Genomic DNA, 59,788 nt, shown 5'->3' on the forward strand with positions numbered 1-59,788 from the left:
CTGTTTGTTTCCTTCAGCACCAAAGGTTAGTCTTGGCCTCAATGCCTGCTCAGTGACCAGAAGTGGAACTGGAAAAAAGTAGTGAAAATCAGAAACAAGGGAAGACATATGAACACACATAAGTGTGGAAACTCAGAGATAAATATAAACTTTAAAAGATACATGGAGCCGAAACCGGTTTGGCTCTGTGGATAGAGCGTCGGCCTGCGGACTGAAGGGTCCCAGGTTCGATTCTGGTCAGGGGCATGTACCTGGGTTGCGGGCACATCCCCAGTGGGAGATGTGCAGGAGGCAGCTGATCAATGTCTCTCTCTCATTGATGTTTCTAGCTCTCTATCTCTCTCCCTTCCTCTCTGTAAAAAATCAATAAAATATATTTTAAAAAAAAAAGATACATGGAGACTAAAATATTTAGGAGTCTCGTGGAGCCTCATCCATCATCCATCCATCCATCCACCCTCCACCCATCCATCCAATACTGACTGAGCTGAGCCAGGGGCCGGGGGACACAGGCGGAGTTGGAAGTCTAAAGGCAGAAACTGGAGGTGGGAATAGCCGTAGATGTGACTCTGTAAGGGCTCCCACGACGCTGAAGGAGAGGAGTTGGGCACCTGGGGGAGATTCATGGACTGAACCTGCAGCCCCAACACAGGTGAGGGTGGGCGAGAACCCTGCGCACCATAGAGAGGCCAGGACCTCCGAGCTTCCTAGAGAGGCCAGGAAGTGGCTCTAGGAGGCCCGTTGGAAGGCTTGAGAGCCGTCGAGACGGGCTGGTACCCGGCACACTGGAGGTCTCCCTCCCCGTTCTCGCTGTCGCGGCGCCGTCCGCCGTCGCTGTGAGTGGGCCGGGGTCGAGAAGGCCGCCCCTGCGCGGGGACCCGGCCGAGCTGGCGGGAGCGCCGCGGCTCCTACGCGCGCGGGGGCCCCGCCGAGGGCGCCCCTGGCTGTACCTGGGTGGGTGGCAGCCCTGGTGGACCGAGCCCTTGGCAGGGGATCCGCAGCGCTGACCCCGGGGGCCGGGAAAGCCTCCCCTTCTCAGTTCTTTAGGATTCCTAAGCGTGGCTTCCTAGAAAGTCTCGAAGACCTGAAACGCTGGCTAGCCGCTGTTCTTTTCTCTTTCCTTTCCTTCCCTTCCCCTTCCCCTTCCCCTTCCCCTTCCCCTTCCCCTTCCCCTTCCCCTTCCCCTTCCCCTTCCCCTTCCCCTCCCCTTCCTTTCCTTCCTTCTTTCTTTCTTCTCTCTCTCTTAATCAATCTCTCTCTCTCGTCTCTTTCTTTCTTAGCTTTCAACAGGCTCCATATCTAGCTAGACTTCATTCACATCTTTTCCTTTTCATCTCACTTTTGGGCAGAAAGATGACTCTATGACAAATGATAGTGGTTTCTCATCTAAGTGGCAGCATAAAGTTTCCATTTACCGTGGATGGATTTCTTGTAAAAAGGTAGTAGATTTAAATAAGACATGATAGGTAAGTCATAGTGCCAGAGGTGCCAGGAGTCGAAGTTGTGAAAATGCCAAGTGGACAACACTGCATTAGCCCAACCCAGGTGGGAGCCCCACAGACCTGGCTTCAAGCCCCGGGAAGCTCAGCCACCTTTGACGTGTCATTTGTGAGCCAGTTTCTTTTCTTTTTCTTTCTTTTTTGTTATCTACCAGCTTTATAGAGATACTAGAGGCCCAGTGCACAATATTCGAGCACAGGTAGGGTCCCTAGCTCTGCTGGCTGGGGCCTTCCTTCATTCCATGCTGCCCCCTGGTGGTCAGTACATGTCATAGTGAGCGGTCAAACTCCCAGTTGGTCTAACTCCCAAGGGGACATTTTGCATAATATATATATACTAGAGGCCCGGTGCACAAAAATTTGTGCACTGGGGGGGGGGGGGCGGTCCCTCAGCCTGGCCTGTGCCCTCTCGCAGTCTGGGACCCCTTGGGAGATAACAACCTGCTGGGTTGGCAGAGGGCAGGCCCAATCCCTAGGTGCAGCCCCTGGTCGGGATAGAGCAGGGACGATTGGGGAGTTGGGGCGCTGCCCCCTGTCATGCACAGAGCAGGGCGGATTGGGAGGTTGCGATGCCACCCTCAGTCACGCTCAGGGTAGGGCCAATTGGGGGGTTGGGGCACCACCCCCTGTCACACTCAAGGCAGGGTCGATGGGGAGGTTGTGGTGCCACCCCCTGTCACGCACAGAGCAGGGCCGATCAGGGGGTTGGGGAGCTCCCCCTTGTCACGCACAGAGCAGGGCCCATCAGGGGGTTGAGGAGCTCCCCCCTGTCACTCACAGAGTAGGGCCGATAGGGGAGTTGGGGCACTGCCCCCTATCACACACAGAGCAGGGTGGATCAGGGGGTTGGGGCGCCGCCCTCTATCACCCACAGAGCAGGGCCAATCAGGGGGTCGGGGCGCCGCCACTCTCACACTCAGGGCAGGGCCGATGGGGAGGTTATGGCTCTACCCCGTCACACACAGAGCAGGGCCCATGGGGGGGTGGGGGGGGTGGGGCGCCGCACCCTGTCACACAGAGCCGCAGGGCGATCAGGGGGTTTGGGCGCTGCCCCCTGCCACACTGATCCCAGTGCCGGGAGGCCTCTCAGCTCCGCTGATCCCGATGCTGGGAGGCATATTACCCTTTTACTATATAGGGTAGAGGCCTGGTGCATGGGTGGGGGCTGGCTGGTTTGCCCTGAAGGATGTGCCAGATCAGGGTGGGGGTCCCCACTGGGGTGCCTGGCCAGCCTGGATGAGGGGATGATGGCTGTTTGCAGCTGGTCACACACCCTTCAGGGTGGGGTCCCTGGCCAGTCTGGGTGAGGGGCTGAGGGCTGTTTTCAGGCTGGGACTGAAGCTCCCAACTGCTCCTTTTTTTCTTTTTTCTTTTTTTATTCTGAGCCAGCTTTAGCTCTGAGGCTCCAGCTCTTAGGCCTCCGCTTCTGAAAGCAGGTATCTGGTTTGTTTAGTTCTACAATCGAAACTCTGTATCAACTCCAGGTCTGAGATCCCGGCTAGCTGAAAGTTGGTTTCTGGGGTTTTGTTTAGCTTCTATTTTTGTAACTATGTTTCAAACTGCCAGCTCAGAGGCCTGCAGCGGCAGGCGGGGAACGTTGGAGTCCTCTGTCACTGAAGCAAGCAAGCCTCATGTTAGTTTCAAGCTGCCTGGCTGCCGGCCGCCATCTTGGCTGACAGTTAATTTGCATATTGCCCTGATTAGCCAATGGGAAGGGTAGCGGTCGTACGCCAATTACCATGTTTCTCTTTTATTAGTGTAGATACTAGAGGCCTGGTGCACAAATTCGTGCACTGGTGGGGTCCCCTTGGCCTGGCCTGCGGGATCAGGCTGAAACTGGCTCTCCCACATCCCCCAAGGGATCCTGGGTTGCAAGAGGGCACAGGCCAGGCCAAGGGACCCCCACTGGTGCACAATCAGAGCCAGGGAGGGACAGGGACACAGGGGTTGGCCAGTTGCAGAGGAACCATGGGAGGGCTCCAGGGTGTGTCCAGCCTGTCTTGCTCAGTCCCAATAGGCTGAACCCCAGCAGCAAGCTAACCTACCCATCGGAGCGTCTGCCCCCTGGTGATCAGTGCACGTCATAGGGAGTGGTTGAGCAGCCTCAGCATATTACTCTTTGGTTGAACAGACGACCAGACACTTAGCTGATTAGGCTTTTATTATATAGGATAGATAATTGGCATGCAACTTGTAATTTTAAGCTGTACATTGTGATGATTTGATACATGCATATATTATGATAACAGCAAGGTTAATACCTGTATAACCTCACATAATTAGAATTTTTGGGTATGGTGAGAACATTAAAGATGTCTTTTGGCAATTTTAAATCATATAATACAGTATTGTTAACTGTAGTCACTATGCTGAATATTAGATGCCCAGAACTTATTCCGTCTATATAATTGAAAGTTTGTACCCTTTGACCAACATCTCATCTCTCATCCCAACCCTCCACCCCCCAGGCCTGGTAACCATTATTCTGTTTCTATGAGTTTGACTTTTATATATATATAAGTGATATATAGTATTTGTCTTTCTCTGTCTTATTTTAACTAACATAATGCCATAAAGTTCTGTTTGTGTTCTCACAATGGGAGGATTTCCTTTTTGTGGCTGAATAGTATTCCATTGAGCGTTTTTGTTTATCCATTCATCTGTTGATAGACACTTAGGGACACTTAGGTTGTTTCCATGTCTTGACTATTGTGAATAATGCAGTGAATGTGGGCATATCGATATCTTTTTAAGGTAGTGATTTCATTTACTTCAGATACATGTATGGGCAAGTTTCTTAACCTTCAAGCCTGTATCCTCATCTGAAAAGCTGAAGATAATACTAAATACTACTTCAGAAGACTGTTCCTGAGGCTTCAATGGTAAATCTGTGTGTGTGTGTGTGTGTGTGTGTGTGTGTGTGTGTGTGTGTTAATCCTCACCCTAGGACATTTTTCTATTGATTTTTAGAGTGGAAGGGAGGGGTAGAGAAGAAACATCGATGTGAGAGAGACACATCGATTGGTTGCCTCCCACATGCACTCTGACCAGGGCTGTGGATCAAGCCTGCTACTGAGGTATCTGCCCTTGGCCGGAATCAAATTCAGGACCCTTCAGTCTGCAGGCTGACGCTCTATTCACTGAGCCAAACTGTCTAGGGCCTCAGTGGTAAATCTTTAAAGCCTTTAAAGCCTCTATCCCATAAAAAATAAGAACTGTAGCTATGGTTGTTGTTAATTTCATTTCAGCAAAGTGGAAACAGGATCAGAGAGATTCAGTGATCGCCTGGAGTCACATAGGGAATTGGTGGGAGAGCCAAGTCTAGAACCTAGGTTTTCTAATTTTCAACCTGCATCCCCATTACCTCTGTCTCATGGGAGGGGATGGGGCACCTCATCCCTCCCCCTCCAGGAAATGGAGGGGCCCCTATGAGGTTGCAGAGTATGTCAGCTGTGAAAGCCCCCACAGGACTCAAGTCAGTTAATTTGGAATTAACAAATTAGTACTCATCATCAGGAGAAATAATTCCTAGAAAGGGCCTAATACAATGCTTGGCACACAGTAAGTGTCTAATAAATGGCAGTGGGTATTACTTGGATATGTAATCCAGGTAATCCAGGCATGCTGAACTAGAGAGGGAAGTACAAGTGTAGTACTCTTTGCAGATATAGCAGAAAGGGGCATTTGAAAGGGTTGCAGAGCACTCGTTCCATTTGGATTTATTGGGTCTGTGATCGGCCAGAAATTCCTTGTCCCTGCAGATATTTCTGGAGAAATGGCATGTGCCCACATGGAATTTGGGAATCAGATGGGAAATACCAATTATAAAATTATGTAATTACTTTTGTCATAAGCATTGTGAAGAATTGCAAGAATCTTGTGCAACAAATATTTGAGTTAAAGGAGTTTGAGCGGATGGCTTGAAAAGGAGGTTTGATACACCTAAACTGATAAGAATTAGACAGCTGCCTTCTCACCTTCAGTTATATTCAAAACAGTGTGTGCAAATACTCCTGTTTTTATGAGTATATCGACTTTCCACTTGATGTTGTGTCCTTAGTTAATTTCCTCTCAAATGTGTTTGGCCTTTTTTGTTTTACACCTCACATCCCTTTTACCTGCATCAGGGTTACTCTCCTTATTGTCTCCAACTACTTCTTCTTCTTTAGTGCTTCGACTTCTTTTTATCAAACACATAATTTTCAGTCCATGCATGGAATTTGAACAGCACCATTTCTAAGCCCTCTAGCCTCAGTGTATTTTTGTGTTCTCAATACAGTAAGAACAGTTACCTTTTGCCTCTAATCAGTACATAGACAGTCATTTAAAACACATCATCAGCCCTGGCCAGATAGTTCAGTTGGCAAGCACATCGTCCCAACATGCCAAGATTGTGGGTTTGATCCCATGTCAGGTCACATAAGAAACAACCAATGAATGCATAAATAAGTAGAATAACAAATCGCTCTCTCCCTCTCCTTTTCTCTCTAAAACAAAGAAATAAAATATTTTAAAAATAAAACATCATCATAGGGTTAAACTACCTGAAGATATTTTTATCTTCCTTCAAATAAATTCAGTACATTTTTATTTTTAAGAAAGCAGTCTTCAGTTCTCTCTGTTTCATACTCTAGTGGAACCTAGGTTTGTATATTGCATCATAATACCAGAGGGTTAGTAACAGCATCTTGAACTCAAGGAATGAAGGAACTGTGTGTATAATCTAAGGTTCTTATTACTGATCCTTAGCATTTAATTAGGTCTTCGTAAATCTAAAGCACTCCTAGTCATTTTTATGAGTTTCTTCTCCTAACTTCCCTGCGAGATGTCAACTTTATTACCCACATTCTATCTTCATATTATCAGGAGGTCATGCAGGCTTTAAATTTCTTTTTTCCCTCTTTGTAATTAAGATTCCTTTTTCTTGATCATGTATTTAACTTTAACTTGTATCTGCCGAAAGGACTGCTCAGGTCAGATGTGACCCTCCCCCGACACCCAGAGGAAAGCAATTACTGAACCCAGCCACGTTCTGGAAGAGCCTTAAAGCAATTGTGATTATCAAAGCCAATGAGTGCCCAGCCCCTAGGGAATTAGATGGAAATGAATTAATGAAACAGAAACCACAAAGTATATAAAAATCAGGCAGCTGTTTGAAGAAAAACCGTGTATACTTTTTTTTCCCCTTTTGGTTTAGTGTTTATGGGAATTACTTGTGGCTTTCTGCAAAATGTGTTTGCTGACGTTTTGCTGTGCTTACTGATGTAGGGAGCCAGCAAGGGAGAAAGTGGCTCCGGGGTGCACCATTAACGCTGGTAATCTAAAAATCTAGAAAGGTTTTACTGACCTGGTGGATAGGCTTCTTTTCATTGTCATTTGTCCTGCTAAAGCATTTATTTTTCCCTACTCATTGCCACCTTTCTCTTCTGACCCTCCTGATCAGGTTAGTTATACAAGTTCTTGCCTTAGATCAAGCTGGGATTAGTTGGGAGGTAATGAGGAGTAGCATGAATAGATCTGGCAGGTACTCTGAAGCATTAATAACTTGAACTTGTACATCCCCAGCATGATTAATGTGCACATGAGCCATGATTGACCCACTGTGGTCTTGTGACTGGACTGGAATGCGGAGTTTTAAAAAAAACAAAGAATAATTAGAGATTAAGAAGAATTCCTTTTGGAGTTTTTTTTAATTAGACTCTTTGGGGCTTTGTCCATTTTTGGAATCCCTTACCGTGGAATTCCTGTGGAGAGATTAAGAATATCTTAAACTTTGTTATCTGGCATCCTTTTAATCAAAACTCAATTAACCAGATGGCATTTCTAAAAACCCGTGTGTGCTTTTTCTTAGATTTACAAAGACCTAATTAAATGCGAAGGTTGTCATACCTTCCTCAGACTTCACCTGGGCACTGCCTGCTGCCGCCTCAGTCAGCTGCTTTCCAGCCCTCATCTTGAGTTCAGCTGAACACATGCATTTGTCCTCACAATAACCCTCTAGCCCAAGCATGCCAAACTCAAAGGCTAACACTGGCCAAATAAGGTTTAAGTTTATGTGGGCCACAGAAAAAGAAAAGCTTCAATTTTCATAGAAACGTAGATTTATTTTAATAGAGACATGCTGAATACAAAGGGTTGAAATAAATGAGTAATCGTTAACATAATAGAACATTTTAATAAAAATTAATATTTTTTCTTGAACATTAACATACCAGGCACCGAATAACTGCACAAATTAATAAGCATAATGCAAATAAACCTATTTTTCTTGTTCTCTGAAAGCGAAGTATTTCCTGTTGCACACACCAAACAAATCAGTCCAAGACTATGACATGGCAATAGACTGCTGAAATATTTGCTGCTAGTATTAGTGGAGAGAAATGGTGTGCCTGTGTGTAAGGCGTGTAAGGGAAATGAATGCAACACCATTATAGTAATCAGCCATTAGTGAACGTTGTAATTCGTTATTAATAACTAGAGGCCCAGTGCATGAGTTCATGCACCAGTGGGGTCCCTCAGCCTGGCCTGCGCTTTCTCGCTATCTGGGACCCCTTGGGGGATGTTGGACTACCAGGATTGGGCTGAAACCAGCAGTCCGACATCCCCTGAGGGATGTAGTAGTGTGTGAAGTGGCAGGTGGCCAGAGAGGAGCCCAAGCCCGGGCTGGGTGCTGCGCCACTCCCGCTCATCCTGGCCCCACTGCACCTGCTGCCGCCACCCAGTAGTGCTGCTGCAGAAGCAGGAGAGGCTCATGCCACCGCAGTTGTGCTCCCCAGTCATGAGCCTGGTGTCTGGCACCCAAGGGTCTGCTGAGCAGCGCTCCTGCTGTGGGAGTACACTGACCACCGGGGGGCAGCTCTGGTGATGTTGAGCATCTGCCCCCTGGTGTCAGTGCGTGTCATAGCAACCGGTCATTCAATTGCTTAGGCTTTTATATGTATATAGACTAGAGGCCCGATGCACGAAATTCGTGCATGAGCAGGGTCCCTAGGCCTGGCCAGCGATCAGGCCAATCTGTGGGGCGACCGGCGGGGCGATTGCGGTGACCCTGTTGGCACCTGCCTTGGCCAGCCTAGCGCTGCTTGCTCACTGGCCCCGCCCCCTGCTGCCACTAGCCGGCTAGACCCTCCCCCCTATCACCTGGGCAGGGCGATTGAGGGGTGGTTGGGGGGTGGCCCGTTTGCCAGCCAGCCCCACCCCCTGCTGCTACCATTGGTTGCCTCCCTCTACGGGGCGACCAGCAGAGCAATTAGCTGGCCTGGGGCCTGTGGGCTGCAGGCAGCTCTTGTATTGAGCATCTGCCCCTTGGTGGTCAGTGCACATCATAGTGATTGGTTGTTCCACCAATCATTCTGCCTTTCAGTCGTTTTGCATATTAGGTTTTTATTATATAGGATTATGTATAACAGGGTATTGTAAAAATTAAGTTATGAAGTTTATATTAAAATGTTTCTTACATTATATTGGCTGGGCCATGAAAATATTCATTGTGGGCCATATGCGACTGCAGGCTGCAAGTTTGACGTGCTTGCTCTAGCCCCAATCCTCATCACTCCTTACCTAGACTCTTGCCTATTTCCAGGCTCTCCCTTCTGCAGGAAAATCGTGATCTTTCGCAAGAACCAAGTTAGCATGTCAGTTCTATAAACCTACAAAGGCTTTCTATTGTCTACAAAATTCAATTCAAACTCCCCCCAAGGGGCCGACTCAAAGATGTTTTCAAGGTAACCCCAGGCTGCCTTCAGCACTAACCCACTGCTACACACTTTGGCTTTAGTTTGCATACCAGATTTGCCATATTAGTTGTCCAATATCAGCCTCTCCTGTTACTCTTCCCTTCATTTACAATGCTCCTTCAACCTAGTAACCCTCTGCCTCAGCTCAGCCTGCCTGAGTCTTCCCATTGTCCTAGTTTAACTCTAAGGCTCATTCTTTGATGAAGTCTTTCTGATCTGTCCTTCAGAATTTCTCTTCTCACCCCACCTCAGTGCTCCCACAGCACCTCATTTATACCAACATTATCACAGTAATCTTTTCTCCTTTATGACGTGTACTTTAGATATTTGCAAAAGCCTCTCTACTTCATGTAAGTTTCAGGATGCAGGAAATTTTTCTCATTTAGTTTTATGTTGTTTTCATTCCAGACCTTTATGGGAGATAAATTAAATTAAAATGGCAGCGTTAATTAGCATACATAACAATGACTCTCAGATACTGCAGGGCCCTGCATAATTTATGCCCATTATAATTTTACTAAATTGGATGTTTTTCTTTTCTTTTAATGTTTTTATTTATTTTTTTTACTTTTTTATTTTTAAATCTTTTATTGTTGAGAGTATTACAGATGCCCCTATTTCCCCCCCCCCCCACTGTCCCCCTCCACCAAGTTCCTGCCCCTGCCCCACCTCAGGCCTTTGGCACGCTATTGTCCCTGTCTATAGGTAATGCATATATGCGCATAAGATCTTTATTTAATCTTTTCCCACTCCTTCAGCCCCCTTCCCTCTGAGAATCATCACTCTATTGCCATTACCTCTGATTCTACTTATTCACTAGTTTATGCTGTTCATTCAATTTCATATTCATTTTTTTTTTCAGATTCAATTATTGATAGACATGTATTTTTTGCCATTTTGTTGTTTATATTTTTTCTTTTTCTTCTTTCTCTTCTTAAAGAATACTCTTAACATTTCATGTAATACTGGTTTGGTGGTGATGAACTCCTTGAGCTTTTTCTAGTCTGCGCAGCTCTTTTTCTGACCTTCAATTCTAAATGATAGCTTTGCTGGGTAGAGTAATCTTGATTGCAGGTCCTTACTATTCATCACTTTGAATATTTCTTGCCACTTCCTTCTGGCCTGCAAAGTTTCTGTTGAGAAATCAGCTAACAGTCATACGGGCACTCCCTTGTAGGTAACTAACTGCTTTTCTCTTGCTGCTTTTAAGATTCTCTCTTTGTTTTTAACCCTTGGCATTTTAATAATGATGTGTCTTGGCATGGTCCTAATAGAATTCCTCTTGTGTGGGACTCTCTGTGCTTCCTGGAGTTGTAAGCCTGTTTCTTTCACCAGGTAGGGAAAGATTCCTATCATTATTTCTTCAAATAGGTTTTCAATTTCTTGCTCTCTCTCTTCTTCTGGCACCCCATAATGCAAATGTTGGTATGCTTAAAGTTGTCCCAGAGGCTCCTTACACTATCTTCATATTTTTGGATTCTTTTTTCCCCCTGCTTTTCTGATTGGATGTTTTTGCTTCTTCATATTTCAAATTGTTGATTTGATTCTGGGATTCCTTTACTGTTGAATCCCTGTAAATTAGTCTTTATTTCAGTTAGTGTATGCTTAATTTCTGACTGGTCCTTTACCATGTCCTGGCATTCTCACTAAGATACTTGAAAGTCTCACTAAGTCTCTTAAAGCTCTCATGAAGATCCTTGAGTAATCTTATAGCCATGATTTTGAACTCTGTATCCATTAGTTTGATTTCTTCCATTTCTTTCATTTGTGACATGCTTTTTTGTCTCTGCATTTTGGCTGATTCCCTGCGTTTGTGTCTATATATTGGGTAGAGCTGCTGTGTCTTCTGGAATTGGTAGTGTGGCCTTGTGTAATAGGTGTCCTATAGGGCTCAGTGGCTCAATCTCACCAGTCATCTGAGCTGGGCACTCTAGGTGCGTCCCTTTGTGGGCTGTGTGCACAGTCTTATTGTAATTGAGGCTTGATTATTGTTGGTGTCACTGGGAAGAATTGTTCTCCAGGAAAATTGGCTGTGAGGACCAGCTGTGACTACAGTGGGAGAGCTGTTGTGCAGGAAAAACCCTATGGGGCAGGACTTGTGTCAGTAGGGCTCTGGTGCTCACTGAGTCTGCCCCTTGAGTGTTTCACTTGTGGATGTGTACAGTTGTAATCTGATATGATTACAACTATCCACCAGGTGCACTGGCTCTTGGGTCTCCAGGGAGGTGCAAATTCAGCCACTGCCTGGGGCCACCTGGCAGGAGTGACAGAGAGATATGCAAATTACTCCTATTTGTCTTGGGTTTGGAAGTGCCAAGGTGAGGCCCATCTGTGAAGGGAGGCACGCTGGTGCTGGTGCCTGGTCTTGGGCCTTTTATTGATAGATTTGGGGCATGCTGCAGCTTGCTTGAGAGATTTTAGCAAAGTCTGAAGCCTGAGCCAAGACAGGCCATTCATATGGAAAATCTGCTGTAAACAGATTGGGTGGGGCTACAAATTGGATGAGGGGGGTCTCTGGGAATTACCAGGGCAGAGAAAACAGTGTGCTCCAGTTTGATGGGGACTCAGATATGGTTGCCAGTCAGCCCTAGGACAGGGGTGGTCTCGGCATAGGAACAATGACCCCTGAGAGCACCTCTGTCTCGTAGAAAGATGCCCAAGTATTCCTGCCCCGATGCCAGGCAAACCAGTTCCTCCCCATATGTGTCTGGATCCCCCAATGCCTCCTGGTACTGGAACTCAGTGGAAGCGAGTCCAAGTAAGTTCATGCCCAGCCCTTTAAGAGGGACACCTGGGTCTCTGACAGCCTCTGTATCCCTTAGCCATGATCCCCACTGGTTTTTACAGCCCGAAGTTACAGTGACTTCTCTTCCCAACTCTGGGACCCTGAATTGGGTTGGGGGAGGTCAGGTGTGGGGCTGGGACACCTTGTTTTTCACGGCAGCCTCCACAGAGACAATCTTCCTCCTGATTAAAAAAAACGGCCCACATGGGTGCCAGATCAGCCCATTCTGTCCCTCTGCCCTTCCTACCATTCTCAACGTGCTTTCTTCTTTACTTCTGTAGCGGTAGGACTTCCATTCAACCAGCTTTCAGGTTGTTTTGAATGATGGTTGTTCTGTATTTTAGTTGTAATTTTGATGTGGTTGTGGGAGGTGCCAAGTACTGCGTTTACCTACACTCCCATTTTGATTCCGCCAAGGTCTGTTTTTCTAAATTGGATGTTTTTCACGGTTCATAATCATCCACAAACTCAACAAGTATTTGTTGAACATTTACCATGTTCTACATTCTGGTGTGGACACAGTAGAGAAAAAGTCCAATGGTCTGTGTTCTTATGGAACTTATATTCCATTGGAAGGAGATCAATAATTAAAAATACAAACAAGCCCTGGATGGATTATTTCAGTGGTTGGAGCATTGGCCTGGGCATTGAAGGGTCATCGGTTTAGGTCAAGGGCATATACCTGGGTTGCACATTGGATCCCTGATCAGTCCAGCCTATGCAGGAGGCAACCAGTGGTTCTTTCGTTCTTGTTCTCTTTCTCTTCTCTCTCTCTCTCTCTCTCTCTCTCTCTCTCTCTCTCTCTCTCTCTCTCTCTCCCCTTCTCTCCCCTTCTCTCCTTCTCTCCTTCTCTCCCTCACACTCCCTTGCTTTCACTCTCTAAACATCAATGGAAAAGATATCCTCGGGTGAGGATTAACAAAAAACAAGTAAATTATTTTAGATAGTGAAATGTGCCATGAAGAAAACAAACAGCATTTATGGTAAGGGAGGCTATTTTAGATGGGGTAACCAGAGAAGCTTCTCTGAGTTAAGTGCATAACATTTGAAAAGATCTAAATATTGAGAAAGATGCAGCCAGGCCGTGACAGTAACACTGAGGTGAAACAGAAAATGGGCCTCAAGGCACAAATGGACTTGGCATCTTTACGGAAAGGAAAGAAAGTCCAGGTTGTTGGAGGGTAAAGTACTAATGGCAGAAGATTGTGAGGTGAAGTGGGAGAGGTCATGCAATGAAGGTAAGAAGCCTGGATTGAAAGGTCTGTGTACTGTGTTTTGAAACAGCATCTGTAACAAAGCCATGTGGTTATGTTATATACAAAAATTGACTATGTTTAGTTTTATGGTTACTCCAAATAAAAAAGAGAGTGTTTTGCATTGAGAAAAAAAATAGAATCCTAAGTTCACTGTTAAGTAGATTTAAGGAATGGCAGCACATCCATTTTTTTCATGACTTTCCTTGTAAGCACAACTGTGGCAATTGCTTAATCAAACTTTTGGAATCTATCAGCCATCCTCCACACCATTTTGCTCAGTTTTTCTAATATTTCTCATTCTCCTCTTCTGCATACCCTCCAGCCATTGAACAGTCACTTGCTGAAACTTGTCTTCTGCTGTCATAACAACTGAGTTCTGCATGAATGGTTTGATTAGCTTTCCTGGCAATCTGATCCACTCAGTACACTTATTCAGAAGAACCTATGCTTTTGAGAGACTTAATCATGGTATGTGGGAGTGTAATAGAATAATTGAATCCCCAGACTCTAGAGCTTAAAGAAAAGGAAATTCAAGAAATTACATCATGGAGCACCCATATCATGCCAGGCATTTTGCTGGGCATTTTTTGTGGGCTATCCCATTCCGTCTTTATAAACCTGTGAGCTTATTATCAGCTCCACTTTTAAAATGTAACAACAGGCTCAGAGGGATAAACTTGTCCAAGTAGTAAGATTCTTAGTTGTTTGCCTAATCACATCTCTGAGTATAACAGTGGGATATTATAACCCACCCCACCATTATTTTGACATGATTTCTGTAAATGCTGACTCTAATACATAGTTTGTAGATAAACAGCATGTTTGTGTAAGAATCTTAGGAACTGCCCTACCCAGTTTTGCTTGGTGGTTAGAGCATCAGCCCTCGGACTGGAGGGTTGCAGGTTCGATTCAGGTCAAAGGCACGTACCTCTGTTACAGGTTCCATCCCTGGCCCTGTTTGGGACATGTGTGGGAGGCAACCAATTGATGTGTCTCTCTCACATCCATGTTTCTCTCTCTCTGACTCTCTTTCTAAAAATCAATAGAAAAAAATATCCTCTGGTGAGGATTAACAACAACAAAAAAGGAATTCTAGGAACTAACTTCAGAAGATACAGACTCTGATCTTGAGTCATTCCAATTTCAGGACATTTACTGACCTTGACATAAAACCAGGATGACACGAACCATGAATCATATCAGAGTGTCACTTGACCAGTTTCAAGATCCTATCTGAATAGACTGCTGGGCTGCACGTAGAGAATTTTTCAAACCCCTCCCTTTGATCTATTTGTTCTGCTTTCCCTCTCCTTATAAAAACCTCTGCCTGCACTGAGAGGTTGAGATGAGCTTTGTGACAATAGTCCTCCATCTCCTCAGGTGACCGGCACTGGAATAAAACCTCTTTCCTTTTTTCACCAGCATCTGTCTAACAAGTTTGGTTTTTGTAGCAGCAGGCAGCCAAACTTGGGTTCCAGTTACAACAGTATTTCTAATTACTTGAGTGAGTATGTGTGTATTCCCATTGCATCTGAGGTCCTTCATGCCTCCTGCCTGTTCCATCGCTTCTTAAGTGGGAAGAGTTAAATCATCTACTTTTTCCATGTTGTCTTGTTCTTGTCAGAATGGGGCCTAGGAGTCTTGAGAAAATATTATAGATATTTTAATAAGCTATAACCTATATAATAATTATTATTATTTTGGCATAGATGACAAGGGAGGGAGAAGTAAGACCCCAATAGGCCTTGAGCACATGCAGTACTTATAGATCTTCTGGGGTGGGGAATGTGTTTTGTTATATGAAGGAAATTTTTACCCCTTATTTACAAATATATATATATATATATATATATATATATATATATATATATATATATATATATATAGTGTTAATAAAATACTAATATTAAACCATGCTGCAAGTGTGCTATTTTGTTTATTTATTTATTTTAATCTTTATTGTCATTGTCGAGAGTATTATAGCTATCCCCCTTGCCCCCCTATTACTCCCCCACACCCATCCAGCTGATTCCCATCCTGCCCCATCCCAGGCCTCCACCACCCTATTGTCTGTGTCCATAGGTAACATCTTTGGTTAATCTCTTCCCACCCCTCTTCCCTGCTTCCTTCTGAGATTCCTCAGTCTGTTCCATGTTTATATGCCTCTGATTCTTTATTCAACATTTCATGTAATACTGGTTTGGTGGTGATGAACTCCTTGAGCTTTTTCTTGTCTGTGAAGCTCTTTTTCTGACCTCAATTCTAAATGATAGTTTTGCTGAGTAGAGTAATCTTGGTTATATTCATCACTTTGAATATTGCTATTCATCATTTTGAATATTTCTTGCCACTCCCTTCTGGCCTGCAAAGTTTCTGTTGAGAAATCAGCTGACAGTCGTATGGGCACTCCCTTGTAGGTAACAAACTGCTTTTCTCTTGCTGCTTTTAAGATCCTCTCTTTGTCTTTAACCTTTGGCATTTTAATTATGATATATCTTAGTGTGGGCCTCTTTGGGTTCCTCTTGTGTGGGACTCTCTGTGCTTCCTGGATTTGTAAGTCTATTTCTTTCACCAGGTGGGGGAACTTTTCTGTCATTACTTCTACAAATAGGTTTTCAATTTCTTGCTCTCTCTTCTAATTTCTGGCACCCCCATAATGCTAATGTTGGTACACTTGAAGTTGTCCCAGAGGCTCCTTACACTATCTTCATTTTTTAAAAATCTTTTTGTTTGTTTTGTTAATCCTCACTCAAGGATATTTTTCCATTGATCGTTTAGAGAGAGTTGAAGAAAGAGAAAGACAGAGAGAAACATCGATGTGAGAGAAACACATCAATTGGCTGCCTCCTGCATGCACCCTGACCAGGGCATTGGAGGAGCCTGCAACCAAGGTATGTGCCCTTGACTGGAATCAAACCTGGGACCTTTTGGTCTTCAGGCTGACGCTCTATTCACTGAGCCAAACTGGCTAGGGCTCTTCATATTTTTTTATTCTTTTTTCTTTCTGCTCTTCTGATTGGGTGTTTTTTGCTTCCTCATATTCCAAATCATTGATTTGATTCTCAAAATCCTCTATTTTATTCTTGAAACCTTGTAAATTATTCTTTATTTCAGTTAGTGTGTTTAATTTCTGACTGGTCCTTTTCCATGTCTTTGGCGTTCTCACTAAGATACTTGAAAGTCTCACTAAATCCCTTGATGCTCTTATATAGATCCTTGAGTAACCTTATAACCATGGTTTGAACTCTGTATCTAGTAGTTTGCTTGCTTCCATTTCTTTCACTTGTGACATATTTCTTTGTCTCCACATTTTGGCTACTTCCCTATGCTTTGTTTCTATGTATTAAGTAGAGCTGCTATGTCTCATGGAATTGGTAGAGTGGCCTTATGTAGTAGGTGTTCTGTAGGACTCAGTGGCAACCAATTGATGTGTCTCAACCTCCCCAGTCATCTGAGCTGGGCACTCTAGGTGCACCCCTATGTGGGCTGTGTGCACAGTCTTATAATTGAGCCTTGATTGTTGTTGCTGTCACTTGGAGGAATTGACCTCCAGGCAAATTGGCTGTGAGGACCAGTTGTGACTATAGTGGGAGAGCTGCTGTGCAGGAAAAACCCCTATGGAGTAGACCTTGCTTCAGTGGAGCTTTGGTGCTCATTGAGTCGGCCCCTTGAGTGTGTAGCTTGTGGATGTGTACAGTTGTAATCTGCTATGGTCTGAAACTGTCCACCAGGTGCACTGGCTCTTTTTGGTCTCTAGGGAGGTGCAAAATCAGCACTGCCTGAGGTCACCTTGCAAAAGCTACAGAGAAATCTGAAGAAGGATGCTATTTCTATTGGGCTAGGAAGTGCTCAGGTGAGGCCCAGCTGTGAAGCAGGGAAGGCTGGTGCTAGTGCTGGGTTTTGGGCCTTTTATTGATAGGTTTGGGGCATGCTGACATCAGGTGCAGCTTGTTTGAGAGATTTTAGGAAGTCTAAAGTCTGAGCCAGGATAGGCCATTCATATGGAAAAGCTGCTACAAACAGCTTGGGTGGGGCAGGGTCTCAGGGAATCACCAGGGTGAAGCAAACAGTGTGAGCCACTCTGATGGAGACTCAGATATGGCCCCTGTCAGTTAACTCTGTGGCAGGGGAGGTCCCAGCACAGGAACAATGATCCCTGCATCTGTGAGAAAGCTGTACATGAGTTCCTGCCCCATGCCAGACAATCTAGGTCCTCCCCATATGTGTCTGGGTCCCTCAAAGCTGCCCAGCATAGGAGCTCAGAGGAATGGAGTCCTAGTAAGTTCATGCTCTAGCTCTTTAGAAGAAACACCTGGGTCTCTAGCAGCCTCTGTGTTACTCAGCTACAATCCCCACTGGTGTTTACAGCCCGTAGTTACGGGAACTTCTCTTCCTAGCTGTGGAACCATGGGCTCGAGGTCTGGTGTGAGGCTGGGACCCCTTGCTCTTCACAGGCAGCCTCCGCAGAGACTGTCTTCCTCCTGATAAAAAAAACAGCCCATGTGGGTGTCCGACCAGTCTGTTTCGCAACTCTGCCCCTCCTACCAGTCTCAATGTCCTTTCTTCTTTACTTCTCTAGTGGTAGGACTTCCATTCAGCCAGCTTTTGGGTGGTTCTAAATGATGGTTCTTCTGTATTTTAGGTGTAATTTTGATGTGGTTGTGGGAGGCGGCATGTTCCTACACCAACATCTTGGTTCTCTCCAATTATGCTATTTCATTTTTTTAATTTATGTATTTTTATTTTATGTTATTTTATTTTTTAAGCCTCACCAGAGGATATTTTTCTATTGATTTTTTTAGAGAGAGTGGAAGAGAGAGAAAAAGACAGAGAGAAATATCAATGTGAGAGAAACACATTGATTGGTTGCCTCCTGCATGCGCCCCAACCAGGGCCTGGGCTGGGGAGAAGCCTGCAACCATAGTACGTGCCCTCGACCAGAATTGACTTAGTACCCTTCATTCCACAGGCCAATGCTCTATCCACTGAGCCAACCAGCTGGGGCCAAGTATGCTATCTCTATATGTAAAAGCCTAAGCGACCTTTAAAACTGGTCAACCGAACGACCGGTTGACTGTTTGCTATGACATGCACTGACCACCGGGGGGAGATGCTCAACACAGGAGCTGCCCCCTAGTGGTCAGTGTGCTCCCATAGCCAATCTCCCATAGCTGGCCAAACTCCTGGCCCCTGATCGTCCTGATCGGGACTGGGTGAGACAGGCCCTGATCAGCCCTGATCCCTGGCCAGGCTGAGGGACCCCGCCCATGCACAAATTCATGCACTGGGCCTCTAGTTTTAAATAAAAGATATTAGAAATTGACTTTAGAGTTCTGTGCTTTTGTGTGTGGGGGGGTTTGTTTTGTTTTAATCCTCACCCAAGGATATTTTTCCCATTAATTTTTTGGAGAGAATGGAAGGGAGGGGGAGAGACAGAGAGAAAGAAACATTGATGTGAGAGAGACAAGTAATTGGTTGCCTCATGCATGTGCCCCAGCTGGGACCTGGGACTGAGCCTGAAACTAAATTATGTGCCCTTGACCAGAATTGAATCCAAGACACTTCAGTCTGCAGGCGGACACTCTAACCACTGAGCATAGTGGCTAGGGCTAGAGTTCTTTTCTTGCTTTTTCTAGTACATGGAAGAAAATGGTTCTCCCTGCCAAATTTGAATGAGTTCTTTCCAAAAAGCCTCTAATTTTTTTCCAACGATTAAGAATAATGCCTTACATTTGGAAAAGTGTTTTGTGGTTTCCAAAGCACTCCCAGGTAATTGTTATTGAACCTTCACATTGACCTTGTCAGGCAGACAGAGCAGATATTTCTGTCCTTATATTACATAGGAAGAAATTTGAAGCCCAAGAAGTGAAGGGAGGAGGAGTTGGCTAACTTCACACAGCCATGACTAGAACCTAGGCCAGTGATGGTGAACCTATGACACGCGTGTCAGAGGTGACATACGAACTCATTTTTTTGGTTGATTTTTCTTTGTTAAATGGCACTTAAATACATAAAATAAATATCAAAAATATAAATCTTTGTTTTACTATGGTTGCAAATATCAAAAAATGTCTATATGTGACACGGCACCAGAGTTAAGTTAGGGTTTTTCAAAATGCTGACACGCCGAGCTCAAAAGGTTCGCCATCACTGACCTAGGCCTTAGCTTTTCTTTCTCGAGCATACTGCCTTTTTGTTTTTGTTTTTGTTAGCCCCAAATTAGGGATAATCATATTTGCATTTGGATCAGTAACAGTGTTGCATACTTCTTTCTCATAGGTCCAGTTTTCTTTTGACTGCCACATATGGACTCCCCAAAATCTCCGAAGGAAACTGTCCTCATTACAGGAGGAGGTGGCTATTTTGGTTTCCGGTCAGTTCATCTGTAAAATATGTCTTATGAATTATTTTACTGGTGGTTGCTGATAAAAAAGTATAGCTTTCAACTCTGACATTAATACAGTATATACTTTTACTTGTTTGTATAGTGTTAAGCCAGGAATGAACTATTTTGCCCACTGCTCAGATACTAAAATTGAGAGCTACAGGTATATTCCATGTTAAGAAAAGTTCTTTTATTTTTTTAATTAAATCTTTATTGCTGAAAGTATTACATATGTCCCCCTTTCCCCCCCCCATTGACCCATTTTGGCCCACCCTTGGCTCCTGCCCCAGGCCTTCACCACCCTATTGTCTGTGTCCATGGGTTATGCATATATGCGTACAAGTTCCTTGGTTGATCCCTTCCCACCCACCCACCCACCTCTGCCTTCCCTCTGAAATGCCACACTCTGTTCCATGCCTCTATGTCTCTGGATCTATTTTGTTCATCAGTTTATTTTGTTCATTAGATTCTACATATGAGTGAGGTCATGTGTTACTTGTCTTTCTCTGACTGATTTCATTTAGCACAATATTCTCTAGGTACCTTCATGCTGTCTCAAAGGGTAAGAGATCCTTCTTTTTCACTGCTGCATAGTATTATTCCATGGTGTAAATGTACCACAACTTTTTTTAAGCACTCATGTACTGATGGGTGCTTGGGCTGTTTCCAGATCTTAGCTATTGTAATTGTGCTGCTATGAATGTAGGGATGCATACATTCTTTCTGATTTGTGTTTCAGGTCTCCTAGGACATATTCCTGGAAGTGGGATCACTGGGTCAAATGGCAGTTCCATATTTAATTTGAGGAAACTCCATACTGTTTTCCATAATGGTTGTACCAGTCTGCATCCCCACCAATAGTGTACTAGGGTGCCCTTTTGTCCACATTCTCGCCAGCATTGTCCTTTGTTGATTTGTTGATGATAGCCACTCTGACAGGTGTGAGATGATATCTGTCATTTTAATTTGCACCTCTCTGATGATCAGTAACTTTGAGCATATTTTCATATGTCTCTTGGCCTTCTGTATGTCTGCTTTGGAGAAGTGTCTATTTAGGTCCTTTGCCCATTTTTTAATTGAATTGTTTGTCTTCCTTTTGTTAAGTTGTATGAGTTCCTTATATATTTTGAATATTAACTCTTTATTAGATGTATCATTGCCAGATATGTTCTCCCATGCAGTGGGCTCCCTTCCCTTTTTGTTTTATTGATGGTTTCTTTTGCTGTTCAGAAGCTTTTTATATTCATGTAGTTCCATTTGTTTATTTTCTCCTTAGTTTCCTTTGCCATAGGAGATATATCTATAAACATATTGAAATGAGAGATGTCTGAGATTGTGCTGCCTATGGTTTTTTTCTAAGATTTTTATGGTTTCATGACTTACATTTAAGTCTTTTATCCATTTTGAGTTTATTTTTGTGTATGGTATAAGTTGGTTGTCATTTTTTTTTTTTTGCGTGTATCTGTTCAATTTTCTCAACACCATTTATTGAAGAGATTGTCTTGACTCCATTGTATGCTCTTGCCTACTTTCTAAAATATTGAGTGTAATGGCTTGGGTCAATTTCTGGGTTCTCTGTTCTCTTCTATTGATCTATATGCCTGTTTTTGTGCCAGTACTAGTCTATTTAGATTACAGTGGCTTTGTAGTATAAATTGATATCTGGTAATATGATTCCCTCCAACTTTGTTCTTTTCTCAAGATTGCTGTGGCTATTTCGGTCTTTTTTGGTTTCATATACATTTTTGGAGTATTTATTCTAGATCTGTGAAATGTGCTGTTGGTAGTTTAATAGGGATTGCATTCAATCTGTAAATTGCTTTGAGTAGTATGGACATTTTAGTGATGTTAATTCTACCAATCCATGAACACAGAATATTCTTCCATTGTTTATATCTTCCTCTATCTCTTTTTTCAATGTCTTATAGTTTTCTGAGTACAAGTTTGTTTCTAAGTATCTTAATTTTTTTTGTTGCATTGGTAAATGGGATTGTTTGTTTAGTTTCTTTTTCTGAGAATTCATTATTGGTGTATTAAAATGCCATTGATTTTGGGGTGTTGATTTTGTATCCTGCTACATTGCCAAATTCATTTATTAAATCTAGTAGTGTTTTGATGGAGTCTTTATTTTTTTCTATGTGCAGTATCATGTCATCTTCTAATAATGAGAGTTTTACTTCCTCCTCTTGAATTTGGATGCCTTTTATTTCTACTTGTCTGATCACTGTGGCTAGGACTTCCATTACTATGTTGAATAAGAGTGGGGAAAGCGGACATCCATGTCTTTTCCTCTTCCTAGGGGAAATGGTTTTAGTTTTTGCCTATTGAGTCTGATATTGGTTGTAGGTTTGCCATATATGGCCTTTATTATGTTGAGGTATGATACCTCTATTCCCACTTTGCTAAGAGTTTTTATCAAAAATGAGTGTTGAATTTAGTTGAATGCTTTTTCTGTGTCTGTTGTTATGATCATGTGATTTTTGTCTTTTAGTTTGTTTATGTGATGTATCACGTTTATTGATTTGCAAGTATTGTGCCAGCTTTGCATCCCTGAAATAAATCCTACTTGGTCATGGTGTATGATCTTTTTAATAAATTGCTGGATCTGATTTGCTAGAATTTTGTTGAGGATTTTAGCATCTATGTTCATCAGGAATATTTGTAATTCTCTTTCTTTGTAGTGGTTCATAGTATTTTTTAAAATCCTTTACATTTCTGTAGTGTCAGTTGTTAATTACCCATTTCTGTTTCTGATTTTATTTACTTGGATCCTCTCCCTTTGTTTCCTGATGAGACTGGCTAACAGTTCATCCATTTTGTTTATCTTTTCAAAGAACCAGCTCTTGGTTTCATTGATCTCTTGTATTATTTCTTTGGTCTCTGTGTCATTTATTTCTGTTCTAATTTTTGTTATTATCATCTTGTTGTTTTCTTTCTAATTCTTTAAATTGTAGGGTTAAATAGTTTATTATTAACTTTTCTTATTTTTGAGGTAGGCCGGTAGTGCTATGAACTTCCCTCTCAGGACTGCTTTCGTTGTGTCCGATAGATTTTGGGTTGTTGTGTGTTCATTTTGATTTGTTTTTGGTAAGTTTTTGATTTCTTTCTTGATCTCATTGGTAACACATTCATTGTTTAATAACATGCTATTTAGCTTCCATGTGTTTGAATGTTTTTGAGTGTTTTTACTATATTTGATTTCTAATTTCATTCCATTGTGATCTGAGAAGATGCTTGATATGATTTCAGTCTTCTTGAACTTGTAGAAACTTGTTTTGTGTCCTAACATGTGGTCTATCTTTGAGAATGTCCCATGTACACTTGAGAAGAATGTATATTACGCATCTTTGGGGTGAAATGTTCTCTAAATGTCAATTAAACTCATCTGATCCAGTGTGCCATTTAGAATATATGTTTCCTTGTTAATTTTTTGTCTGCAGGATCTATCCAGTTAAGTCAGTGAAGTGTCAGAGTCCCCTACAATGACTGTATTCCTGTCGATCTCTCCTTTAAAGTCCTCTGGAAGTTCTTTTATATATTTAGGTGCTCCTGTATTGGGTGCATATATTTTTACCAGGGTTATATCCACTTGTTGGATTGATCCCTTTAGTAGTAACCTGTACTGTCTCTTGTGATGGCTTTCATTTTGAAGTCTATGAGTATTGCCACCCCAGCTTTTTTTTTTTTCATTTCCATTTGTATGAAAAATTTTTTTTCATCCCTTCACTCTCATCCTGTATGAGTCTTTTGTTCTGAGGTGAGTCTCTTGTAGACAGCATATAATTGGGTCATGTTGTTGTATTCATTCAGCTACCCTATGTCTTTTGTTTGGAGCATTTAATCCTTTTACATTTAAGATTATTATTGATAGGTACTTATTTATTGCCATTTTAATTATTTATGCCTATGTTTCTCTCTCTATTTCTTCTTCTCATTACAGCAGTCCCTTTAGCATTTCTTGCAGTGCTGGTTTAATGGTAATAAAGTCCTTTAGCCTTTTTTTTTTTTTTTTTTTAATCTGGGAAGCTCTTTATTTCACCATCTATTTTGAATAATAGCCTTGCTGGATATAGTAATCTTGGTTTAAGGTCCTTGCTTTTCATTACCTTGAATACTTCATGCCATTCCCTTCTGATCTGTAGAATTCTGTTGAGAAATCATTTGACAGCCTTATGGGAGCTCCTTTTAGGCAACAAATTGCTTTTCTCTTGCTGTCTTTAAGATTCTCTCTTTGTCTTTAATTTTTGGCATTTTAATTATGATTTGTTTGGGCCTGGGCCTGTTTGGGGTCTTATTGTTTGGGACTCTCTGTGCCTCCTGAACTTGTGTGACTTTTTGCTTCACAGGTTAGGGAAGTTTTCTACCATTATTTCTTCAAACACCTTCTCTATCCCTTGCTCCCTTTCTTCCCTTTCTGGCATACCTATTATGTGAATATTGTTACATTTCATGTTGTCCCACAGCTCCCTTAAGCCGTCCTACTGTTTTTTTCTTTTTGGTTCTCTGGTTGAGTGATTTTTTTTCTACCTAGTCTTCTAATTCACTGACCTGATCCATGGCTTCCCCTACTCTGCTGTGTATTCCTTCCACTGTGTTCTTTGTTAGTGCTATGTCATTCTTCATACTTACTATATCTTTTCTCATGCTCTTGAGCATCTTTGCCATTATTATTCTTAACTCTATGCCTGAGAAATTTCTTATCTCCATTTCATTTAGCTCTTCTTCTGGAGAATTCTCTCGTTCTTTCATTTGGGGCTTGTTCTTTTGTCTCCCCATTTGGGCTTCCTGTTTGGGTTTGTGTCTGTGTATTAGATAGATTTGCTATGACTCTCAATCTCTAGTGCAGGACAATGTCAGATACTGTTTGTGACTGGCCCTGAATACCCTGTTTGGAGGTGTCAGCAATCCACAGCTGGTGGCTCTCTCTGCTGGGGCTGGGTCCCTTTGGAAAGGACCAAGATGTGCATCAGAGTCTGCTTTTCATATCCCTTGGCCTGGGATTAGGTCAGGCAAATACTCAAAGCCTCCAGAGACCCACCTCTGCCTGCAATCCCATTGACCCTCAGTCTTGATTAGCCTCAGGCTATCGACCACAACGTGGGGTAAGAGGTCTTCCAATAGGGTGGGGTAACTTCCTTCCCCTCCCCCCCCCGGTGAAAACCTCCTGGACAGCAAAGGTCCACTGGAGAAAGATGTCCTCCACAGCGTGAGGGACTGACTCAGCACAGGAAACCAGGTTGGCTGCCCTCCAAGCTCCAACCCCAGAGCCCCCAGTCCTGGCTTCTGCTCACACAGCTCCAGTCCACTCTGCCAGAGCCCAAGGTGAGTGGCTGCATATGATATTTTGTGCATTGGCCCTTTAAGAGGTGCCTGCATTTCCAGCCATCTCTCTGTGGCAGACAGCAACCAGCTACTTTTCACAGCCAGATGTTATGTGGGCACCTTTCTCAGTTCTGGGGCTCTGGGCTGGGGAGCCCAGCTTGGGGTTTAGACCCTAGAGTTCTCAGTGGGAATCTCCCCACAGCTGAGATAATCCTCCCCCACCCCCACCCCACCCTCAGAACTTCAGCTGCTGTCTGTGGGAACTAGTCTAGTTCTTTCATGCTTCTGCACTTCCTACCAGTCTCTATGAGGTCTCCACTCTCTGTCCTTGGTTATAAGGTTCTGTCCAGCTAGTCTTCAGTTGGTTTTTCAGGGTGTTTTTCCTGTGTTTTACTAGTAGTTGTATTTTCAGTTTGGTCCTGGGAGAGTGTCAATGTAGCTTCCACTTACTCTGCTGTCAGTTTGGAATCCTCTAACCACTGTCATCCATATATTGTCCATTTTGTCAAGAAAAATTCTTTATAAAGCCATTAAATTGTGGAAGGGAGATATTCACATCACTAAACAATTTTAAATAATGGCAATTCTTGCCTGGCTGGTATTTCTCAGTGGTTGAGTGTCAACTCATGCACCAAAAGGTGGCTGGCTCCATTGTTGGTCAGGGCACATACCTGGGTTTCAGGCTTGATCCCCAGTAGGGGGCACACAGGAGGCAGCTGATCAATGTTTTTCTCTCATCAATGTTTCTATCTCTCTTTCCATTCTCCCTTTCTCTCTAAAAATAAATTTAAAAATTTTTTAATAATAGCAGTTCTTTCAGTTTTCATTTATAAATATTCCCAAGAATGGATGGTAGGTCCTAGAACATGGAGGGGTGGGGGGCAGGGACGTAGCATGTAGATGCCACCAACTCATTATAATTTAAGTAAATGTGAGTATTCTCAATTTTTTAATATTTGTGTAAGACTTGCCCCAGTGAACATGTAAGGTGTGGGATTCAGGTTGAGTCAAGAAGTCTTGGTAAATTATTTTACACACTTTTCCTAGGCATAGCTTAATAAGTGATTTGATCTAATTTTTACTCTTTGTTATTTCAGCCTGGGCTGTGCTCTGAACCAGAAGGGAGTCCATGTGATTCTGTTAGATATCAGCAGCCCTGCTCATACCATTCCAGAAGGAATCAAGTTTATACGCGGAGACATCCGCCACCTCTCTGATGTAGAGAAAGCCTTCCAAGATGTGGACATAACTTGTGTGTTCCATATTGCCTCTTATGGTATGTCAGGGCGGGAACAGCTAAATCGAAAGCTGATCGAAGAAGTCAATGTGGGGGGCACAGACAACATCCTCCAGGCTTGCTGGAGGAGAGGGGTGCCAAGATTAGTTTACACTAGCACTTTCAATGTTGTGTTTGGAGGTCAAGTTATCAAAAATGGAGATGAATCTCTCCCTTACGTACCTCTTCACCTCCATCCTGATCACTACTCTCGGACCAAATCTATTGCAGAGAAGAAGGTGCTAGAAGCCAATGGTACACCCCTGGATAAAAGCAATGGTGTCTTAAGAACTTGTGCTCTGAGGCCAGCTGGCATCTATGGGCCTGGAGAACAAAGGCACCTTCCTAGAATAGTGAGCTATATCGAGAGGGGTCTGTTCAAGTTTGTGTACGGGGATCCCAAGAGCCTGGTTGAATTTGTCCACGTGGATAACTTGGTGCAGGCTCACATTCTGGCCTCAGAGGCCCTGAAAGCTAACAAGGGCTACATTGCCTCTGGGAAGCCCTACTTCATCTCAGATGGCATACCCGTAAACAACTTTGAGTTCTTCCGGCCTTTGGTTGAGGGCCTGGGCTACTCATTCCCATCCATTCGCCTACCCTTGAACCTCATCTACTGTTTTGCTTTCCTATCAGAGATGGCCTACTTTGTTTTGGGTCAACTCTACAACTTCCAGCCCTTCCTCACGCGCACAGAAGTTAATAAAACCGGCATCACACATTACTTTAGCCTAGAGAAGGCCAAGAAGGAGCTGGGTTATGAGCCTCAGCCATTTGACCTCCAGGAAATAGTAGAATGGTTTAAAGCCCGAGGTCACGGCAGAAGTCCTGGGAGTCAGGACTCTGAGTGTCTTATTTGGGTTGGGCTGTTGGTCTTACTCTTGGTTGTAGCGGTTTCTACAGGGCTGTCCTTTGTGGGATTGTCACTGTGAAGGGTGAGTCAAAAATAAGGAGCTGACCACACTTGCTGAGATGGTTTCACAAAGAAGGAGGACTTCTTAAATATGGATGGATCGGTATAGATATCTGGTGCCAAATTTTGGCTCTTCAAATTGCTACTTAAGGATAGATGATTGGATTAAGTTTTAATTTCTTATCTCCTTGTACTAATCCTGATGGGAGAAAAAAGAAACAGATAAATTTGAAAATTGTTTGTGTGTGTGTGTGTGTGTGTGTCCTACCTCTTTAGATAGAAGCAGTAGTAGTCATTTTGGAGCCATGGAGCTAAACTTAGTTAGATTAGAAATGCCTTACCTGAATTTGTCAGAAGCCAAAAATGTACTTATTTTCATTCCATACATTGTGATTCTACTTAAAAGGGACTAAAACACACGCTGATACAGGAATGACAAACTGCTAACAGGCTTAAGATGTATGAAAAACACCAAATTGGGCCAGATCCCTACAGACCAATGCTCTGGGGAGATGGTGGGTATTGTAGGGGAGGCATTAGCTATTCATAGCATATGTTTTGGGAATTTGTCTCTGCCTGTTGTGATATAAGCACATTACAGCTGTGTGACCATGTGCTAACATTTGATGTTTAAACTAATAGACTTTTATCTTACCTCATAAGATTCTTTTAAGGATTAAATTAGACACAGGATGTAAAGTTCCACTCAACAAAGTTAAGCCATTATTTTTAATATTGTTGCTATACATTCCTTATGAGGGTTTTCTTACTCAGGTATTCTGTTGAAAAGGTGTTGTTGCTACTAATCTTTCTGGAATGCCCTCAGAGTCTGTAACAAATGTGTTTGAACATACTCACTGTTTGCGATCTTTTAGTCTCTGAGAACAGGTTGAAGTTTAGGAAACAGCTAAAAATCCAGTGATTAAGGAAGATGAGCGAGCTAATGATGCCATTTAAAATTAAAAACAAAGCGCAACTGTAAACTAATAGATCGGTTTTCTTACTGGGAAGAATTCTGATTCTCTGAAGGCAATTTCCAATGAGGAATGTTTTGAACAATGGCGGCATTGTCTAGCCACCCATGGGGACTGCCTTGGAAGATACTCAAGTTGCACCATCGCATAGGAACCACAGTGGAAAGAAGACAGAGCATCTTACCTATTCCATAGTTCCAGCTACAGAAAGGACAGTATTAAAATATTATAAAACATTATAGATTGCTGTGGAAAATAATGTTAGAGTTGTCCTGAGAGTATTTGTAGAAGGAGGATGCTAGATAAACAGTTCCTGGATGTTTTGGATAAAGTGTTCAACCTATTACCAGAAGGCCTGCAATTATAAATATTTTATGTGGTCTTAACCAAGTAACTGAAGCCTCTTATGCCTTAGTTCCCTCACTTGGGAAGTGGGAATGATGTATGATCATTTATAATCAAGTTTATAACCATCTTTCTGTAAACCCACCTGCCCACCTCATAGGGTTTGTTGTGAACATAAAATAAGATGTGGTGAAAATACTTTTAGTATATAAATTGTAACATAAGTGTGGTAGTAATGGTTGTTTTTGGTGAAATATTTTTGGAGTCTTATAAGATGCTTTTGCTTTTTAGTCCTGGGTAACTTGCATGAGCACCTACAGAATATCTAACGCTCTAGGTGCTATGAAGCAGGTTCCTCTGCCCTTCACAGTCTTACCGTCTGGTAATGACATGGTGCGTCCATATGAGAAGGTGACTGATAGACCAGATAAGCACAGTAAAACATTTGTTCATTGCCATTGAGAGGTATCACAGACTTTCAAAGCATGTTTTTAATGAAGTCTTTCAAAAGATTGATAGATACTTCTCAGTTTTCTCAAGCCAACTATATGGAGCATAGTGGGGTTTCACTTGTTTTTTAAATGTTTTTGTTTTTGTTCCCACACTCAATAAATCTAAATGAAATTCAGGATTGATATGTGGACTTTATTGTCATCCAGGTATGAGACATTTGGCCATTTCACATATTTGACATAGTTATCTACTCTATCCTTGAAACATATTTACTTTCCAAGAACCCACACTCTTCTGGTCTTTCTCCTTGTATTAATGTTCTATTGCTACATGATAAATTGCCCTGAGACATATCATCTTAAAGCAACAAAGAGTGCCTCCTAGTTTCTATGGGTCCGGTATTTGGGTATGCCACCTCTTGCTTAGAATCTCTCATGAGGGTAATCTCATGGTGTTGGCTGGCACTGCAGTCATCTGCAAAATTGACTAAACCTAGAGAATCCACTTCCAGAATGGTCCATCCACGTGACTGTTGGCAGGAAACCTCAGTTCCACACCATGTGGGCATCTTTATAAGATTGCTTGAATGTCCTAATGACATGGCAACTGGTTTCCCTCAGAGCAGGTCAGTGGTCGGCAAACTCATTAGCCAGCAGAGCCAAATATCAACAGTACAACGATTGAAATTTCTTTTGAGAGCCAAATTTTTTAAACTTAAACTATATAGGTAGGTACATTGTTATTAACTTAATTAGGGTACTCCTAAGGCTTAGGAAGAGCCACACTCAAGGGGCCAAAGAGCCACATGTGGCTCGCGAGCCGCAGTTTGCCAACCACGGGAGCAGGTAATCCAAGAGAGCAAGGTAGGAGCTGCAATGTCTTTCAGTGACGTAACCCTGAAAAATCGCAGTCACTCCCCAGTCACTGATTACATAGATCAATACTATTCAGTGTGGGAGGGAATTACCTAGTTGTGTAAATAGCAGAAGATGGGGAACGTTGAGGGCCACCTTAGAGTCTGGGCTCTGGCTCCACCCTCTGAGTCATCCTTTTCTATGAAAGGTACTCCATATTTACAGCTACATAGTTTTCTCACTTTGCTTCTGTTACAGCCAAAGGTGATCCTGAGTGGGGGGGTGAAAGGATTGAGAAAAGACAAGAGAATGAAAGCTGGGTTTCGGTGGGACGCTGCTCCCTGATGAGACAGCCCCAGCGCCCACAAGCAGATGCCACGAGGCAAAGTAGGGGCGTGATCAAGTTGTTTACAGCATTCTTATGAGTTCCAACCTCACTTAACTACATGCACCCCAAATCTATCACAAGGCATGTGGGGCTACGTGTTCGTACCATAGGTGCAAGCTTACAACCACAGCTGTTGGCTATGATTGTGCTGGGAGGGCCCTGCCCGCCAGCTGGGACTTGCACGTGGCAATGAGAGGACCCTGTCCTTTCATTAGTCCGAGGCTCGAACCTGGCCAACACACTGTAGCCGCGCCCCACAGCTTCCACCCAGGAGAAATTAGGGGTGGAGGGGGTCCAAAAGCCTCTTTAGATTTTGTACTGAATCTCTTTCACTTCAAGGTGGTAGTGTTACTGTGAATAAAATTATTTTGAACACTGTTTCCCCCTGAGTCTTATTTGCAGTTGACTCCATTATAAAAAAGCTATGCCCACAAATTTCTTTGAGATAAGTCCTCTATTTGGGGCTTCTGCTCCTTAAGATTCTTATTGTCAGTACAGCTCTCGGAGGCACCACTACATGTCTCTCTGAGGTCTCAAAGGTTTTATGCCCATAACCTTGGCCATGCACCGTCATTTCTACAATATAGTAGCTACATAGGTTACATTAGCTCAACTCCATGTGGGAGGAGACCACATAAGGACATGAATACCAGAAGATGGGGATCATTGGAGTCTGCTACCACACCTGCATCTCACCAGTTTTCTTTTCTCCTCCACTCCCATTTAAAATGGTAGATTTCTTCAGTGTTCAGAGCTAGGTCCTCTTTTAATACAATCTTAATAATTTTTCCCTAAGTGATCTTGTCCAAATCCCTGACTTTAATTTCTATCTCTATTCTAAATATATAGTTCTAAATTTATAATTCCAGCCCAGACCATTCTTCTGAGCGCCAGACCCATCTGTCCACCTACCTTTACAACTGTACCTGGGCATTTCATATGTACCTTTCAGTCAGTATCCAAAATGGAATTCACAATCCCTCCAAATTCTTACAGGCTTGCTTTCCCTGGTAAATGTCACCATTATCTATTGAATTTCTCATGCCAGAAATCAGGGGTAGTCTTAATCCCTGCCTCCCATTAACTTGGCACACTTAACCCATCTTTAAGCCCATTGATTCTACCTTCTGCTCATGCTCAAAACTGCCCAGTAGACAGGTGTCATCTCTCTCCCCTATACTCCAACAATAACCTTTCTCTTCCACCTACATCCATTCCTCCCTCCCTTCAATCCATTCTCCATATGCCAGGCAAAGTGATGCTATAAAGATGTAAATTTAAAAAAAAAAAAGTAAATCTGTTACTTCCCTGCTCAAAACTCCATGGTGCAGGTTGAATATCTTTATTGTGACCCAAAAGGTCAGATCTTGTCTGATCTGGCTCCTACCTGCTGCTCCATACTTGTCTCACACCATACTTCTCTGCCCTCACTGCATCCTTTTCTGTAGGTTTGTGAGTTCCAAGTTCCTCCCTCATGCCCCCACTCTTTTTTTGACTGCATAATGTTTATTTCATGCCTCAGCTTAAGTCTCTTCTTCCAGAGGCCTTCCATGATTGTAACAAGTTAGGTCTGGTCCTGCTACAGGCTCTTATAGCACCCTGCTTATCTTCTGTAGTTTTTATCACAACTGTAATAGTTTGTAATTATTTGTCTAATGTTTGTAAGTTCCATGAGGTCAGGACCATTGTCTTGCTTATTACTGTATCCCTAGTGTCTAGCACAGCTGTGGGCAAACTACGGCCCGCGGGCCAGATCCGGCCAGTTTGAAATGAATAAAACTAAAAAAAAAAAAAAGACTGTACCCTTTTATGTAATGATGTTTACTTTGAATTTATATTAGTTCACATAAACACTCCATCCATGCTTTTGTTCCAGCCCTCCGGTCCAGTTTAAGAACCCATTGTGGCCCTCGAGTCAAAAAGTTTGCCCACCCCTCTAGCACAAAACAGGAGTTCAATAAGTATTTCTTGAATGAATGCTATTTTTCCCCTTTTGGCACATATACATAATTTACTCTTTCTAATCTGTTGAAGACTGGGAAAAATAGCCAATCTATTATGATTGTTTGTAAACTAAATCAAGACTAGATAAGATCTAGTAAATACGAGAGGTCATTCAGCATGTGGTATGGTGGAGCTTTTAAATGCTGAGAGATATTTAGAGAAGGGGGAGGAATGAGGAAAGTTATTTGTGCTCACTCCAAATCTCAGCTGAAAACTGACCACTTGAAAGAACTCAATTTATTACCTGAAAGGTAACTCCCTTCCTAAGGTCAGGAGATAATGAATTCCATTAGTTCTAGGGTTCCCAGCTGCACTCACCTTTCCTCAGTCCTTGATTGAATCCCGCAAATGCATAAAGCTAGGGAACAGTGTTCACACTTGTGCATGTGAGGCACTGCTAGATACCTGGGCATAAGCCACCCAGCACTGCCACCAAGGTGACACTTCCAAGGAGTAGGTGGCCAATTGTCCATTAGCCTGGTTAGAAGATCACATTGGACAAAGAGCTTTAAAGTCTTTAGAATTGCCCCCACACACACCCCCTCGCCCCGAATTGGAAAATTGGAAAGCATAATCACTATGCTTTAATTCTGTTCCATTGTAGTGGAACCCAAGGGTAATGCTAAAACTATTCATGTCTGGAGGCCAAATGACTAATGCTGGCGTCGTATTACCGAGGCGATCATATTGCTCAAGCCTGCAGCATAGGCCAGGGATTCTTTTCAAGAAAAGGTTTTATTTTCCTTAATCACCTAACGTGGTAATTATGAGAAAGCCAATACTGCTTTGTCATAGTTTCAGTAAGTTTATTAACAAGTGTAGGGGTGTCCCCTGCTTTCTGTTCCTTTCCAAATCCCTACCAGTTCAGGGAGCCTTACAGCAGGTTAGAAATAGCCTGTAGAATTCAACTCTCAGCACAACCCAGCTGTGAACCCTAGGGCTAATGGCCTGGCCCCCTTGTTCGCTGGCCTTTGCAGCCGATGCTAGCAGTTCATGTCTTATTAAAATTGTCACTGTTTGCTAGCATCCCTTTACTTTAGAGCAGTGGCTCGCAACCTTGGCTGCACATTAGAATCAACCTGGGAATCTTTTTAAAATCCTGATTTCTGGGCCTCATCCTCCGGAAATTCTGTTTCTTTGTTATGACGTGGGGCCACAACATTAGTAACACACATATAATTACATATTGTTTTTGTGATTAATCACTATGCTTTAATTATGTTCAATTTGTAACAATGAAATTGGGGGTCACCACAACATGAGGAGCTGTATTAAAGGGTTGTGGCATTAGGAAGGTTGAGAACCACTGCTTTAGAGAATGATACCCCATTCCCTTTTTCATGCGAGAAACCCATTCCTAGCCCTTCCATAGGGCTGACCACCAATTGCAAGGCCTGGCCAATCAGAAGCCGGCCGTAAGTTTTGACGGCAAGCATTGGGACAAGGTGGGCCAATCCACGAGCTCTTCTCAACTTTTCTCCGGTGTGGTTTGGAGAAACTCTCTATGCAGTGGCTGCTTCATCAGGAGGCTAGGCTTTGGGGCTGCCCTGGACTCTCCTGCCCCAAAGGAGAAACGGAGCTCTGATAATGTTGTTTGGGTTCCTGGCTGCAGCTGTGAGTCAAGGACACCAGGAAACTCAGAGAAAACAGGGCCTTGAAAACATCATTGGGGCTCTGCCACCCAGGCGAGCCCAAGGCTAACTTCATCCTGGATCACCCCATCAGGTGAGTCTCAGAACATTTTCTTTTCTGCTTTAAAGTCTTTAGAATTGGCTCCCCTCCCCCCACCCCCGCGCCCCGAATTGGAAAATTGGAAAAGTTCCTCACTTATAGTCTCCACAGTCCACTCCTGGACACGGGTGACCATACTCTGTGGTTTCCGAAGTGTGTGCCCCCTTCCTTACAGAGGAGCTCACTTTTAGCCCTTGGAGAACCGAACGTTTGCTGGCGTTCTTCCTCCAGAATCCGACTGATTTCCTTTTCTAGAATCCTGTATAGATGGGCTGAACCCACCTGTGAGCAGTTTAGTTCAAAGTCTCCTGTTCTATGGTAAGAAACTTTGACAAAGTGATTTGTTCCCCAGAATTTTGGCGTCCGGTGAGGGCAGGGACCATGTGCTTTGTCAACTTCTATATCCAAAGAACGCAGAACTTACTTCCCAATAAGTGCTTGTTGGTTGGCTGAGTGCATTGATCAGCCAGTTGGTTTTATCTGAGATTCTGACTGATTTCCCAGCTACTCCTTACTTTAGGGCTGTGACTTCCAAGCCCTACCTGAAAATAAGAACACTGGAAGCCCAAGTTTTTTTTTTTAAAAAAAAGGCCAGTATTCAATACAGTATTATTAATTACAATCATCATGAGGCTTATTAGATCTCTAGATTTATTTCAGGTGCTCTCATCAAAAAAGAAGTAACTATGTGAGGAGAAATGTTAATTAGCTTGACTGTAGTAATCATTTCACTTTCTACATGTATATCAAATTATCATGGTGTCCACCTCAAATATATACAATTTTTATTTTAAAAAATAGATCCAGAGGAGTGATGTCATGCAGAATAGCAGAGTGGGAAACCCTAGGGTTCAGTCCTTAAAGCCACAACAACCAGTAAACTGGTGGCAGGTGTGTGTGTGGGGAGATGATTAGAACCAACAATTTCAGAACTCTTGATGTCTACTCTACCACAATACAAAATACAGAGTGTCCCCGAAAAATGTATACACTACTAAAAACTGATAGCTCAATTGATGTTTCTTTCTTTTTAGATATAACCCATTGGCAATAATTATTCAAAGTGTATATACATTTTTGGGGGGCACCCTATATATACACACATACTCCAAACTCTTCCCCTGTTCTGATTCAGAAGGCCTGTGTGGGCTGGGACTCCTCATTCCAGGTGTTTCTTATCTCCCAACAAGGAGGTGAAATGCTGCCAGATCCCAAACGCTTGCTCCCTTTGCAACATGCTAAGTGAGAGGCTCCTGGGTTCTCCATTGCTCTCCCCTTCCCAGTGCTTTGCCACAGCAGGTGTTCCACATACGCTGAGTGAAAGAATGAGGAGATGGGACCCCCCAAAAGGACCTCCCTCCTCCTCCTTTCTGCAGGCCCAATTGTTTGTTGACTGACAAACAGGCCACATCTCAGCACTGACTTCTTCACCTGCCTGCCACCTGCTTCCTTTGGCCAAAAGGTCCTGTTGGAGCCCATCCAGCCGGGCCTGGCCACCTGATCTTTTAACGCCAAATAGCCATTCTTACCTGAAATGGAATCGGTGAGACCCCAGCACCTCTAAGCTGGACACACTCATATAATGTTACCCTTCTGTATTTAGGTCTCATGCACCAGGAAAGATACCTTTGTCTTTGAACTCAAATAATTGTGACTGAGGCAAAATCTAGCTTACTACAAAGAAATTATCATAGAAAAGTGACCTGGGAAAATGTCTTTCAGCCAACAAGGGGTTCATCTGCAGTAATTTGTAATGTTTATTTTAACAGAGCTGGTTGAGGTATAGTAATTTTTAAATTCTGCATTACTAATATGGAGGATTTTAATCCTGGCAAATATTCTAAGTGTCTTTTTCCCCAGTCACCCAGGGTTGTCTATTACAGATCTAAAACTAAAATACTTCTTTACCAATATATATTTAAATTTTTCTTCAAGGCACATGCAATTTATTTTTTAATGTTTCTTTTTAATTTATTTTTTTAAAGAGAGAGAGGAAGGGAGAGAAAAAGAGAAACATCTGTTGGTTGCCGCAATGCAATTGTCCCAACCAGGGATGGAACCCACCTCCTTTTGGTGTAAGGGATGCCACTCCAGCCAACTGAGCCACACTAGCCAGGGTGAGGTACATTTAATTTAATATCAAGAGTGCAATACAAGAGGCCCAAATACAATGAATGAACACATTCCCCCGTTAACACCAACAACAGTGCTCTTTCAACATGAGCTTGCTGAATGGAATGGGGATTTAATAAATTTCACTGCGAACAAAATAACACAGTGAATCTTATCATAGTCAATATCCTTATACAATCTAGTTTTGAATTGAATGTTTGTAATGCTTCAAACAGTTTACACCTGAAATTTGATATCACTCCTTCATGTTTGTACAGTCCTCAAGATTATCTACAGTATTAACAACCATTCAAGGAACAATTGATTAAAACCACATTGATTTAAGGCTCCTTTAAGTAAACTAAATGGTTAAATATATAAACTACTGGTATTGACATCTGTGATTTGATTCTCTCATAACTATTACGTTTCCTTAGCAAACAAACCCCTTAAAGACATAAGTCACTTCATTTGAGTTCTGACCCAGAAATTTAATCATGAAATCCAGTCTTATTGGCACAACTGATATAGAGTGTCTGTAAGTCACTGTGCTCAAGGTTAAGAGCGATGCATATCCTATTTTTACATTTTATTGGAATTTTACATGTTCAATTCATGATTTTAATTCTCCAGGTTTTCATTCCTCCAAACTCTCTGAAGACACTGAAACATTTCTCCAGTGTCCAGGGGTTCTAGAAGGGGACCTTTTCAGAGGTGGCCACTTCTTTGGAACAGTCCGACGCCATCAGGCCTCTAAAGCAAGGGGAAGCGGAAGAGCAAAAAGCTAAAGAAGCACAAGGCTCATCAGGTGAGTGTTGCATTAACTATTACAAGTGGAATAGTATAAGAATGTGGCTTTTTTTTTTTTGGCTCAAAAAATCTGAGTCTTGTTGTGGAAACGAGTACTTGGCTGTCTGCAACTGCTTTCTCGTATGGGACTGTCAGAGAAGTCTTGGCTGAGGAGTGTGATTTGTCTGCCTATCCGGTGTAAACTTCCAGGCACTCAGTTCATTTTGGGCTTGTTCCAGTTTGTCTTCAGTCTGTTCCAGTTCAACTTTCATTTTTTAGGAAAAATGAGTTGATCGCTGGGTCTGTCATTGTGGATCTTGGCTGGGCAGCGTTGGGCGGCAGGACTTGCTGGAGGAACTGGGTTTGAGGAGTGCACTCCAGCATCGTTTGCTCCTTGGTTGCTAGTCGAATTGCAAGCATGTTTGACCTGCGTGCAGACTCTGGCTGCTGTTGCTTTTGTTTTTCTTCCAGCTCCTTAAGCCAGCTATGTTGCTAGAGTTCAGGTCTGTGCACTTGCCCTCCAAAGCTTGTAATATGCTTCATGGCATTGCCGTCTTAAAATCAACTCATCTTGTCCTTTTGGGGAAGGGATTGCTCATTGGTCATCTTGAATCCTCTCCAGAGGCTGTGGGTGCAGCCCCCCCGCCAGTTACATAGGTGGAGGCCACACTGACTGCCCAGGCCACCCAACCTGCTGCTGGCCCCGGTTCTTCAGTTTCAGCCCTACATTCCCCTTTATTTTGGGGTCTTGCCACCACAAACAGTGCTGAAGGAGAAAGCGAGGCTGTCACCCTTATATTTTTAAATTGTTACGAGGATGAGTCCTCTTGTGCTCCTAACCATCCCTAGTGTCCTGAAATGCTCCCCAGCTTTACAGAGGAATGATTTGCTGTGTTGCTGGGGCAACTGCAACACCCCCACTGAGTGTGGTCAAGTAACTGCCACTGAGAGTTTGCTTCTAGATCTGCTCAACATTGGGATAATGATCGATATTAACCCTCCTTGGCTAAATTACTCAAAGATGAGCATTCTTAAGAGTTAATTGTAACTATTTGTTGTGTTTGCTTACTATGTGCAAGGCTATTTCGTAAGTTCATATAGTTCTCTCAATGACTTTAAGAAGTATGTGTATGTATTTCCAGTTTACATGTGAAGAAATGGAGGTTTAGGGAAGTGGAGAATCTTGCTCACGATCACCCAGAGTCACTCTGCTAGGAAGTGGCAAAGCTTGGATTTGAGCCAGGTCCACTGAATCCGGACACCAAACTCTTGACTACCATGTCTGAGGTGGCTTCATGGTTTTATCATGAGAGTATTCAAGGCCAAACATCACCCAAAATGCATTTACAATGAAAAATAAACTATCTTATTTATTTGTTGCTAAAAACATGTAACTGTACATAGTGACTGTTGCTGCACAAACTCTTAAGTTACATTAAAAAAATCAAAGCATTATTTTACCATTAGAATGTGTGTGGGGTGGGGCTGGTGTGTGTGTGTGTGTGTGTGTGTGTGTGTGTGTGTATACACGTCAGTGTTAATGTATTAAAATTCAACTTATTTAAAGTAAGGAGTATGAAATGTTAGCACTAATAACCTCTAGGACAGGGCTGGGCAATCTTTTTGTGAGTGCGTACCAAAACCAGCAAAATCTCTGAGTCAAAATTCTTCTGCGTGCCAACCCTAATTTTTTTGAGAACATGTTACGCCTACTTGATATCTCTTAAGGTGTACGTATGTGAAGAAACTTGAAGAAATAATAAAATTAATTTGAGCGACAAAAACACAGTATATGATGATGAAAAATACATTTATTTTTTAATGTATACATGTACACTGATAGTCTGACAGAAAACTTTATGACTCTGTTTGATATTATCAGTGGGACTTTTGCTGCTGCATCACTGATGACAGAGATTTTACATCAGGTTTATATTTGTGACCTTCAGAGATATGCATGAGCTACTACTTTCATCCGTCAGGCTACTCCTATTATGAGACTTAACAAAATTCATCACTGAGAACAAAGATTCACAAGCATACGTGGATGAAACCAAAACACTGGTCGGATCTAGGAAGGCAGGGAGAGTTAAGGCAGAGGCATAGAAATTGCTCTTCCCCTCTCTCCTCAATCCATGTCTATGGTCTTTAAGATAACTTGTTATGTAAAATTATTTATTTATCTAAGATGCACCTACACTGAATTTATCTGAAAAATAAAAACGTCGATATTAAGAAAAAAATTGTAAATGGAAGATTATAAGAGAGGGTTTCGCATGCCAGCAAAAGTTACTGGCATGCCATGTTTGGCACGCGTGCCACGGGTTGCCCACCCCTGCTCTAGGACATCCTCCAAAAAGAGCTGATTTGTTTTTGTACCTAATCATGTACTGACATTGGTCATATTACACATGTCCTAATCTCCTCTCACTGAGTCAGCTTTCTGAAGCAGAATCTTGAGAACAGAGCTCACATATTATTCAGCTGGTCAGTATTTGCCTCCCCTGCAGTCTCTTGCGTCGTTCTAGGCACAGAGCATGGGCCTAATAACAAATCTGCCAAAGTAATAAAAATGCAAAGCCCAACTTGTAGAGCTACCCTGAGATGTTGAATTTTCCCACAGGAAGGTAGACTTTTCCAAAGCACTTCAGAAGTTTCTCTAAGCACGGGGAACACTTAGACCTTTGGCCCAAGTGGAAACCAATTCTTTGGTGGTGAGTGATCGTGGCTCCTCAGCGCTCAAGGGACCCATGGGAATGCTTCACTTCCTTAGGCAGGATCTGTGCCTTATTTGCAATTCAACTTTGGGCAAATCTGCCCCTCCTCTGTAAAGTGGAGATAATGCACTATCTCACAGGGAGCTTGTGTGGATGAAATGGCACGGAGGCCCTTTTGTAACCTGCAAAGAACGAATGTACATAGATCTTTACTTAATGGTGGTTCTGCTGGGAGAGGCCAAAGGATTTGGAGGGGAAGCTGGTATGTACAGGAAGAATGTGGCATGTGCTGGTTCTGGTTGAGCTTGAAGCACTCAAGTGGGATGCTCAGTAAGTAATGTAGGGCTGGCATCTGAAAGCAAACTGGTTGTTTAAATGGTGGTGGTAGTAATGAAAACGTTTCATTGATTCACTGTTGTATAACAGGTGCTTGTCTGTTTGCTGCGGTTTTAAATACCTCAATTTGAGCTCTAAACTGAAATGTGAGGTTGTTGTTTTTTTAAGTTGCAGAGTAGATTACACCATGCTAGAGGGAAAAAATGCCACTCTACTTTAAATTTTGATGTATTTCAGCACTCATCATGGTGTATGTTGGTTTTCAACCACATGGGCCTGAAAAGATAGCTCAAAATGACATATTGGTCCAGCCCTTAATTCTATCCACTCAGAATACCTTTCTTTAGTTTTAAAAGTAACTATACAAATAATGCATGAATACATTTTTCTTGTAAAAAGTTAAAACATTGCAAATAAGGCCAAAGAAAACCTTTTACCAACATGCCCCAAATTCTGTTTATGTATATATTTGTATAGAGAATAGGTCTGGAGTGTTCATTTGTCCCATACTATTGTCCTCTACCCCACATTTCCTTCTGCTACTTGTATTTCTCACTAAATAGTACATCATGATGACCTACCAATATTAGAGTGTAGGTAAATATTAATATACTAGAGGCCCGGTGCACAAAAATTTGTGCACTCGGCGGGGAGGGGGGATCCCTCAGCCCGGCCTGTGCCCTCTCGCAGTCTGGGACCCCTTGGGAGATAACGACCTGCTGGCTTAGGTCTGCTCCCGGGTGGCAGAGGGCAGCCTCAATCCCTAGGTGCAGCCTCTGGTTGGGCTCAGAGCAGGGCCGACTGGGGAGTTGGGGCGCTGCCCCCTGTCATGCACAGAGCAGGGCGGATTGGGAGGTTGCGATGCCACCCTCAGTCATGCTCAGGGTAGGGCCGATTGGGGGGTTGGGGCACCGCCCCCTGTCACACTCAAGGCAGAGTCGATGGGGAGGTTGTGGCGCCACCCCTGTCACGCACAGAGCAGGGCCAATCAGGGGGTTGGGGCACTGCCCCCTGTCACGCACAGAGCAGGGCCGATCAGGGGGTTGGGGAGCTCCCCCCCATCACGCACAGAGCAGGGCCCATCAGGGGGTTGGGGAGCTCCCCCCTGTCACACACAGAGCAGGGCTGATCAGGGGGTTGGGGCGCCGCCACTGTCACACTCAGGGCAGGGCCAATGGGGAGGTTATGGCTCTACCCCATCACACACAGAGCAGGGCCCATGGGGGGGGCTTGGGGCGCCACCCTCTATCACCCACAGAGCAGGGCCGATCAGGGGGTTGGGGCGCCTTCACCTATCACGAACAGAGCAGGGTGGATAGGGAGGTTGTGGCCCTGCCCCATGTCACACACAGAGCCACAGGGCAATCAGGGGGTTTGGGCGCTGCCCCCTGTCACACTGATCCCGGTGCCGGGAGGCCTCTCAGCTCCGCTGATCCCAGTGCTGGGAGGCATATTACCCTTTTACTATATAGAATAGAGGCCTGGTGCACGGGTGGGGGCCGGCTGGTTTGCCCTGAAGGGTGTCCTGGATCAGGGTGGGGGTCCCCACTGGGGTGCCTGGCCAGCCTGGATGAGGGGATGATGGCTGTTTGCAGCTGGTCACACACCCTTCAGGGTGGGGGTCCCCACTGGGGTGCCTGGCCAGTCTGGGTGAGGGGCTGAGGGCTGTTTTCAGGCTGGGACTGAAGCTCCCAACTGCTCCTTTTTTTCTTTTTCTTTTTTTATTTTGGGCCAGCTTTAGCTCTGAGGCTCCAGCTCTTAGGCCTCCGCTCCTGAAAGCAGGTATCTGGTTTGTTTCGGTTCTTGAAACTCTGTATCAACTCCAGCTCTGAGATCCCAGCTAGCTGAAAGCTGGTTTCTGGGGTTTTGTTTAGCGTCTATATTTGTTACAATGTTTGAAACTGCAGGCGGGGAACGTTGGAGTCCTCCTTCACTGAAGCAAGCAAGCCTCATGTTAGTTTCAAGCTGCCTGGCTGCCGGCCTCCATCTTGGCTGACAGTTAATTTGCATATTGCCCTGATTAGCCAATGGGAAGGGTAGCAGTCGTATGCCAATTACCATGTTTCTCTTTTATTAGTGTAGATTAGTATTCCTTATTTGCTGACATAGGTATGCAGGTATATAAATATGGTGACTGTGTGTCCCAGTTTGCCTAGGACCATTTTAATTTAATGCTTGTAGTCCCATCCTAGCTTTTTAAAATATATTTTTATTGATTGCAGAGAGGAAGGGAGAAGGAGAGAAAGATAGAAACATCAGTGATGAGAGAGAATCATTGATTGGCTGCCTCCTACATGCCCCATGCTGGGGATTGAGCCTGCAACTGGGGCATGTGCCCTGACGGGGTATCAAACCGTGACCTACTGGTTCATAGGTCGACGCTCAACCATTGAGCCACACTAGCTGGGCCCATCCTAATTTTTAATAGTGTCCCTATCACTCTCAAATGTGTCCCCTTTGTATAAGCTAAATGGTCACATAATTAATACATATGTACTCTTACAATTACATAAACAATTAAGTATTTTTCATAATCTATGTGTTAGAAGTTATCAGAAAGTGGTTGTGCGGGGAAAATGTCAGTTTTACTTGTATAGTAAGGAAATCCTAAATTCTGAGTATGAGGCAATATTCTACCAACACTGAAATATCAGTATAAAATTACCTAGCTAAAGAACATTTTATGTATACATGTTTGTCAGTGATCCTTTTATGTAGCTAGCAGCAAAACACATGTCCTGGTGGAATAGAAGGTACTCTGACATGTGGGTAGTATAAAAGCACACGCTGGTACTCGTTTTCATTGAATGCTGGTAACTAAGAAAAGAAAGCCATGATGTAAAACATAGTCAAAGGAACTCCTCTATAGTGCATGCAAAATAAAATATCAGTCAAAACTGGTGAAGCCAAGTAGTAAACAATGATAATATATTTGAATAAACTCCTCTGCCAGTAACCATTGTGCATGTGAACGAATAAATATTTCAGTAAATATTGGTACAAATTGTGCAGCACAATGGTACACTTAAAAGAATTCCAATTTCAACCTTGTGAATGCAGCAAGATAAACTCTTTCAGAGAATACTGCAGTATTCCAACAACATGGAAATATTTCAATGAATTCAAATGGAACTTGATAGTTCAGTAAATAGAGCAACAAGTATTTGTAAAATGCATTATACTCTTCATTTTCGCAAAACCTAAAAGCCTGAGTATAGGTAATTCTCCTTATAATTGGCCAACGCTGCATTAGCAGTCGAGTCAATAATAGCTTCAAGCAATGCATTGTTTTGATATGGTGGTAATTGTCCCAATAAATCTGCCTGAAACTTGTGAAACAATAAAACACAGCCTGGGAGGGTGATACTTTTTTCTTTTTACTTTTAAGATTTTTAGAGAGAGAGAGGAAAGGAGGGGGAGAGAGAGAGAAAGAAACATCACTGTGAGAGTGCAACATCCACTGGCTGCCTCCTGCACGCCCCCTACCAGGGATCAAGCCCACAATTTTGGTATGTGCTCTGACCAAGAATCGAACCACAACCTTGCAGTGCATGGGGCAACGCCCAACCAGCTGAGTCCCACTGGCCAGGGCAGGAAGTGTGATACTTTTCAACACCATGATGGCATGGATTGTGTTTTCTTTATAATCATCAAGTAAGGTAGATATACCTAATTCTTTTTTAAAAAAATTATTGATTTTAGAGAGAGAGAAAGAGAAAGAGAGAAAGAGAAACATTGATTTGTTGTTCCACTTATTTATGCATTCATCGGTTGATTCTTGTATGTGCTCTGGCCAGGGATCGAACCTGTAACCTTGGTGTATCAGAACGACACTCTAACCAGCTGAGCTACCCGGCCAGGGCACTATACCTAATTCTTTTTCAACAGCTGTATGGTATTCCATAATATAAGTGCACTACCATTGATTTAGCCTTTTCCTTAACTTTACCCACTTTTTTCTAGCTTCTACTTTATCAAACAGTACAGTCCTGAATGTTCTAATGCCCATCTCCAAATGAGTCTGCATGGAAGATACCCAGAAGTAGAATTGGAATTTTAATAGGTTCTACTGTATCAAACATGCACTTATCTACTCATTTAAAAGTTTTCCTCAGAGTAGCTTAAAGAGACAGGGGTTTTTGTTCTCATGTAGCAGGAGGTCCAAAAGTCAGCACATCTGGGACAGTGACATCAGGGACCATTCTTTCATTCTAATGATTCTCACCTCATGGTCCTGAGATGGTGGCTGCACTTCTAGACATCAATGCAGGCAAGAGGAAATGAGGAGATAAGCAAGATCAACCAAATGCCATGTTCCTTTCATAAAGTTTTCCTGAAAGCCTGCTACCTACTGACTTCTTCTTACACCCACTGGCCAGAACTGAGACCCATAGCTTACCCCTCAACCAACTCCAAAAGGTAGTAAGGGAGATGGAGTTATGGGTGGGCCACCTTGTTATGTGCTTCCCACCGTGTCTGTACAAATACTCTTCCGCCAGCCCTCGCTGGTTTGGCTCAATGGATAGAGCATTGGTCTACGAACTGAAGGGTCCTGGGTTTGATTCCAGTCAAGGGCATGTACCTGGATTGTAGGCTTCTCCCCAGCCTGGTCCCTGGCGGGGTGCATGCAGGAGGCAACCAATCGATGTGTTTCTCTCACATTGCTATTTCTCTGTCTTTCCCTTTCTCTTCCACTCTCTCTAAAAATCAATGGAAAAAATATCTTTGGGTGAGGATAAAAAAAAAATCTTCAGCCAGATTCCCCATTTCCCTCATACCGCTGCCAGAACTTTCTCACATTGAAATGTTTGCCAATCTGATGAGTAAAACTGGCATATCATTTTTTAAAATGTGCACATCTTGGCCTAGCTGGTTTGGCTCAGTGGATAGAGTATTGGCTGGCCTGCCTGCCGACCAAAGGGTCCTGGGATCGATTCCCTTCAAGGGATGTATCTGAGCTCTGGTTGGGGGCAACCAATGAATGTTTCTCTCACATCAATATTTCTCTCTGTCTTAACCTCTCTCTTCTACTTTTTCTGAAAATCAATGGAAAAATATCCTCAGGTGAGGATTAAAAATAAAAAAAAATAAAAAATAAAATGTGCACTTCTCTGATTACTGGGTTTCCTCTCTAGTGAATTGCATGGGCATGTGTTTCCCTATTTCTCTCAGTTGCTCATCTCCTTTGTATAGATTTGTAGGATGTAAGACATGGATAGTTTCTCAAACACTTGCCTTTTAACTTTGTGTCAGTTGTCTTTTTAACTACATAGTGCCTTGTTAGCTATATTCCCTTTTAAATTTTTGTTGGTTTTTCCAATTACATTCAATCCTATCTTATATTAGTTTCAGATGTACAGCATAGTTATTAGACAATCATATATTTTACAAAGTGTCCCTCCCCCCTGATATTTCCAGTACCCACCTGGCACCGTACATATTATCAACTCTATTCCCTGTGCTCTATTTTACATCCCTGTTACTATTTTGTAACTAGCAATTTGCACTTCTCAATCCCTTGACATTTTTAATTAGATAGTACTTTTATTTTGATGTCAAATTAATTCAGCTTTTCAGTTATTTTTTCTTTTGGTAATTGTTTATGAAAGTCTTTTCCATTCTGAAGAAAAAATATTGATGACTTCTTCTAATAACTTAAAGTTCTGTTTTTTTACCCTTTTACCTTTATCTGGTATTTAGTTTTGTGAATGATATAAGGTTCTAACTTGGTATTTTCTGAGTGAACAGGCAGTTGTCTCAACATAATTGGATTACTCATCCTCCTACTAAATGCAAATACTCTTCCTCTCTCTTTTTCTTTCGCCCCTCTTTCAAATTGATCTATTTATATCTTTCACTAGCAAAATAGCAGAGTTTCAATTAATAAGCATTTACAAGGGTTTTTATATTTGCTAGGATCTATGTCCTCCCTCTATTTTTTTTTCAAAATTGTCAGGCTGTTTATATCCACTGTCCATGTGACTTTTAGAATCAGCTTATAAAGGTCAATGAAAATTTTAAGTTTTTAAAACTAGGGTTGCTTTAATAGTATAGTTTAGATATCACTGACATAAACAGTTTTGAGATATTTCCTTCACAGACATGGTATATCTTTCCATTTATTTTTGTGTGTCCTTTTGCAAAGTTTCATAGTTTTCTATATTAAAGTCTTGAACATTTTTTAAATGTTTATTCTAAGCAACTTAAAGTTCCTATTTCTGCAGTTGTGAAATAGAAAAAAAAAATTCTAAAATTTATATGGAACCTCAAAGGAACCCAAAGAGCCAAACAATTTTGAAATATAACAAAGCTGGAGGCCTCATATTTCCTGATTTTTAACATATTAAAAAACTATAGCAATCAAAGCATTATTTAGTATTAGCATAAAGACAGACATATAGATCAAGTGAATAAAATACAGAGCCCAGAAATAAACCCATGTATATACATACACTCAACTGATCTTTGGCAAGGGTGCCAAAAAACCCAATGGGGAAGAAATAGTCTCTTACAATTTTTTTTCATTTTTAAAAATTACAGTTGAAATTCAATATTGTATTAGTTTTAGGTGTAGAATGTAGTGGTTGAACATTTATATAACTTATGAAGTAGTTTCTCTGATAAATCTAGTACCCACCTGGAACCATACAATTATTTCAATAGTATTGACTATACTCCCTATGCTGTATTTTACATCCCCGTGACTACTTTTTAACTACAATTTGTACTTCTTTTATTCATCCTCACCCAAGGATATGTTTTTCATTGACTCTAGAGAGAGAGAGGAAGGGAGAGGGGAGAAGAGCGAAAGGAGAGGAGGGAGGGAGGGAGAGGGGACAGGCATGAGGAGAAGGGAGAGGGAGAAGGGAGGGGAGGAGAGAAGGAGAGGGGAAGAGGGAGAAAGAGAGAAAGAAACATCTATGTGAGAGAGACACATTTATTGGTTGCATCCCATGCTCACTCTGTTTGGGGATTGAATTCGCAACCTGGGTATGTGCTCTGACAGGGAGTCCAGCCTGTGACCCTTTGGTGCACTGAACAATGCTCCAACCAACTGAACCACACTGGCTAGGACTGCAATTTGTTCTTCTTAACTCCTTTTTTTTTTCCCACCTAGTCCCCCAACTCCCCTCCCATCTGGCAACCATCAGAATATTATCTGTATTTATGAGTCTGTTTCTGTTCGTTCATTTATTTTGTTTTCCAGATTTCACAAATAAGTGAAATAATATGCTATTTGTCTTTCTCTATTTGACTTATTTCACTTAGTATAATATCTTCTAGGTGTATCCATGTTGTTGCCAATGGTAAGATTTAATTCTTTTTTTATGGGAAAGGATAGTCTCTTAAAAAATGGATATTCACATGCAAAAGAATGAAATTGGACCCTTATCTTACACCATATACAAAAAATTAACTCAAAATTAATTAAAGATTTAAACATAAGACCTGGAGCTGTAAAAGTCCCAGAAGAAAACAGAGAGCAAATGCTTCATGACATTGATCTTGGTCATGATTTCTTGGATATGATGTTAAAAGCACAGGCAGCAGGTAAAAAAAAAAAAAAATAGACAAGTGGGACTACATCAAACCGAAAAGCTTCTACACAGCAAAGAAAACAAACAATATAGTGAAAAGGCAACCTACAGAGTGGAAGAAAATATTTTCAAACTACATATCTGATGAGGGATTGATATGTAAAATAAGGAATTCCTACACTTGATAGTAGAAAAACAAATGACCAGCTTTAAAAATGAGCAAAGAACTTGAAATTCATTCTCCAAGAAGTCATACAAATGGCCAACAGAGGTATATGAAAAGATGCTCAACATCACTATAATCACCAGGGGAACCACAATGAGATATCACCTCACACCTATTAGCATGTCCATTATATATATATATTTAAGTGTTGGAAAGGATACGGAGAAATTAGAACACTTAAGCCCCATTAGTGGAATGTAAAATGATGTAGCCACTATGAGAACATTCTTCAAAAGATTCAAAATAAAACTACCACGTGACTCGGCAATCCCACTTCTGGGTATTTATCCAAAAAAATCAAACTCAGATTCTCAGATATCTGCATCTCTGTACTTAAGCATTATTCACAATAGCCAAGAAGTGGAAACCATCTAAATGTCCATACACAGATGAATGGATACATATACAATGGAATATTATTCAACCATAAAAAAGGAAATCTTGACATGCTACAGATGTGCATGAACCTTGAGGACATTATGCTAAGAGAAATAAGCCAGTCTCAGGGGACACATACTGAATGATCCCACTTATTTTAGGGATCGAAAGTAGTCAAACTCTTTGAAGTAGAAAGTAGCTTGGTGGTTGCTAGGGGCTGACAGGGGGGAGTTGTTCAATGGGAATAACGTTTCAGTCTTGCAAGATGAAAAATTTCTAGTAATCTGTACAACATTGTTAATAATACTGTAGTGTACACCTAAAAATGTAAGAGGGTTAAGAGGCTGGGTAACAGTTTCTTAAATGTGTGTATTTTCCTCCTAAGGAAAGAAAGGCGAACTGTAGACTGCAAGCATCTGGGTTTTGCAGCACTTTAGCCTGGTGCTACATACTGCTGTCCCAGGTCGAGAATTCACGTGCTGCCACCCTACCTGCAGCTCCCCAGGAACTGTGACTGTGGAATTTCATCTCCCCTCTTATGGTGCCTCTGCTGCTTGCAGTGACAAGTCGGTTAAGAGAGGACACAGCTAATTCTGGTCTCCACACTGTACTCTTTTGTGAGGTCTAAGAAATGTCTCATTTGCCCAGTGACCAGACCAAACTGTTAGCTCAATTATATTCATCTACTAAGGATAATAGTTAACATGAATAAAGTATTTTTTTTAATTAAGAGGGTGCCTGACCAGTGTGGCTCAGTGGTTGAGTGTTGACCTATGAACCAGGAGGCCACTGTTCGATTCCTGATCAGGGCATATGGCCAGATTGTGGGTTCGATCCCCAGTAGGAGTTGCGGGAGGCAGCCAATCAATGATTCTCATCATTGATGTTTCTATCTCTCTCTCCCTCTTCCTTCCTCTCTGAAATTAATAAAAATATATTTTAAAAATTAAGAGGGTGGTATCTCTTTCACACACACACACACACACACACACGCGCGCGCGCGCGCGCACTACACACAAGTCCTCTTTTTCTTTTTCTTTGATGTTTGGTAGGAGTTGCCCATAAAGTCATCTGGAGTTGCTGCCACCTGGGAGGCAAATCTTCGGCGGTTATTCCTGCTTTTTTTTTCATTGTAATTGTTTTAGTCAGGTTTCTAGTGATTCTTGGACATTTGTAATTTTTCATTTTAATATAAGGCCTGTTTATCTAAGCTAGTTGTTTCCTTTCTTTTAAAATATACTCTATAGTTACAAAAACTTGCTTTTCACAACACCTGGTACTGTTCATTTCTGCTTTCTTTCTCCCCCTCCCCTTAATTTATCTATTTTATTAGCCTTTTTCAAAAAGAACCATTTAATCAATTTTACTAGGTTTTAGTTCTCTGCTTCATGAATTTCTTTTATATTAATTTCTACTTTTACTTTTGAGGGGTTTTTTTTTAGCTTCTAAGTTAAAAGTTCAGATCATTTATTTCAACTTTTTATTGTTTTTATAATGCACTTAAAGCTCTAATTTTTTTCTGAGCAGAAATGTTCTCTTCCCTTTAATCTAAAAAAAATATTTTAGAAATAGGTGTTGAAGTTCTCAAGTGTAAGCACTTTGGGAGGGGGGTGTCTTTTTGTGTGTGACTTCCATGAGGCAGTGAATTTGGACTTGTAATCGAGCCATTAAAGTTGTCCTTTCTCAACCCCCGCCGGAGGCTTGGCCTGCACTCAGTGTTTGTCGATGTGCTGCGCCTGACCCAGGGGTGTATTCTCGGGGTACAAAGCTCAGTGTGTGTTAGCAGGAGGATGTGTATGCATCTGGTCTAACTTGTGATTTATATTATACAGATTCTCTGTGTCTTTATGATATGTTAACCTAAGAATAAAAGGCCAAAGTGAGAGGTACCAAGCATGCATTTGAGATTATTAAAAAAAAAAAAAAAAAGAGTTATTCCGGAAGCATGGATTCAGGCAGAAACTCAGTGTTCCTAGCAGGAGACAAAGGCAAGGGGAACAGTGACATCAGTAGAAGGAAGGCATTTCAATAAACTAACAGAATGTTGTTAATTCTGAACAATGTTTGTAATTTTCAGTCCAGTAATCATCAGTCCAGTCATCACAATATCTGCTTCCTTGTTACCTTTGTAAACAGTTGTTTTGGACGTACTGTTGCTTTAGGCCTAGTCCAAAGGTTATTTTGCCCTGTTTTAACATTCCAAAGGCTTGAGACACAAGGCATACAAGGCAATTCCTCTGGGATAGCAGCGCCAACTCCATTTCCCTTATTGTTTTACATTTCTGTCTCCTTCAACTATCATTTTCTGAGAGAGGACTCTTGGTCTCCAACTATAATTGTGAGCCTGTTGATTGTCTTCCTGAATCTTTTCAAACTATGCCGTGAGAAGCATAAAAGTGTGTGATTGTAACAATGTTCTTGTTAGGGATATAAACCTGACCTTTCTTAGTGGTACCTACCTTGCATAGAATTTTGTCTGATTTTAACAATATTACACCAGCTTTATGTTTATTAGGATTTACCTGGCACATCTTTTTAAAAATAACTATATTATTCCTTCCATCCTTTTTTGGAAAATAAAATTGAAAAATATAGGAAAATGAAAATAATAACACCCCAGCATTTTCTCACTGCCTAGAACCGCTAGCAGCTCACATCGTGAACTATTTCTCTTGGCCTCCATCTCTCAGTCTCCCTCCCTCTGATCCCCCAACTCCCATCCCTACCTCTCCCTTGTTTATTTTTCATTATTTTTTTCTTCTGTTTAAGTTTCACCTAGGAAACAGAAAGCTTGCCTGTGGCTAAATATCTTTTTGGTAGACCAAGCCTACTTTTACATTTGTGCCAAGCAAAGCGCCCCTTCCAATATTTAAAAAAGAAATAAAACATAGAACAGATCTAAAACTACCCTTCCCTGTCTCAGTCACCTCACCTTTACCTTACCCACTGACTCAGTTTTTATCACAATGTTCCTTTCAGTCCACTTTTATACTTTTATCTAATTGTATGTCTGTTACCAGCAATATTGTTTTGCATGTAGTTTTTTAAATGTGTGTCGAGTGGCATCCCTGGGCATGCATTGTTCTGCGTTTTGCTTTTCTCAGTTTAAGTGTATCCATCTGCTGTGTATGTTCTTGGCTCCATACCATTTCACTTCCTTATACTGCTCCATCTTACAAGTATCCTATGTTTTCATATGCCCTTCTGCTAATTTATATTGTTCCATTCTTTCCTTTGGTGCATTTGTGTGTGTCTAACTCAGCCGTGGGCAAACTACGGCCCGCGGACCGGATTGGGCCCGTTTGAAATGAATAAAACTAAAAAAAAAAAGACCGTACCCTTTTATGTAATGACTAGGGGCCCGGTGCACGAAATTCGTGCACTGGGTGTGTGTGTGTGGGGGGGGGGGGAGTGTCACTCAGCCCAGCCTGCCCCCTCTCACATACTGGGAGCCCTCAGGCGTTGACCCCCATCACCCTCCAATCGCAGGATCGGCCCCTTGCCCAGGCCTGACGCCTCTGACAGAGGTGTCAGGCCTGGGCAGGGGACCCTCATTTCCCCCCATCACTGGTTCTGCCCCCAGCCCAGGCCTGATGCCTCTGGCCCAGGCATCAGGCCTGGGCAAGGGACCCCCAGACCCCTCCGATTGCTGGCTCTGCCCCTTGCCCAGGCCTGATGCCTCAGCCAGAGGCGTAGACCCCCATCACTCTCCAATCACCTGATCGGCCCCTTGCCCAGGCCTGACGCCTCCGCCAGAGGTGTCATGCTTGGACAGGGGACCCCCATCTCCCCCCGATCACTGGCTCTGGCCCCTGCCCAGGCCTGAGGCCTCTGGCCCAGGAATCATGCCTGGGCAGGGGACCCCCATCTCTCTCTGATCGCTTGCTCCACCCCCCGCCCAAGCCTGACGCCTCTGACCCAGGCTTCAGGCCTGGGCAAGGGGACTATCATATCCCCCCAATCCCCGGCTCAGCCCCCCGCCCAGGCCTGATGCCTCAGCCAGAGGAGTTGACCCTCATCACCCTCTGATCACCAATCACCGGATCGGCCCCTTGACCAGGCCTGAGGCCTCCGGCAGAGGTGTCAGGCCTGGGCAGGGGACCCCCAGCTCCCCGTGGTTGCAGGCTCCGCCCCTGCCCAGGCCTAACGCCTCTGGCTGAGGCATCCGGCTCAGGCAGCGGGGACCCGCAGCTGCAGCGGCCCCATGATCGTGGGCTCCGCTTTAGGCCCAGGCAAGGGACCCCTAGCTCCCAGGACTGCCAGCTTCGACCGTGCTCAGCTCCCATCGCTGGCTCCACCCCTACTTCCTGCTATCACTGGCCAGGGCGGCAAAGGCGCCTGATTCTCCAATCATGGCTGGGGGGCAGGGCAAAGGCGGCCTCAGGGCCGCCTTTGCCCTGCCCCCCAGCTCTTAGCTCCCCCCTGGGTTTCTGATCACTGTCAGTGGCAGGGGGCTTCTTCCTGCTTTCCCTTTCGCCTCCCTGCATTGTGCCTACATATGCAAATTAACCGCCATCTTGTTGGCAGTTAACTGCCAATCTTAGTTGGCAGTTAACTGCCAATCATAGTTGGCAGTTAATTTGCATATAGCCCTGATTAGCCAATGAAGAGGGTATCGTCGTACACCAATTACCATTTTTCTCTTTTATTAGTGTAGATGTTTACTTTGAATTTATATTAGTTCACACAAACACTCCATCCATGCTTTTGTTCCGGCCCTCCAGTCCAGTTTAAGAACCCATTGTGGTCCTCGAGTCAAAAAGTTTGCCCACCCCTGGTCTAACTTCTTTCAAACTTGTACTTGCAAAATCCATGCATGTTGTTACGAGTTGGTATAGCTCAATAATTTGTTATTACTGTATATGCTCCCTTGTAAAAACAGTTTACCAATTTGGCAGTAGATGGATAGTAGGACTCTTCATTTTGGCCTATTGTGAATACTGTGGATAGTCTTGTACATGTTGTGTACATGTATGCATTTCTAATTAGTATATACTTAGAAGTGGAATTGCTGGGTCATAGGTATGCGTATGGTTAACTTAAGTAGAGAGTGTCAAACATCTTTACAATGTAGTTTTGTACCAATTCACACAACCAGTGTGCCAGTTGGCTCTATAGTCTTGCCAGCAATTTTGGTAGTATTGTTAGGCTTTTTAGTTTTTATCACTCTAATAGGTGTGTAGTGATATCTCATTGTAGTTTTAATTTGCATTTTCTCTTTCAAATGAATGAGCAGCTTTTTGTATGCTTACAGCCATTTGGACATACTCTTGAGAGGTATTTACTCATTAAATATGCCCATTTTTTTTTCTAATGGATTGTCCTTATTGACTTGGGGGATGGAATCATATTTATTGAGGTTCTTTGTCAGATATATTATTGCCAATATCTTCTTCCACCCTTTGGCATGCTTGCCTTTCCACTCTTCTAATAGCATCTTTCTTTTAGAGAGAGAAAGGGAGGGAGGAGGATGGAGAGAAACATTGATGTGAGATGTTGCCTTCAGGGATCGAACCTGCAACCTAGGTACATGCCCATGACTGGGAATCGAACCCATGACCCTTTGGTGCTTGGGCTGACACTCTAACCATTGATCCACACAAGCCAGGGCTTCTAGTATCTTTTGATGAACACCAGTTGTGAACTTCAGTGGCGGCTCATTTAGCAGTCTTCCTTTGCTCTTTTGTTTAAGCAAGTTTTCCCCACTCCAAGGTTGTGAATACCTTCTATGAATGTTATTATTTTACCTTTTACATTTTTCTCTATAACCTACTGGTCTTGATTTTTTTGTGTGGTGTAAGGTAGGCATCAGATTTCTTGCCCATCAGGGATGCTGAAATAGTGATCTTTGAATTCGCCTTAGAATCAGTTTTAACATTTTTTTTGGTTCCCTTGTTAATTAAGGAGTTAAATACATCTTTTGATGTGTTCCTTTTATATCTTTATGAATTAGGATTTTATCTATTTAAGAATGATCTTTTAGCAACTCTAGTTCCTTCCTTGCTCTTTACCATTTGCTGTTCATCTTCTGATGCAGGGGTTATCATACATAGGCTGTTGTAAAATTTCTGGACCAGGGCAACTAATCCAATCACCGGTGGCTGAGGTTGGGGGTGGTACAATCATAACACAACATGGCTTCCTGTGCACCAGGGATTTTTGTCAAAACACAGTGATTGACGGTTCTAGCATGCCTCTCAGTTACCTGAGAAACACAGGCCCTTACAATACCCTCATTGCTCCTCTGGCACCAAACATTCTTCCAATGTTTAATCCAATGATGAATTAAACAATAGTCACATATTAATTTTGTAAACTTAGGTTTCTACATAGAATGAGTTTTTGCTGAAAGTAATATTGACCCTTAACCTACAGAAAAGTAGGTTAGAAAAACACTTGAAAAAATAACTAAAAAAGGAAAGTGTCTTGGTCTTGGTGACAGTTAGCGGTGGTTCCCGTCTGTTGTTCCCATTCCTTACACATGTCCCTTTACCTCAGAGCTCCTCCTTACAAAACACCTTTGCTCCTTTTCCTTTTGGTATTTAATAAGAAAAGAAACACAAAAGATCCAAATCTCCCTTCTCTTCAAGCATCAGTGAATATCAGCTTAGAATAAAGTTCTTTTCATGGACATTCCTTCAGGCAACAAGGAACCCACTTAGCTTAACCCAGTGGTCAGCAAACCGCGGCTCGAGAGCCACATGCGGCTCCTTGGCCTCTTGAGTGTGGCTCTTCCACAAAATACCACGTGTGGGCGCGCACGTACAGTGTGATTGAAACTTCATGGCCCATGCGCAGAAGTCGGTTTTCGGCCTGGGCGAGTCTATTTTGAAGAAGTGGCGTTAGAAGAAGTGGGGGTACGTTCGCTGAGGTTGACCCCTCAGATTGAGGACGTTTTTAGCAAAGGCCATGTTAGGAGGACCCTAATTAAGTTGATAACAATGTACCTACCTATATAGTTTAAGTTTAAAAAATTTGGCTCTCAAAAGAAATTTCAATCGTTGTGCTGTTGATATTTGCCTCTGTTGACTAATGAGTTTGCTGACCACTGGCCTAACCTATCAGTTGACTGAAGAGGCACTGACCACCACTCCCAAGGTCCTGTACGTGCCTGCTAAGGAGTTCAGAGAGTTCAAAGACCAGGATAGATGGGGAGATAAAAGGAATGAGGGCAGCCTGACAATCACAAATATCCTCAGGCTTGAAGAACCATGGAGACAGCTTCAGGACAGTGTTCTGTTGGCCCTGTAAACCTATGCCACAGACTTAAACACTGAGCAAGCTTGACTCAGTGATAAGGAGGTGTACACCAGACTCAGCTGGAGGGAACAGCGGGCCTCACCAGTTCATTATGGTCAGAAGATGATCTTACATCAGTTCTTGGAACTGACAGGAGAGAAAAACGCATTTAAAAAAAGAATTATAACTGTGCCTACCTCATGGCTGAAGTATTTCTTTATTGTTTTATGTAGGAACTAAAAGTGACCAGTTTTAAAAAAGAAAACAAAACAGTTCTGGACAGATTGTTGCATTCATTCAGACCAAATTTTTATTTTTTAAAAATCTGATACAGCCATTTAATTTTCACATTAACAATAGCCAACGTTTGCGTGACTCATACACATAATTCTCTATGTACACACAAGCACACACTATTTATATAGAAATAAATTAAGCTTTAATAATGAAATACAAGTTTACAAATGCAGCTTTTTAAAGCCCAAGGAAAAATAAAGATGGAAATTTCTGAGAGACAGGATCACGGCAGAATCTGGCTCTTCAAGATGAAAATATTTTGAAAATTAAAAATCTGAGACAAATCATTGAGTATTTTTCAAATGCCAATTTTATAATTCTGCATATTTCTTAATCTAATTATTAACTTTTTATTGGCTAGAATATGGCTTTTAGGGTTGCCTCCAAAAAGTTAAATGCCATACAAATTGAAAGTTAAGTTACATTCCTTTTAAGTGTTAAAAGTATTAAGGCCCTTTTTAGCCATTCTTCTTGCTTTCAAATACAGCTCATCATTTAGTGGCCCTCGATGAACAACTTAAAATTTTATGCTCTGATACCCCTTCAGTGAATTTTTTATTTTTTTGTCTAAAAATTTCATCTTAAATAGTTGCAAAGAATATATAAGTGCTGACATATTGTAGATATCACATCTTTAAATAAAACTGTTACATTCCTTTTTAAATTTGGCCAAGTGGCTCTAAACCCAATATTTGTCATCCTTTCAAAAATTACATGAAGAAAGCAATTTGTAATAGTAGGAAATGCCACATTTTTCCTTTTACTCCTTGAATTTGTATTTTTAATCTATTCCCTCCTCAAAATTTTAGCTTAATTATTTTTGGCCTTTTTATTATAAAATTATATAATATCCTATAATCATAAGGCTCTATGTATTTAAATTTTTCCACTGGATTGAACTTAATAAACAAATATAGTAAAAATTTTAATAAATTGTTAAACCGTAAAATTCCATTGGCAATGTATCTATCACTCAGTGAGATGAGGAAGGCCTCTCCTGCCACCATTCCCCCAATTATTTCATCCATCTGTAGATTAAGATGATTTTTGTTAGAATGGCCATGGTCCAGCATCAATTCTATTCTCCTTTTACGTTTTCTATATGAGAGTGTATAATCCATGTTAACACCAGTAAGTAGATGGGAACAGAAGGAGTTTTGTGATGGCAGGGTAATTGAATTCTTCCAACTCCTCCAGAATTACATTTGTTAAATATTCAGAAATCTTGGGTGTTCCTTCAGTTTTGTTGAAAACAAAGAATAGGGAACCATCAGACTTGCAAAAGGATTTGTACCCTGCTGTTAAGAAGCTTTCACTGTCTAAACACCCATATTTTTGAATTTTATACCTGAGTCATGTTTTACAGTAAGACTGAAGATGGAGAAAGATATGTTTTCTTTTGTGAGGGAGAAAAGGACATTTTTCTCAGGCAGATGATTCTTTTGACACTGTACAATAGAAAAGTGAGGATCTGAGAATTGATCCCCTAAAATGATTCAAGCCTGTGTATTCTTTGGAAAGCTCTAGTAGACTACTAGAAGTAAGGTTGGCCCAGTTTAAAGACCATTGCCTGCCCAATATAGCTCAGTGGTTGAGCATCAACCTAGAAACCAGGAGGTCACCAGTTTGATTCCCAGTCAGGGCACATGCCTGGGTTGCAGGGTCAATCCCCAGTAGGGGGTGTGCAGGGTTAGGGTTTCTATCTCTCCCTTTCCCTTCCTTTCTCTCTAAAATCAATAAAAACATATATTTTTTAAAAAGACCATTGGTATATATATATATATATATATATATATATATGTATGTATGTGTATATATAAAACATACAAAATGTGTTAATCAATTATGTTATTGGTAAGGCTTCTGGTCAATATAGGCTATTAGTAGTTTAATTTTGGAGGAGTAAAAAGGTGACTGCACAGTGTGTGTATGTGGGGGGAGGTCGGTGCCCTAACTCCCTTGTTGTTTAAGGTTCAACTGTAAATTATTAGATTATGATGCCTGGCTGCCTTCTTAATAGAGCAGCAAGTCTTCTAATGCATTCCACTATACACTAGTCCCATGAGATATTCCTTAGCAAAAGGTTCCTGAGATCAAATTTGGGAAATGTGATATTCTACACCCCTCTTAACTATGCACATTAGAATACCCAAGTTTTACAGGAAAAAAAAATTTAACTTTGTATAACCTAAATTTTCCAAACTCAAATGATTTAACCATCCCCCCCCCTTCATTTTTTGATGTAATAGCTGATGCCTCAGTAGTACCCTTAGAGAAATGATGAACAAAAACAATTTAACAACATACATAATCATGGTTTTGGTCCGTCAATGCTGCTGCCGTATTTTAGGATATTCTTGTCTTCGTCTGCTTGGTCTGAATTAACTGTGTTTAACATATTACTGTAAAATCATAATCTCAGCTAGATATGTTATAGGACTTGGGTTTTGTGGCATCCGGGCAAACTCTAGAAAGAGCGATGATGTAATTTGTACCCTTCCCTTTCCCTTTCGGTGTCTTTCCTGAGCGAACCACCACCAAGAATCCAGATTCATGTGTTACCCTATTAAGAGAATGTTGCAACCAAAGCAAATACTCTCTAATGGTGGATTCAAGTTATTATAGCACCTAGAAGGAGGAGACAGTTTTAGGGCGCGAGTTTTTCCCAGCACCTTTATAGTATAACCCCCTCACCCCACCCCCCATCTCCTGCCTCTTCTTTCGTTGCACTTGTTGCTGGGTGTGGATTTTACACAGTGACAGTTGAAAGATGCTTATCTCCTGCTTTCTATGCCACCACCTCTCAATTTCTTTGATATAGTAGCAAGACATCCATTTGAAGAAGAAAAGGGCCTTACTTGGCTTTTTGGCTTTAAAATGGAGTGAAGTGCGAAGGTTAATGTCTTTGACTCACTCCTGAGCTGAAAAGAGAGGTAAAAGACAGCAAAATCTGAGCTCTACTGTGTAAGGTAATAATGGAGCCGGAAGAGGTATGGGGGTAGCAGCGGGGGTGGCGAGTGGGGCACTGGCTGCAGAATCTGTAAATTCCTTCCCGGCAGCCTTCGGCTCAGTGCCTTTTCATCCAGCCTTTCCTGAAAGTTGCTTTGAACATCTGCTACCGTCAGGAATAGTCTTCCCTCAGTTACTGGCTGCCAAATAAACAGCAATTCCCAATTCAAGGACTAACTGAAATAATGTCACAAAGTAAGAGCCGCCCCCCCCCCCCTTGGTCAGACTGCTATTATCTATTCTCCTTGCTTCCTAGAAGGTAAAATGCATTTCTTTTAGAAGCATATGTAACCATAAGACCAGTAACCATGGCTTTTTTATTTTCTTTAAAAAAAAATTTTGTTCAACATTGTGTCCCCAGACCTTGGCATAGTGTTTGGCATATGATGGTGCTCAAGAAATTTTTGTGGAATGAAGGAATAAGATCCTTTGATCAGAGAGAGCCTGGCTGGTTTTAATGTACTTGTCAGCAATACATGCGCCTAAGCCCAGGATAACTAGGGGAGGGCTCAATGCGCTTCTAGGACCCAGTTTCATCCCAGTAAAGCCACCAGTCTTACCGCTTGCTGTTTGTTCCTGCCACCACAATCATTTTCACGGTTACACCTTTTTCCCTCTAAGTCGTTTCTCCGTTCATTTTGAGTAATTTGTGACTCTACTGACCACTCCCCCAACCACTAACCTCATCCTTAAAAAGCCTCGTGAAGTCATCACACTACACATCATTAAATTGTATCGCAAGGTGCAGAGGAGTGTCATCTGGTCCCAGGTGGGTCTGAGGCTCCGGGGTGGCTGCATTGGAGCTTTTCTGTACCTTTCTAGTGCTTAAGCCACAAGACTCGGCCTGCTGCTTCAGAAAACCGAGAAACTGCCCCATGGAGCCTAACTTGCATCACCTCCTCCAATCAGTGAATTGACCTCTTGTCTGTGGGAGCTGCAGACCCAAAGCCTCCCCCAGGGTCACGCAGCCAGCTCAGGAGTGGGCAGAGCAGGAGTAAGAAGCTGGCTGAGCCTTTGCTGGGTCTCTGGTTGTTAACAGGCTTTTTAAATCAGCGGCTCCAAGATTTCCACCTCCCACCCCCAATAACTCCAGTCACAAAGTAAATCCCTGCCTTTAACTAGAAACTGTCTTAATGAACAGAGAGTCCAGGGACTCAGGCACCATAGCAGGTCTGTCTAGCCAGCTAGCCAGCCAGTGGTAGTTAAAGTGCATTGAGCTGAGTCCA

The 59,788-nt window shown here is 42.4% G+C and overlaps 1 protein-coding gene across 5 annotated transcripts; it reads left to right on the forward strand.

Annotated features, from left to right (window-relative positions):
* The first annotated feature begins 754 nt into the window (after positions 1 to 754).
* On the forward strand, positions 755 to 29,119 carry SDR42E1 (short chain dehydrogenase/reductase family 42E, member 1). 5 transcript variants are annotated; one of them, XM_059667282.1, is made up of 5 exons: positions 755 to 954; positions 4,276 to 4,381; positions 16,055 to 16,167; positions 19,556 to 19,649; positions 26,081 to 29,119. In XM_059667282.1, the coding sequence occupies exons 4-5, from the start codon at positions 19,582 to 19,584 to the stop codon at positions 27,189 to 27,191; spliced, it is 1,179 nt and encodes a 392-aa protein (XP_059523265.1). In that variant the 5' UTR covers positions 755 to 954; positions 4,276 to 4,381; positions 16,055 to 16,167; positions 19,556 to 19,581; the 3' UTR covers positions 27,192 to 29,119. The 5 variants fall into 5 exon arrangements, with proteins under 5 accessions (XP_059523265.1, XP_059523266.1, XP_059523263.1 ...); XM_059667283.1 differs by having other exon boundaries at positions 755 to 836; XM_059667280.1 differs by lacking the exon at positions 16,055 to 16,167.
* The last annotated feature ends 30,669 nt before the right edge of the window (positions 29,120 to 59,788 follow it).

This window comes from Myotis daubentonii, chromosome 15, assembly GCF_963259705.1.
Source record: "Myotis daubentonii chromosome 15, mMyoDau2.1, whole genome shotgun sequence".
Classification (NCBI taxonomy): Eukaryota; Metazoa; Chordata; class Mammalia; order Chiroptera; family Vespertilionidae; genus Myotis; species Myotis daubentonii.

Excerpts from the sequence above, each read along its gene's own strand:
- SDR42E1 (XM_059667282.1), top strand. The coding sequence starts at position 19,582 with ATGGACTCCCCAAAATCTCCGAAGGAAACTGTCCTCATTACAGGAGGA. Across the intron at positions 19,650-26,080 it reads GGTGGCTATTTTGGTTTCCG|CCTGGGCTGTGCTCTGAACC; the intron begins GTCAGTTCATCT and ends TTGTTATTTCAG.